The 71140-nt window shown below is 36.8% G+C and overlaps 4 protein-coding genes across 4 annotated transcripts; 3 read left to right on the top strand and 1 right to left on the bottom strand.

Annotated features, from left to right (window-relative positions):
- The first annotated feature begins 18660 nt into the window (after positions 1-18660).
- LOC107772270 (DNA damage-repair/toleration protein DRT102-like) lies at positions 18661-19846 on the top strand. The gene has a single exon (XM_016591768.2). The coding sequence runs from the start codon at positions 19070-19072 to the stop codon at positions 19652-19654; it is 585 nt and encodes a 194-aa protein (XP_016447254.2). The 5' UTR covers positions 18661-19069; the 3' UTR covers positions 19655-19846.
- Positions 19847-21132: 1286 nt separating this feature from the next.
- On the bottom strand, positions 21133-26827 carry LOC107772271 (zeta-carotene desaturase, chloroplastic/chromoplastic-like). The gene is given in 14 exon segments (NM_001325133.1): positions 21133-21300; positions 21806-21970; positions 22619-22691; positions 22806-22934; positions 23040-23196; positions 23295-23337; positions 23518-23605; positions 23757-24001; positions 24120-24224; positions 24595-24668; positions 24817-24889; positions 25120-25254; positions 25401-25525; positions 26641-26827. Coding segments are annotated over 14 exon segments (1767 nt in total).
- A 1177-nt stretch (positions 26828-28004) lies between these two features.
- Positions 28005-29364, top strand: LOC107772272 (nudix hydrolase 20, chloroplastic-like). Its single transcript, XM_016591770.2, has one exon. The coding sequence runs from the start codon at positions 28123-28125 to the stop codon at positions 29221-29223; it is 1101 nt and encodes a 366-aa protein (XP_016447256.1). The 5' UTR covers positions 28005-28122; the 3' UTR covers positions 29224-29364.
- Positions 29365-30912: 1548 nt separating this feature from the next.
- On the top strand, positions 30913-34529 carry LOC107772273 (uncharacterized). The gene is made up of 8 exons (XM_016591771.2): positions 30913-31069; positions 31168-31316; positions 31417-31523; positions 31795-31860; positions 32578-32660; positions 33245-33291; positions 33949-34027; positions 34135-34529. The coding sequence occupies exons 1-8, from the start codon at positions 30926-30928 to the stop codon at positions 34222-34224; spliced, it is 765 nt and encodes a 254-aa protein (XP_016447257.1). The 5' UTR covers positions 30913-30925; the 3' UTR covers positions 34225-34529.
- Positions 34530-71140: the final 36611 nt, after the last annotated feature.

Below are 71140 nucleotides of genomic sequence, written 5' to 3'. Positions count from 1 at the left end.
TATTTAGTGAGAAAGGAAAACAAGCTTATATGAAAAACAGACAAGAACCACCACAACCTCCTTCACCCAAGAGGACAGTGAATGTCATAAGCGGGGGAGAAGATATTCATGGCATAACTTACACAACTTCCAACAAGGTTTCTAAGGTAACGATTACACATGGGAAACGGGTGCGGCAGGTCCTTGACAATGAAAGCATTTCGTTCGATGACGCAGATACCGAAGGAGTGACAACTCCACATAATGATGCACTGGTAATATCTTTACTTGTACATGATACTAATGTAAAACGAGTTTTGATTGATCCAGAAAGTTCTGTAAATATTATATTACTAAGGGTACTGCGGGAAATGCAAGCTGAAGACAAAATGTTACCCAAGGCGCACACCTTGTCAGGCTTTGACAATTCAAGTGTAGTAACAAAAGGTGAGATAATACTAACAACTTTTGCTATGGGTGTTGTGAAGGAAACTAAATTTCAGGTAGTTGATATGGAAATGGCTTACAATATGATCATGGGAAGGCCATGGATACACGATATGGATGCTGTCCCATCAACTCTACATCAGGTTATCAAATTCCCATCACCATGGGGAATTTGTCAAATTCGTGGGGATCAGCAGATGGCTAGAAGTGTCAACGCTGTAACAAGTACGAGCGCCATAAATAAAGCAAAATAGCAATTACAGGAAACAATTGAAGGTAAAAAATATCAAACTTCAACTGAACAAGAGAAAACAGATTTGGACTCAAGGCCTGACACAATTCAAGAACCTGAAGAGAATGAAAGCATCAAAACGATGATTGAAGAGCTTGATGCAGTAATGTTATTTGATCAACGGCCTGAACGGAAGGTTTATATCGGGGCTAATTTAAACACGAACATGCAAAGGTATGATAATCGAATTTTTAAAATCTAACTTAGATTGCTTTGCTTGGTCCCACGATGATATGACAGGGATACCACCAAATGTGATAACTCACAAACTCAATGAGGATCCTTCTTTCACACCAATAAAGCAAAAGAAACGGAAACAAGGTGCTTTCAAGAACCAGGTGATTCATGATGAAGTCCAAAAATTATTAAAAATCGGATCAATCTGTGAGGTAAAATATCCTACTTGGTTAGCTAACACGGTGGTTGTACCCAAGAAAAATGGTAAGTGGCGTGTTTGTGTAGATTATACTGATTTAAATAAAGCCTGTCCAAAAGATTCCTTTCCCTTACCACATATAGACCAACTAATTGATGCGACCGCAGGTCATGAACTTTTAAGTTTTTTAGATGCATACTCAGGATATAATCAAATCAAAATGGATCCTGGTGATGAAGAAAAAACTTCTTTCATCACAGACAGGGGGACTTATTGTTATAAAGTAATGCCCTTTGGTCTAAAAAATGCTGGGGCAACCTATCAAAGGTTGGTCACCAAAATGTTCCAAGAACATTTAGGGAAAACAATGGAGGTATATATAGACGATATGCTCGTCAAAACCCAGCAATCTCATGATCATATTTCTCATCTATCTATTACTTTTGAAATTTTGCGAAAATTTAATATGAAACTCAACCCAAAAAAATGTGCATTTGGAGTTGCATCAGGTAAGTTTTTGGGTTTTCTTGTTTCTAACCGTGGTATTGAAGTGAATCCTTCTCAGATCAAAGCAATAGAAGAAATCCCGGATATCCTTACTAATAAAAAGGAAGTACAACGACTAACGGGAAGAATTGCAGCTTTGGGGAGATTTATTTCCAAATCCTCAGAAAGGTGTTTTAAGTTTTTCTCTGCACTTAAAAAGCAAGATCATTTTGAATGGAATGAAGATTGTCAGCAAGCCCTTAGAAATTTGAAAGCTTATTTGTCAAAACCACCGTTGTTGGCAAAACCGAAGGTAGGGGAAAAACTTCTCATTTATCTGGCCGTATCTGAAGTCGCGGTAAGTGCTATTTTAGTCCGCGAGGACCAAGGTAAACAATATCCTATTTATTACGTAAGTAAGTCCTTATTGGAAGCTGAGACACGATACCCACAACTAGAAAAATTAGCATTAGCTTTGGTCATGGCATCTAGAAAGTTAAGACCTTATTTTCAATGTCATCCCATTGTTGTAGTTACTGCTTTTCCGCTTCGAAATATTTTGCATAAACACGAACTTTCAGGAAGATTAGCAAAATGGTCTATAGAACTAAGTGAATATGAAGTTATTTATCAACCCAGGACCGCTATAAAGTCTCAAGTACTAGCCGATTTCGTGGCTGATTTTAGCCAGGGGATGCATTTAGAAGCAGAAAAAGAATTATTAGTTTTTAATGGTGCGAACCCGGAGACTTGGGTTTTATACACTGACGGTTCATCTAATGTAAAAGGGGCAGGCTTAGGAATAGTCCTCGTACCACCTGCGGGTGAGACCATTAGACAGGCTATAAAATGTCATTCTATAACTAACAATGAAACAGAATATGAAGCTGTAATTGCAGGTTTAGAATTGGCACGAGAACTCGGCATAACACAGATTATAATCAAGAGTGATTCTCAACTCGTGGTTAATCAGATGCTGGGGACTTACATAGCCAGAGATTCACGAATGCAAGAATACCTCGCAAAGGTACGGGAGTTAATAAAGCAATTCCAAACTTGGAAAGTAGTGCAGGTCCCAAGAGATGAGAATGTAGAGGCAGATGCTTTAGCAAACCTTGCATCCGCAGCAGACGTGGCAAACAATACAGATGCTTCAGTCATACATCTATTTCATTCCGTTCTTGAACCTGACAAAAACGAGGTAAATTTTAATCATCTAACATGGGATTGGAGAAATGAAATTGTTGCCTTTTTACAGCATGGAACCGTGCCTAATGACAAAGGAAAGGCTTACGCGCTTCGCAAAAAAGCTGCACGATATTGTTTATATCAAGGTAATCTTTATCGAAAGATGTTCGGCGGACCACTAGCAAGGTGTCTCGATCCTTCTCAAACTGAATATGTCATGAGAGAAGTACATGAAGGACATTGTGGGAATCACGCAGGAGGACAGTCACTAGTAAGAACGTTAATTCGCACAGGATATTATTGGCCTAAGATGGAAGAAGAGGCAACCAGTTTCGTGTCCAAGTGTGATAAATGTCAAAGGTACGGCAATAATATGCACAGACCAGCTGAGTTACTACATCCTGTTTTAGCCCCTTGGCCCTTTATGAAATGGGGAATGGATATCGTAGGTCCACTTCCGCAAGCAAAAGGTCAGGTAAAATTTCTACTTGTACTTACAGATTATTTCACTAAATGGGTAGAAGCAGGGGCATTTAAACAGGTACGAGAAAAAGAAGTTAAAGACTTCATATGGAGAAATATAATATGCCGCTTTGGAGTACCAAAGGAGATCGTATGTGACAATGGACCACAATTCATTGGAGCACAAGTTACAGAATTTCTTCGAAGTTGACAGATCAAAAGAATAACATCTACGCCATATCATCCAGTGGGTAATGGACAAGCGGAATCAACTAACAAAGCTATTATCAATAACTTGAAAAAGAGGTTACAAGATTCAAAAGGTAATTGGCCTGAGGTGTTACGCGGAGTACTATGGGCTTATCGTACAACGACCAAAACAAGCACTGGAGAAACACCATTTTCGATGGTTTATGGTACGGAAGCCTTAATACCAGTTGAAATAGGTGAGCTAAGCACACGGTACGATCAGGCAACGGAGGAATCCAATAATGAGGAGATGCGGGTTAGCCTAGATTTACTTGAAGGAAGAAGAGAAGCTGCTTTGATAAGGATGGAAGCACAAAAGCAAGTAATAGAACGATATTACAACAGGAAAGCACGTCTCAGGTTTTTCAAAATTGGGGACTTCGTGCTTAAAAAGGTGTTCCAATCTGCAAAAGGTTTTAACTCAGGAAAGCTAAGTCCAACATGGGAAGGACCATACAAAGTCCGTGGCATTGCGGGAAAAGGAGCATACCAGTTGGAAACAATGGATGGTAAAGTTTTACCCTCACATTGGAATGTTGTCCACTTGAAAAGATATTACTTTTAAGAAAGTACCTACGGTCAGGTATCATCATGTAAAAATTCTTCTCTTGGTTTATTAATATTTTACTAACGATTTTAGATGCTAGGCTAAATATCCTAACTCGTGCCAAATGATGAGTCACAACCTGCAAGGCAAAATGGAGTATTCTTAAATTCATATCCCAGGGTTACAATTAATCTGATGGAAATACACACGAGTTAGGCAGTCTTCATCTATAATCACACCGTCGAGTCCCGTATATCTTTCTGTTTCAGGAAAAGGGCCAAAGTAAAAGAAATAAACAAGTGCTCAAGGCTTCATACTTCACCGCTCAAACACTTGGGGGACTACATATTATACACAGATAGGTGCAAAGAAACAGATACGAGTATCGAACAAAAATCGGCCACAAAGAAGCAAGTGTTGAGAAAAAGTTACGAAGTCTTCAGCATTCATGAGAACAACAGAGTCATCTCTCAAACTCATAAACAAAGTCACCTCTTAAACCCTTCTTAACATGTAAAGATAGGGTCATGACTATGTACTGAAACAAGTTATAAAAAAAAACCTTGTTTATTTTATGTTATTTACAAACCTGTTACAAGAAAAACAGTTACGAGAAAAGTTGTAGATGTATTGTAATACATGTAACAGTCAAAAACTTGTTAAAAGTTTATGAATAAAAACTTGCCAAAGTTGTTTCATACAAAACGTGTGTTTTCCTATTACTTTCATTGTATTTTAACACCATTATGAAGTTGAGACGTCTTCTTCATTAAGTGTCGATAAAATAAAAGGGCCCTCTTTTATAAGCCTCATGTCAATAAGTCATGGGAAGAATCATAAAGCATTTTCAAAGGATAAAAATGCTAAACTATTCTATAAGTCCTAAATAAGTAAGGAAAAGGCAAGAGTAGAACACATTGAAGTACTAACAAAACTTCTTGATATAATTAAAAAGACTAAGTAGAAACTTAGTCAATAAAAGTTTATACAAGTGCCCCATTATGATAACTGGGGACTTTCACCAAAAAATCCTTTAAAAAAAACTAAGGGATAAAACCATCATTCAATTGAGGGGGTTGTCACGGAAGCTTCAACTTCCACAGACTGGGTTGTAGAAGTTTCACCCTCTGAAGCTGGAATAGCAACATTTTCAGGAACTTCAAGGGCAGGAGAAGGAGTATCAGTAGACTGTTAGCTTTTCTCGATGGTATCTATGACTTTGGCCAGTTCAGACTGCAAGTCAAAACCCTCTTGAGCAGCTTCTGTCAAAGCATCACGACGAGAATTCAGGAAATCCCAACTCACTTCTATGTTAAAATTTTCCTCTAGAAGTCCATATTCCTTTTCCCACATAGCAAGATCGTTTTTTAAAATTTGATTTTCAGCTAAATGGGAATTAAGGGAAGCTTCAAGAGAAGCATGAGAACTCTTCAAGGCTTGAATCTCATCAGAAGAAGTCTGTAAGTCAGCCTGAGCTTGAGTCAAGCTTTGCACTAACTCTCCTGCATATTCTTCCTTTTTAGCCAAAAGTGCCTTCAGCTCTCTAACTTCTTCACTAGCTCTGGATAATTGTTCTGAGAAAGAGCATTCCAAAAGCTCTTTGTCTCTTTTCAATTGGCTTGAAGAGGCTTTGACTGTTGCCAGTTCAGAAGTTAAACCACGGTTTTGCTGCTCTAGGAGATTTTTATCTTCTTGCAACTCTTCTATGTTCCCTTGAGCATTTTCGAACTGCTCCTTCCAATTGGTTGCTTCAAGTTGGGCTCCCCTATCTATTTCCTCAGCCTCGTGGACAGACTTTTCAGACTCACGAGCTTTTCTTTCCAGTAAGGAAATTCTTCTCATTAATTCCGTGCCAATAAGGTTAGCCTACAGAGGTAAATCATGGAAATGAGAAATTGAAGCTTTATTCCTTTAAAAAAAACTTGTTGGTAGAAATACCTTCAAAGTAGAATGAACTACGTCATTCATCAAAGTTAAGCAGCTATGGCTCTCCATCTTCTTCTTCTCGATATCTCTAATTAGAGGTTCGAGCCAAACATCGGCTCTGCCGGTCTTCCTCAGGAGGCTATGATTGGCAGGAACCTCCAAAGTAACACTTCTCATTGTCATATTTCCGCTGCTAGAACCTGACTCTGTATGATGAACAGAGGGAAGAGGAGCAGCGGAAGGAATGGAAGGAATGGAGGGAAAAGATGTAGAAACCAACACCGGAGCAGAAGCAGGTGCGGACGAAGCAGCCAAGGGAACAGATATAGGAGCGGAAGAAATTGGCAAACAAACGGAAGTTGTTAAAGCTGGTAAAGAAACACTTACGGGTGGCAGAGGAATGGAGGAAATAGGAATAAATGAGGAAAGAGGAGCTTCATCAAAAACAGGTCCGAGCTCGCCACTCCCGAAACCACTGTCAAAAAGGTGCTGAATTGACTCATTATTATCTCTTGGTTCGGCATCCTCATCAGATTGAATCAAAACAGGCTCGGTGGCGGAGGTACGAGCAGGAGTGTTTTCAATTTCATTATCAATGATTATTCGTCTCCTGGCCCTTGGCCTGGTAATTAGGGAGGTACCCTCCTCTTCTTCTTCTTCAGAACTTTCCTTTGTAGCTTTTCTTTTAGGTAGCAAGGCTCGAGCCTTATCTAAATCCAGAGCAGCATTCGTAGACATGCGAATGGCCATAGCTACTTCAGCTGTCATTCCTCTAATGCCAAATCCTGATTAAAGAATGGATATACATGATTAAAGTTGAGGAAAAAGTGCTTAACATGTAAAACAAAAAAAATTTAAAAGAGGGGATACCGTGTGTTTTGACTTTCCAGCCATGTAAGGAAGAAATTGATTTCCAAGTTCTATGCTCCTTAGAAGCAATCTTCAAAAGTGAGTCTACCCAGCCACGAAAGTTGGGAATAGGTTCCACATCTCCCATGGTTGCTACAAAAAACCAAGAAGAGACGAGGTTAAAAACAACATTCTTTTGAAATTCACAAAAGTAGGTACGGTAAATAAGAGGAAACTTACGTTCAAAATTCCATTTCTCAGGAAAGGGAATATTTGTTTCGCCAATCAAATCCACTGTACGGACAACAACGTAACGGATATATCATCCACGATCTTTATCATCCTCAGGGTTTACCAAAACTTTTTTGCTCCTTGCAGTTAAGGTGAAAACCCCATGGCGTATTAAGTTGGGATGGTATAGATGAATGAGTTGAGAAAGGGTGAAATTGACATTGGCCTTGGATGATAAATATCTCAAACAAGCCACTGTTCTCCACACCAATGGACCAATTTGGGCTAAACAAATTGTAAAGAAACGACAAAAATCGAGAATAACTGGGTCAATCGGAGGATTAAAACCTAAAGTGAAGGGGTAAGTGTAAATAGAAGAATACCCATTTCTAAAAGAGGAAATTCTTTGATTTGGGGAAGGAATTGACATACAGAGACTATCCTTCCAGTTACAATCTCTTCTTACGGTGGGGATTGTAAGCTCGGTTACTAATGTTGGGTAAGTATCGGCTCTTTCTAAATTTTTAATTTGTTTTTTAAGAGACGTTTTGTCACTTTCAAAAGACAAATCGCCGGAACTATATCATCAACTGAGGGTTCTTGAGAAGTATCAAGAATTTCCCTACTTTTAGAAGAAGGGGCTTTTGGGATAAAACTCCTTGAAGAAGAACCAGAGGAGCCGCCTCGCGTAGATTCTAACCCTGTTCGAAGCCTACTTCCTCCGCCTCTTCTGTGTCTAACAGGGGCGTTGGGGAACTGATCTAGAATTGGAACTTTTTTACGGTTAGGGTTTGAAGAAGACATTGTTAAGAAGGAAGTATGTGCTGAAGATTTGTGAAGAAGACAAAGGAAGACAAAGTTATGTGTAAAATGGGAACCGTCAACTTTTTAAGTATAATGATGAAAAGCCTATAATAAAGGCAGCTATCACTTCGTAAATAGTGAGAATGAAGAAGTCTCGAAGAAGGGTATGAATAGCGGAATCAATTATAAAATGACACATGGACAGAACATTAAATAGAAAAGACTGTTGAGACGTTAGTACTGTCATGAGCATTAATTGTGGCAAAAATTCTTTTTACATGAAGATCCACTTCCCAATTATTTAATTGATAAAAAAATGGAAAGTGGGGGGACTATCTGTATTGGAAAAAAACTGAATTTATATTAAAAATGATGTGGCATGACACGTGGATTAGTTGAATGGTCAAAGAACAACAATTGACTAAGAGGCACGGTGAAGACAGCCATGGGAAGAAGAATTTAAATAGGCACGAGATGACGTATAGAACTTTTTTACGGTTAGGGTTTGAAGAAGACATTGTTAAGAAGGAAGTATGTGCTGAAGATTTGTGAAGAAAGGCAAAGGAAGACAAAGTTATGTGTAAAATGGGAACCGTCAACTTTTTAAGTATAATGATGAAAAGCCTATAATAGAGGCAGCTATCACTTCGTAAATAGTGAGAATGAAGAAGTCTCGAAGAAGGGTATGAATAGCGGAATCAATTATAAAATGACACATGGACAGAACATTAAATGGAAAAGACTGCTGAGACGTTAGTACTGTCATGAGCATTAATTGTGGCAAAAATTCTTTTTACATGAAGATCCACTTCCCAATTATTTAATTGATAAAAAAATGGAAAGTGGGGGGACTATCTGTATTGGAAAAAAACTGAATTTATATTAAAAATGATGTGGCATGACACGTGGATTAGTTGAATGGTCAAAGAACAACAATTGACTAAGAGGCACGGTGAAGACAGCCATGGGAAGAAGAATTTAAATAGGCACGAGACGACGTATAGAACTTTTTTACGGTTAGGGTTTGAAGAAGACATTGTTAAGAAGGAAGTATGTGCTGAAGATTTGTGAAGAAAGGCAAAGGAAGACAAAGTTATGTGTAAAATGGGAACCGTCAACTTTTTAAGTATAATGATGAAAAGCCTATAATAGAGGCAGCTATCACTTCGTAAATAGTGAGAATGAAGAAGTCTCGAAGAAGGGTATGAATAGCGGAATCAATTATAAAATGACACATGGACAGAACATTAAATGGAAAAGACTGCTTGAGACGTTAGTACTGTCATGAGCATTAATTGTGGCAAAAATTCTTTTTACATGAAGATCCACTTCCCAATTATTTAATTGATAAAAAAATGGAAAGTGGGGGGACTATCTGTATTGGAAAAAAACTGAATTTATATTAAAAATGATGTGGCATGACACGTGGATTAGTTGAATGGTCAAAGAACAGCAATTGACTAAGAGGCACGGTGAAGACAGCCACGGGAAGAAGAATTTAAATAGGCACGAGACGACGTATAGATACGAGTCTCGTACCAATTTAAATTATTTACAGCCAACGGATTAGAAGGCATTGAAAGCAAGGATCAGATGATAGAAAGGAGTCCAAATTCATTATTAAACGTTTGATACGTTATAAAGTTGGTATTTAATAGGAATGATTGTATAACGGCTTATTTAATGTCATTTATTGCTCATGATTATATCATTAAAGCTGAAGCTTTATTCCTTTACCTAAAATGATCTATAAAAGGAAGAAGTATCATCATTTGTAAGGACACGGAATACTATTGAGAATTCATTGAAATACTTATCTATTTACCTTCTACCATTGTTCTCAAAAGTATTTTATTTTTTGTCTCCTGATTATCAGTAACCCGAATTTCTTTTTTAGCTTTGACCAAGGACTCAGATTTTTGAGAAATCAAAAGTATCTCCTGATTTGATAGCTTTGACCAACTATCAAATCAATTGCCTTTTGAAAAATCTATTATTTACCAAGATATATTGATGATAATTTAATCAAATAGTGATGAATAATTTAAGGACTCAATTAAAAATATATTATTTTTAACACGAAATGGATTCTTACACTTAACAAAAGAAATCTACCAATCAAACTAGAATGTAAAGGTAAAGAACTATACTAAAAGTGCAAACTATTAACATTTACCATAAATTTTTTGAAACTTTGTATAAAAATATACATATATATAAGTGCAATAATAAATTTGAAATAGCTAATCCTATAGTCGGTTTGGTTCGGATTTTTTCGATTTTTTTCAGAATAAAGCCAAAACCAAACCAAATTTGATCGGTTTTTAAAATTCAAAACCAAAACCAAACCAAACCAAAAAGTATCGGTTTTTTTGGTCGAACCGTTTTGGTTTTCGGTTTGGTTCGATTTTTCGGGTTTTTATGAACACCCCTAGTTTCCTCCTAATGCTTTGGTTGCTCTGCCTTAACCAGAACTCTTATTGTCGATCTTGATATCCCTCTTGAAAGTACAACATACAGTTGTTCATGCAAGAAAACATATTGCAGTAAATATAGTCCAATATTTAGGATGTTTGTCCTTGTGCTTTAATTATTATATTTGCAAAACATAAACATATTAAAAATTATTTTCACACAAAATTAAAATGGTATTCTTTAGTTTCGGAAGACGAAAATCGAATTCAGGGATAAGAATATACTTAGAAGCACATTAATCACTATCATAATTTTTGCATGTATGACGTTATTGTCAAAACTTCTATATACCATCTATGTGCTGTTACATAAGCTATTTGGCGTATCTAAATTTTTCAGTAGCATGACGGGCATATTTTTCTTCAAAATCAACCTATATACAATGGAAGATCAATTGTAACTTAGTCTATTATATATACTGTGACACTAACATACGCAAGAAATAATAAACTTGACAACAAACATATATGGTAGAAGGCCATTTGGTATTAAAGTATTTAAGTATTTTTCTTTGTAGTAAATATTGGTATCATTTTCTGCTGAGTCAAAAACAGAAAAATATTTTTTTTTACTATAAAATTTTGCAATCAACCTTTTATTTAATTGATCAACATATTCATTTCTGCTAGCTAAGATATCTTTTTAATTCTATCATGCAATTTGCACAAAATGCATTTTAATCTAATGATAGAAATATTTCTCTTATTAAATGTACTACTATTACCATTGCGATTGATAATCAAGTGTTTAGGAAGAACCAAATCATCTTTAATGTTCTTCTTCTTCGTTTCTGGCACGATTGAATTGAATTAATTCATATTAAAAAATAATTTAATTGAATTCTCTTGCTAAATAATTAATTAGAAGATTTAATTATTTGGTTTTAACATAAAAGAATGTATTCTATGTTGATTCATATCTTAATATTAGTTCATCTCTTGTTTTGATTATTTAATCTTAATTATAATTTTATCCACCATAAATTTTATTTTCAAAGCATAAAAGATTGATATGACATTTCATTTTTAGATCTTTATGTGTGTAGAATCATTAATGGTATTGACCCTTACCAACCCCTTTTTTATTTCTCTTTCTCACACATTTATATTCTTAAATATTTTTTAGTTGTTATTTAATAATTGGGTATTTTAAATATTACACAAAATTAATTAAAAAAAATATTATTTGATTAGGAAAATAGTTCAAATATAATATAAAAATATATTATCGTGGGGGTATTTTTTTCTCCTCAATGTTTACTCTCTATGCAGTCCATTTAATATTACTTTTATTTTTTCTTAGTATTGGACATTATAGAGTGGTAATGTATTGCTAATATGGAGGATTCTTATGAAATTGATTTTATTAAACCTTCCTACATTTTTTAATAAGAATTTAATAGATAAAATTTTATTAATTTTAAAATCTTAAATATTAAAAATTAGAATAGAAGGTATTGTAGTCCAAAAAATAGGTTATTGCAGTTATGTCATTTACCTATGAGTTCTTCCGTTTAATATTTTAGGGTTATTTTGGTATATTAATGTATTTATGCTTTTATAATAATATATGCTCTCCTTTTTCTAAATGGATTTGGACAATATAATCCATTCTCAAATTAAATTAATAATAAGACATTATAATTCGTTTTCTAGTTAAATTAGTAATAGAAATTTTTAAGAAGTATATCCTAAAAGTAATAGGATTACATGACTAAAGATATTTAATTTTCCAGTTACCATTACATAAGTCATTTTGATGAATGTTAGTTTTTCAGTAGCATTATGGGATCACTTTTCTTCAAAATTAACTTATATACAAGGAAGATCAATCCCATTTTAAATTAATAAGATATCTTCAACTCTTCGGTTAAAGTAGTAACCAATTAAAAAGAACTAATGCATCACAAAGCCATAGAGTAATCCAAAACCACATAAAAGAAAGCTAAAGGAATTTAGTTGTCAAAAAAAAAAAAATTAAAATTTTAGTAAAGCTTATTTTTTACTATTGGCTTTAAAACACTTACCAACTATGGTTAGATGAAAGACAAAGAAGGCATACGGTGATCTATACATACTAAAATCTGTAATGATTCCCAGTTGAATAACAACTCTTTAAGTATTTAGAGAGTTAGGACCTAAAACATTACAAATTTGATGTAGTGCGGTGAAAGATTTTTGTGTCCGTCAAGTGTGTATAAAGTATTTAAGTATCTGTTTAATTTTATATGAATTAGACGGCCCGAAAGTAATTATACTAATAAGATTGCTAAAGGTAAATCATGTAGGATTCCTAACGTGTAGTATCATGTCCTAAAATTAATAGGATTATAAGGCTAATATCCATAATTCCGGTTATGTCCTTTTATTGTGAGTTATTATGCTTAATATTATAAGGTTAGTTGGGTAAACCGACATTATATTCATGTTTTTATAATAATATAGATAGATATGGATATAGATTGTTATAATGTTTACATAATTTAAGTAGAATTAATAATATAGAGGTTGATGGATAATTTTCTTTTTCCTTGAGGATGATTGATAGGTTTCTGGGTCTGTAAAAAGGACCCATCAATTATCCTCCAAATTGTTAAATTGATAGGTTTGCTAAATAAAAGGTTGTATATTGTAGTTTCATTTATTCCAAAACAGTACTAAACTCAAACACAATTATTATCTAAAAACTTTTCTTAGAAAATACTGATCCAGACACTAATTATCTTTACGGATTTGCACTAAACCTTTTTAAAAATTTCCAAATAATTGCTCCGAGAAACTGTCTACGATCCACCATGAATTCAAAAGATGATAAAGGAAATTAGAACGAAGTTTATATTGACAATTCAATTTATTATTAAATATTTGACATTTTATAGAAGTCAGATTTTTCATAAATATGGCATACTGTTTAGGCTGAAAACTTCTTGTGCAGGTATGTGTTTCTTCTACTGACTTGAGCCGTCACACAAACGGACATATACATATGTTTTCCTATTTTATGTTTTCTATCTATTTCACAGCACATCAATAATTAAATAATTTAATATTTAATAATATTTTTAATTTATGAAGATTCATAAGCAGAGGAACCAAACGTGCACATTTCAAGTAATTAAAAGTTAAATGTGTTTAACCAAATATTATAAGAATCAAAATAAGAAATTATCAATACTTAGAGAGACTAAAATGCACTTTTTGTTATTAATAAAAAAAAAATAGCTTAGCAGCTTGTTTGGATGGTTGTTAGTTTGTAACTTGTTGCATTGTATTGTATTTTTATTGATAAATAAAATTTATTGTATTGTTAAATCCATTGTTATGTAACAATAGGAGAGTAATTTTATGTAACAACTATTTGGTGAGATTGTTAACTTATTTTTATTTTCCATTATGCCCTTACTTATTTCACGTCCATAATTTTGGTCGCTTGCACTTTCTTTTTCTTTTTGCCTCTTTAACATTCTCCATTTATGTACAATTTTTTTTAGGTGCAAAGTTTAGTTAGGACAAATGAGTTAATCACTTGAATACCAACAAATGGTGACTCTATGGAAGAGAGGGACAAGAATATGAGAGGGCGCTATAATTTTAGCCACAACGGAAAATATGTTATGATCCTTCATAAATTTTAAGACTGACCTCAGACTATGTTTTGGAGCCGATATTACTGAAGAGGGTGACAAAATGCACTACAATATCTTGCTAGAGTTCGCAACACTGGAATCTTAGCTGATCGCATGGGTCCTATTAATTCAAGCCAAGGGTTGCCACAAAAATGAAGTAAAGCATAATGCAAAATTCATCTTTTTGGGACTTAATCATGTGCATAGTAAATGTTTTATTGTATTTAATGAACATTCTGCCAAAATTGTTGCCAAGATTGTTGATTTGGGGTATTGCAAATAAGGAGCTATATTCAGAGTAGACGACTTAGAGTAACACCAATATATATGGCACCAGAAGTAGTGTTTGATAATGAGTATGGACTCGAGGTTGATATTTGAACTTTTGGGTGCACACTTTTTTAGACGATCTCAAAGAAGCTAGTGTGAAATAACTATGAATTTGATAATGCTGTTTATTTGTTATGCAAAATTAAAATTGAATTGCCTGACTAAAAAACAACAAATTATTAAGAAAGGCAGAAGATTTTCTAAGAAAGTGCCTTGTTAGGAGTTCAAGACCGTGATGGACTACTGATATGCTGGTGACACACCTTTTCTTTCATATCTATCATCTCTATGAAATATCTTTTTATTCTTGAAATATCCTTTCATATTGTGTTGAAACCTTTAGCTTCACAACAGATATAGTAATATTTATTTACATTGATAATGGTCTTTTAAGTTAACAAAATGTAGCACTTATTTCAATACATTACCTTGATTTTTGTTGTCAAAAATCTTATTGACATAGTATGATTTAAGAAGTTTAATCGAAGGTTCTAAAATATTAGGCAAAATTCCACTGTTAAAAACTTAAAAAATAAAAATAAAAAACTTGAAAAAGGTGATTTACTAAATTACTAATGTCATGACTATATAAGAAAATAATGAAGTGTTTTTGCAACTGAAAAGGGCGAAAATAATGAAGTTTCTAAATATTAATTGTAACTTTGTTCACATAAATGGTAATTTCTGGTAGTTATAAAAGGCCTTTCACCAAAAATTAAATGGATTATAATTTAGGATATTGAAATAAAAACTTTAAAAAAATAGAAAGAAGATTAATGCATTCCTATGTAACTACACAAGAAAATTATGAATTTTTATATTAATTAATAAAACTTGAAAATGGTATTTAAATTCACTATTCGAAATGGTAAAAATGTTCTTAATAGGTGATAGAGTAAAAAATAGCATGGCTAGCCAGTTTTTGGACTGGTAATTCAAAAATAGCTAACGTTTGCAAAGTTATTGAAAAATAGCCATTATTTTGCTGCAACAGGGACCGGTTCAGCATAATATACTGGAGATCGGTGCACCTGTGTATGAACTTCCAGCATATTATGTTGGAACTCCAACACGCGGAAAGTTCCAGCATAATATACTGCAGATTGGAGCACCTGTGTATGAACTTCCAGAGTTCCAGTATACTTATGCTGGAACTACATTATAATATGTTGGAGTTCCAGTATACTTATGCTGGAACTCGAGTATATTATGTTGGAGTATTTTCCAGATTTTGAATAGTGTTTTCGTTCAGATTTATCTTTACATGAAAAGTAACTAAATTTCGATTACTTTTGAAACTATGGCTATTCTTAAATGACCCTTTGTAAATTTGGCTATTTTTGAATTTCTTCCGGTGATAGCTAGTGATGAGAAGCAACCATGCTCAGGCAATTTCTCCACATGAAAAAATACAATGGCATGGTCGGTGGACTGTTGCGACTAAGAATTAGGGGTGTTCATAAAAAACCCGAAAAATCGAACCAAACCGAAAACCAAACCAAACCGAACAAAAAAAACCGATACTTTTTGGTTTGGTTTGGTTTGGTTTTGGTTTTGAATTTTAAAAATCGATTAAATTTGGTTTGGTTTTGGTTTTAATCAGAAAAAACCCGAACCAAACCGACTATAGGAGTAGTTATTTCTAATTGATTATTACACCTATACATATGTATATTGTTATACAAAGTTTCAAAAAAATTATGGTAAATATTAATAGTTTGCACTTTTAATAAAGTTCTTTACCTTTACATTCTAGTTTGATTGGTAGTTTTCTTTATTTAGTGTAAGAATCCATTCCGTGTTAAAAATAACATATTTTTAATTGAGTCCTTAAATTATTCATCACTATTTGATTCAATTATCATCAATATATTTTGGTAAATAATAGATTTCTCAAAGGGCAATTGATTTGATAGTATTACATTGAAAATGTGGTCGCCAGAATATGTGTTTGGTAGTGTATGTCTTATATTTAAGAAAAAATCGACAAATAACCGAAAAAACCGACATAAACCGAATCGAGAAAAACCGACCTAATTGGTTTGGTTTGGTTCTAATATTTGAAAAACAGACTTATTTGGTTTGTTTTCTTTTTAGGAAAAAACCGATCCAAACCGAACCATGAACACCCCTACTAAGAATGGTTAAAATTTGTCAAACTATACACATAATGTCAAAACTTTATAGAATATACCTATTATATAGTGCATATTGTGGTTGGTATGGAGAATAACTTTAGAGTCTGTTTGGAAAGTTACCCGGTAATTAAAATTGGTGTAATTACTAAGATAGTAATTACACAACTTAATAATTACGACGATATATTATTACAATATAATTACGAGTGTATTGTTTGGTTGCACAACTATAATTATACAATTAGATTAAATTTTAAATGAAGTAATTATCAAATTTTAAAAGTTAATACAGCAACAACAACAACAACCCAGTATAATCCCACTTAGTGGGGTCTGGGAAGGGTAGTGTATACGAAGACCTTACCCCTACCCTGAGGTAGAGAGGTAAATTTTAAAAGTTAATATAATAAATATATGCCTAGTAATAATTTTTTATAAGTATAAATGATATAAGATTTGGTATTTAAGATGCATATTTTTTCTTGAATATACATAGTTAGTAATCATATATTTATACCTAATATTGTAAAAATAATTGATATGTATTTTCAGACTTAATAATATTTAGTTTAATTAATTATAAAAACTAAAAACATACGTTTTGTAATAACATCATGGAATGCATGTTTGATAAATTAAAGTAATATTTATAAATGTAATGTCATAAAATTATTCAAATATTTGACAAAACTACTCTATCAATTCTAACTAAAAATGAATAACATGCAATGTGAAATAACAAGTCAACTCTACTAAAATAAGTAATTGGAACCATAAATATAATACAATTTTAAAATTCAAAAAAAAAGTTTAATATATGTCAAATTCCAACATAATAAAAATAAGTTCCAATACAACTTAAGATTAGGAAACATAATAAGCTTATAGCTTCGTTCAACAACGAAATTCTACTTTAATGACATCACCATTATATGCCAAGTTTGTTAATGACTCATTATTTCTAATATTAGGACGTGTAGTTTCAAAACCTAGAATATTAACGCAGTTATGCTAAATGAAGAAAATAAAAAATAAAATATACAAGCAATTACATGGATTCACAAGAAGTAAGGGTGGAGAAATAAAAGATAAATAATGTACAAAGAAAAATATATTTTAAAATTAAAAAAAAAAGTAAAAAGTAAAAATAAAATAAAAAATAAAAATAAAAAGAAATTGGAAAGTAACCTTGTAATTACTCGGTGTAATCACCAAAAAATTCTTAACTTCCCCTTGAGAATTGAAAAGTGTGATTACACATTTTCAATTACACCCAATTCCATGCTGACCAAGTAATTATTTGGCCAGACAAACATGTCAATTATGTAATTACACTCAAATCCAATTTGCAGGCGGCTTTCCAAACAGGCTGTTACTGAAATGCAAGCTTGTGAATTTAGAACGTTTAAATTTACTATTTTATTGTGTTGCTTGATTTATAAATTCTAAAGTTATGATTGTTCTAAGGTTTGGAAAGATTGTAAATTTCAATGGTTATTGGTTTTATTATTTGGAGAGTATATACTGTAAGTCGCTGCCAAAAATGGAATTTGTAGAGGACTACGTGATAGATTCCATGATGGACTAAAAATTAGTAGGAGAAAAAGCACGCAGAACTAATAGTAGCATTTTCTAGAAAAATACAGAAGATATTTTCAAACCAATAGATATTTTCAAGTGACATTTCATAAAGTACACTTGTTTTATTTATTTTATTTTAATTTGATGGAAGTTTATTTGTTTTGGAGGAAAAAAAAGAGATTTTTCATTTCCCATTTTCCTAGTTCTAAAAAAGAAAGTTAACTTTTTTCTTCTTACCTATTAATTAATCCCTTGACATTTTTATTGCTGTACCACTATTGAAAATCGTAACCTATTAGACTAGTGGTTTTTTTAGGCACAAAGAGAAAGTTAACTTAATTATCTTTATCAATTGAATTAACTTCTTGTATATTCACATAAAAATTAAAGAAAGTCAACTCATAAAGAAAAGACGTTTAAATTAAATTACATATTTGGCCCGTCAACCAAAAATAATTACATTTGCTAGTTAAATATATAAAGATGGCCTAATATATGTGTATATATATATATATATATATATATAATATTAACATACAAAAACAAATAGCCCACAAAATCCGCTGTCGTATTAAAATGCGAATTCTCAATTACCTAAATCACGTGAAATCAAATTTTGGATCATGTGATCAAATCAATAAGCAGTATTAATATTTCCAACACATATATTCACAGTAGCTCAGCTCATAGCAAGTCAACGTAAGTCAAATCATTTTCTCCCAAATCTCCGATGGCTCAAGAATCCACAAAATGACCCTTGAAAATCATCGCCGGCGCCGATTCATTCGGCTGCAACCTCAAAGACACCTTAATCTCCCAACTCCGCGCCCTCAACATCGAAGTCGAAGACCTCGGCACCGACAAATACTACTCCGTCGGCGAAGAAATCGGCCGCCGAGTTAGCCAAGCCGCTAATAGTAACCCCGCCGTCGAGACACGTGGACTCGTCGCCTGTGGTACCGGTGTCGGAGTCGCCATCTTCGCAAACAAATTCCCCGGCGTTTATGCCGCCACGTGTCTCAACCCCGATGAAGCGCGGAATGCTCGTTCCATCAATAACTGCAACGTTCTCGCCGTCTCCGGCATGAATACTACGCCGGAAGTGGCTGCCGAAGTTCTCAAGACGTTTCTAGAAACACCCTTTAGGTCTCCCTGCCCGGCTTCTGGATCAAATCCATGGCCTGACGAAATTGATCAATTCTTGGAAAATTCGGTTACTGAAATGTCAAAGATCGGAACTTTGGTGCCTGAATCAGAAAATGGGGGAAAGGGGGAATCTGGGAATTGTAATCTATGTTCATTGGTAAAGGATAGAGAGTTTAAGCCAGTGGAAATAATGCCAGGTGGGTCAATGACAATAGTGAGGGAGAGTCCTACTTCAGCTTTTGTGAAGTTCACTGCAGGGAGTGTTGAGCCAGCTCATCACCATACATTTGGGCATGATCTTGTAGTGTTAAAGGGGAGTAAAAAGGTGTGGAATTTGAGTAAAGGGAAGAAATATGATTTGGGTGTTGGGGATTATTTGTTTACTCCAGCTGGGGATGTGCATAGGGTGAAGTATTTGGAGGATACAGAGTTCTTTCTTAAGTGGGAAGGGCAGTGGGATTTGACCTTTGATGAGGATCATGCTGCTGCAAATGCTGCAATTGATAAGGAAAAGGGGAGTTGATTGAGTTCTTTGTTGCAATGTTTTACTAGATGTGTGCTGTTTTGGTATGTCAATGTACTAGGGTCGATTTCCTTCCTTAAAATAAGTTGGTTGTGGTCTTTGACAGTTGTTTTAATCTTGTGTTGTTTGCTGTTCCATTTTCATCTTTAAATAAACAAGGAATTTGGTGTTAGGAGACTGTTTCTTTGTAAATTATGTTCCTGAATTTCATTTCCTCTTCTTGTTTACTTCCCCTTGAGATGTGGTATATCTAAACTTCATAGCAAACTTTTATAAAAAAAAGTACTGCAACAGCAACAAAATACACGGTGGAATCCCACAAGTGGGGTTTGGGGAGGGTAGAATGCACGCAAATCTTACCCTACCCTATCACGGTAGAGATGTTGTTTTCGAAAGGCCCTCAACTCAAGAAAATTAAAAATGAAGCAATAAACAGACAATAACAACAAGTTAATAAGACACGGAAACAAATAGTGCAACGTGCAATAACAAAGATCTAAGAATACAACGCTATCAGAATAGAGCCAATCCTACTGGAAATAATGACACCCCGTATAATAGCAAGAGGCTATGAATAGGAAAATACAAAACTAGTACTAATATTACCGGAAAGATTAGACGAAACTCTAAACTGCTTGTCAACTCACAACCCTAATGCTCGAACTCCACACCCTCCGCGTCTGCATAGTTGAGCACTTGTCTGCACAGAGTAACCAGCGTCTGCATAGTTGAGCACTTGTCTGCACAGAGTAACAACGTGTGACTGCAGCTTCACCCCTTTCTCTAAAAAGACAAGTTCTAGAGAATTTCTTATTTATCTTAAAGCACAATTACCCAAATAGAGTGAATGGTTACAAAGGATAATTACGTAAAAAAATCTTGATTAGAGGCAACCAGTTCAACAATGTATCTGTAGAACACATTTGTTTGTGCTTCAACAACCATGTTATGTTTTTCCTCTCACCTCAACATGATTTGCATCCATCCATCTCTTATGTGGTTTCCTTCACTTAACTGTTCACTTTCATTGTCCTCTCTGCCTCTCATGAAAAAACAACTATAACATACGTATTAACCGATACTTTCTGGGCGAGGGATACAAAGTATTCATCCTTGCCTTCAACCTCCTCTCTCTATCATGTCCGATCCGTGTTAGTTATAAATAAGTAATAATAATAAAATTTCATAAAAGTATAAGGCTCAGAGTTTCAGGTGTAATAAAGTTGTTTCTCAATGATTGACGAAGCAATAAGATCCATTTCAATAACCTGAAGGGTGACAGAATAGATACATCACTATGCAGATTTACTAATATTACATACTACAACATATTTGAACCTTTTGATTTTCATCTTGTGAACTCAAATATTAGAAGAACTCTTCCTTGTGCAATGCCTAACTGAGTTATGTTTGTATCTGCTTCTCGGATTAACAAAGTGGGGGGTGCTCTTCAGTATTCATTGGATGATTTCCAGTCATCAGACAAGACTCAACTCATCAGATACTGATACATCTTCAGAGATCTCGTTTGACTCAGCAGCAGCAATCTTTTTCCGAAACGCCACCAGCTTCTCGCCAGCATCACATACGTATGCAGAAGCTTGCCTACCTGAAAGAGTTGCCCCTTCCATGCTATCGATGTAGTCCTGAGGAAAACAGGCATTTTCACACAAGATGGAAGTTAACCAATGTGCTGTATCCTCAGCAAAACGAAATTATCGGAGGTAGTATTGCATACTTGGCTGCAGCTCATCGTTAAATTTCACATAAGACATGTGTACTATTTGGCATAAAGAGGTCCTGATCCAATAGTTTAAAGTTTCAAAACCTCCAAACTGTCATTAGTTACATATGAACTCTTCTTTTTACAACAATCAAGACCAAGAAGTTTCTTGTAACACTTTCTCAAAGAGACCATTTCAATCAGACTCGGATACTATCAATGCACAACTCGTAAAGAATATGCACTTCTATATACATAATATGATTTTCAGCCATCCACTTCTTTTTTCTGGTAAATATTGGCCAAACAGATATTAAACTTGACCTAAATCTTACTATCACTAAGATAAACTTTTTTCTTTGAGTAGAAGCATCACATGTTTAATACACGGATCAAAGTATTAAGAGTACTGGATAAAAGCAGACTACCTGTTTTGTATATGAGCCAGCAAGAAAGAAATTTTCCACTGGCGTCTTCTGATCAGGTCTGAATGGGTCTTTACCAGGTCCTTCACGATATAGGGATTGCCCAATTTTCACAACTGATGACCAGGTAACCTCAAGACCTTGGGAAGAAGGAAATAGTGCCAAAACCTGAAACCAAAATACCTTATACATTAAGGAGCCATTTGATTCACATCCTAGTTATCCAAGGGTTATAATGCAGAACACTTACTTTAAGGACACTTTTGTCGTTTAATAGCTTAATCCTCGTACTGCTAATACACGCATTCTTACTATATATTCTTCCCCCATAAAATTATACATAGTTCTCATATAACTTAACGCACACATTCTTATTAAATACTATCTGCATTAAGTTATATGAAAACTATGTATATAACTTAATGCAGATAGTATTTAATACCGCTAACCAAACGTTACATTAGTTATGAAAAAATTATTTTCTCTTATGCAGCCAACCAAATGCTACACTCTTTTTGAAAACCAAAGAAGTCTGCAAGGGCTAGTGGCGCACAGTTCGAAACTCGGTGGATAATAGGGCCTGCACCTCTTCCTCTCTCCACTTAATTACCAAGCTTTTGTTTGCAGTAGGTTTCAAACCCGTAATGTGCGCCTAACCCACATAACATGTGTTGCGCTCTTACCACTAGACCTTATCCCAGGCCCTTGCAGGTTACTCGGTTATTATGTATACTATATCATTTCCTGTTAAGTAAAATCATGTTCTAAAGGTTTTAGAGAAGAAGAAAAAAAGGCACGTATAAGAAGCTAAATTACCTGCTTTGACACTCTTTTTATGATTTCATCATTTAGTAGAGGCATGTACGGGTCACCTGGCGTAAGGACACATCTGAAGGCACCAAGATAGATCAGAGAAGATAACCAGAAGATTTAATCTGATCAGAATATCTATTGAGTTGCTGAGCAGCTTTCGGATAGTAAAGATAAGAATGTAATTCCTTACTGAAGCAATGAGCCTTGGCCCTCAATGTAATAATCTTCCGGAGATGCCAATGCAAGGTCCGCAAAGCAAGAGAAATCTGCATCTGGTGTATACAGGAGATTGTCCAAACCTGTAGCGCGCTTCAATTGCCTGGATTACAGAGAGATTCTTATCTTAACACACAGATATAGTAGTTCATCATACAAGATTTTCAAATTGAGGCAAATAGTTGCTTCTGAGCCACAAATGTATCACCTCGAACGCTCCAAGTCCTGCAACTCTGTAACCCAGCCATTGTATCGTAGTTGTACTGTAACAACAGGCACTCCAACCAATTTGTAAATGTTGTCAAAGAATTCCAATTCCCTCCACTTCTGAGGTACCAATCTTTTAATTCCAGGGACATCACATGCTGCAATTAGATATCAGCCAAAACAGTTTCAGTTTTATGCTATTAAAAAGGAGGGAAATGAGGGAAAATTCACATCAATCATATTGTTGATTACCAACCAGCGACATAGGCATCAGCTTTTACAATTTTCTTCTGAGTGGCCTGCACATAGACACCATAGCAGTTAATGAACACATCCACACTTGTAAAGCAGTGTGGCCTGCACATCCACACTAGTAAAGCAGCATGAAGTACTTATATATGCATAAAAGAGCCTAACATTTGAACATATTGAAAGATGTTCTTTTAAAAGGTGATAAACAGATGAAAGAAAGATTTTACCTTTGACATGGCAAGCCCGCTAACATACATACTTCCATCAGAGGATGTCTCATAGAGTACCTCTCTGCACCCCCACCTCAGATGGAACCTGTTAACAGAGAACAGATTCAGAATAAACTGAGCATAAGCAGTTCATTCATGAGAAAATTTTAGGCTGAAATCTGCTGGACCACAATAGCAATTTCAAGTCCAAAATCAGCTAATTCACAGTGAGCAGCTGTTTCCATATTTGGTCTTACCTGCCTCCCTTATCCAAGATGTACTTCTTAATGGGACCACTCAAATAAATGTCAGGAGAACCTTTAAGCATGCGTAATAGGGAAGCCTCCGTTTTAGTGGCAAATAATGCAAATATAGTGAGCATACACCGAGCACTGATATTGTCACAGTCAATGAATCCAAGAGCATATGCGACAGGATCCCACATCCTCTGGATGCTAGTACGCGTCCCGCCTTTAGACATAAACCACTCCGAAAAGCTTACCTGAAAGTTGAAACAGCTATTGTAAGGAACAAGTAGCTGGAGAGGACACATCCTTGCAGAGAAACAGACTATCTGACTTGTTAACAAGGAGGAGGGAAAAAAAGGAAATAACACTTACACTATCCAAATCACGTATCTGCTGCAATGCGCCATCTGGATCAACTAAAGCCCGCACCACTGGACTAAGGGCAAGAGCTACAGCATTTCTAGCTTTATCATAAGTCTGCATTTAAAGGGAAGGCCATGTTAACGACGATCACATTTAAGACGAGCATTAATCAGGGTTTGCAACAACAGCAACACAGAAATGACAACAACTGATATCTTCTCTCTTCTTTTTTCAAAGAAAACCACGAATTAATAATGGTAGACAACCAGCCCGAAGATCACTATTATACCATTCTACGGTCTAAGTGAACTGTTAAGAAGGGAGCTGATATAGGTGCAGAAATAAATGAAGCCAAGAGTCAAATGCCAAAGGCATGGTCATTAACACTGATCAAACCAAGGAGCTATACTGGACATTTTTTATTTTAGTATAAGAGATAGCATGAACTGCAAAATCAATTACGAAGAGGGCATTAGAATGTTACCTTTAGCTGATTAGTAGTCAAAAATGCATTAATTCCATGTAAGGGTGCTCCAACTGGAAAACGGAAATCAAGCTCTGCATTGAGGTATAGACGGTAAATTAGATAGTAACAGACCATGTTAACTTTATATATTGGAAGACATGTTCCTCTAGGAGTCATTTGTGAAAGCATTTTAAAGTTCCACAAGATGAAATATTTTGTGTCACACAAATAAAATCATACCCCCTATTTCACCCCCTTTATTTACAAATGTGTGGGTATGGTCCTTCACTAGCAGATTTTTTTCAGCACCCACCTACATCAACCAGGAAAAAAAAATAGAATTACTTAACTGATAAAGCTGAACAGGAAAAAAATATCAAGACTCCTTGCACTTTAATATCCATTGTCCTACTATCAAACGAAGTTTAATTTTAGGCATTAATGCACCTTAACTAAGAGTGAGCAGTAATGCAGTTCCATTGCATGCGCAACCACTTAGTAAGTAGAAATACAATAGAACTATGAATGGAGAGCTCTGTGCACCTTTTTCAACAAACGGAACAGATTATTATAGCAACCAAAGAACACATGCAGTCCCATTTCAATGTGGTTTCCACGTCTATCAACAAAAGAACCCACTTTCCCACCAATAAAAGGCCTCGATTCATATATATCCACCTGAAAGAAAGTAGAAGACATGAAAATTCCAGGTCACTGGGAAAAAACAAAGATAAAGACAATTTTTTCATCTTTTTGGTTAATAGTTTTGTTTCAAAGTGAATTGATCATAGCAATTCTTGAAAGGGGATGTTAGGCTTCTGAACCTCATGTCCTTGATCCAAGAGCTCCACAGCAGTCGACATGCCTGCAAGCCCAGCTCCAATAATAGCTACTTTCAGCTTTGGCCCTCGATAATGTTCAGGTTCAGGTGGAAATAGCCCTTTTGGAGCTGTAAGTTGAAAATTTGTTTCAGCAGCAGTACATTAACTTATATAACAGAGATTGTCCCTCTAGGTTTCCAGACACTATAAAAAGGGCGGCCCGGTGCACTAAGCTCTTGCTATATGCGCGGGGTCCGGGGAAGGACCGGACCACAAGGATCTATTGTACGCAGCCTTACCCTGTATTTTTGCAAGAGGCTGTTTCCAACTCATTTTACCTTATTCAGATAGTTCTTTTTCAAAATTTTAGTACAACTTGTTTATCATTAAGTTACGTTAAAAGTATATATCTCTGTCTAAAGAGAGAAGATTGAAATGATAGTGAAGTTCTTTAGTTTCCAACTTGCCTACGCTTTCTTGACATATCCAGTCCTAGACTGATCCTGCGAAAGCAAGTATACAAAAGGGAATGAATTATGCTTCTCACCCATTTCATCTTTTAATCATTCCTGCCTCGCCCTCTAACCCTTCTCCAACCTCAAACACACACATCTTTGCAGCTTAATTCAATCCGAAACCATTGTGGACCCTCTGACCTATGATTGCTCACTCTTTTATTGGGTTAATGGTTTGGATGTGATGCCTTGGCACTATTTTCCTTGCTAAGCAAAACTTCACATGAAATGCAAGAAGCCCTAGTTTGCTAGTCATTATTCCTTTTAGATGAAGAAATCTGTGATACAAAAGATTACAGGAAAGTACAAAGAACCATCAACCTCAAAGTGCGCTGACATCCTTAAAAATCCTGTCTTCCACTAGAACTTCTGAATTTACAACACAGATAAATAAGACCACCTTAAGTCAAATTGTCCAGGTTTAAAAGCAAGGCTCAAAGAGAAAACACAAATGTGCAATCAAGACATACACAAAACAACTTTTTTTTTAAAAAAAAACAAAAAACAAAAAGCTGATATCCAAAGCATCCAACAAAATACCAACAAAAAAAAATTAACCTTCTTGGTACCCACAGAAATGTTATCTTCCACCAAAATTAGAGAACAAAACTCAAAGACAAAAGACACTTCCAACCAAGCTATACACATAGGAAAACACAATTACTTAACACCCTTTTATAATTCAGTTTCAATATCTCAAATTAAATAGGGAAGTGGACAAACTTTACCATTTGTACTCATATCAGAGACCATGGAGTCCAAATCAGCACGAATAACTGACTTTCGAGTCACTAACCGGTTCGACAAACGGGGACCACGGAAAACCAAGAATCCAGCTGACCCATTTGGAAAAATATGTTTCTTTCCAGTAGCTGAAGTTGCAGGACAACAAAGATAAGCTGAAGAAGTAGCCATTGAATCGTGCTATACACAGCAAAAAGAAAAAAATGGATTTTTTTGTTGTTAAATTCCAAGAAAATGGAAGAGATGGGTAAAACAAGAAAGCATGAAGTGAAGGATAGAAAGACAAAACAAGAAGAAAGGGTATCTAAAGATTAAAAGATGCTATAAGAGGGAAATTTGGCAGATGTAAGATGCCAGCCAAAGGCCTTAATTGGTGCTTAAGTTGTAGTTCAGTTAGGTTCCGAATGAGAATTGGGTTGTTTATGGCTTTGGATTTTAGTGATGTGCGGTTGGTTATTGGATGAGACTGGAAAGTAAAAAGAGAGAGCCAGGCAATGGTGGTGTGTTGCCGCCACCACCACTACTAAAAAATATTATTAGTGCGCTTAAACAGAAAAAATATTTGTCAGTCCATTAATAAGCCAAGCCAAACATTTAGTTTGGGACGGTTTACAAGGATAAGTTTGGTTGGTCAATCAAATGTCACTATAGTTATTTCATAGTACAAAATTTCTTCGAAGCAACTCAATCTTGTCAATATCAACTCGATGCTCTCCCTAAGTTAAATCTTGACATAGAAGCTTTTTAGCCCCTAAGTTATTGTGTTATATTTATTTTACTTGTATTACTTAACTTAGTACATTCAATCTTATATTGAGTAACGATTAAAAAAAAAATATGTTGAGTAAAATAATTCATTGTATTTCCAGGTTAACAAAAGTTCGTTTGGTAGGGTGTATAAAAATAATATTAAATAGGGTGTATTAGTATGTTTTGTTTGGTGTATTAACCATAACATACATTACATTAAAAAAAATTATTTATTTATAAAAATAACATCCACATGCATGGGAAGTGATTTAGAAAAGGGTTTGAAAGGACAATTCTGTCTTTATATATGTGTCCATATATTAAAAATTATGATATTGCTAATGTCATGATTTACTATATATGTATTAGTTATATATATGGTAAAAAATACTACTACCAAATAAGATATTAATAATACCGAAATTAATATATTATTATTGTTTTCCTTAGTAGGTCCTATGAGTGGCTGAGCTAAAATTTTCATTAAATAAGATAAATATAAGAAAATAAACTCGTCGATGTATACGTATTTTAAAAAATAATTATGGAGCTAAACAATGGAGTATAATTTTTCCAACGGGCCTTGGGCGCACGTGAGGCACACCGTCCTACCAAACGACGGTTCACCTCTTTCTATCCTCACAAGTCACCCGAAATTTTACAATTGAAGCACAGTTTAGTTCAGTTTAGTTGAGGTGTGAACTAGAATTGTAAAAATGGGTTGCAATTACTACTGTCACTCCATTTCTCAGAGGCTCCCTCGCTTTATTTCTTATACCCCAATTCCAATTCCAATTCCAATTCCGTGTCTCAGATCCCCAATTTCCCCTTTCCGCTGCCGGCAATTACGTTCCTTTGCCATTTCAGCTGCCGGCGGCAGTATCTTCACCTGGGACGACGTCTTTCAACTCCCCGAATCTCCTCAAAATGACTCTTCTACCCTCTCAGCTTTCTTCGATAAAATCAAGCTCTGTAATCGCAATTCGGAGAAGCAATCCGAGTTCATGCCTTTCGTGATTGAAGACCAAATAATTGGATACGTACACCACGTGTTTGCTGATTATCTTAAGCCATTTCAAAATGTATTCATTTTCCCCCGAAATAATAGTAGTCAATATTGCACTTTACATCCAAACCTGAGGACACCTGAGGATCGAACGAAAGCTGTAGCAAATGTTGTGAAGTCATTAGGCGAATTAATTCCAGGCATAAGAAATGAGTTATATCCGGTAGTTTCATCTTTTGGGGAACCAGTATTTTTCTCGCTGGAACGAGCAGCTGCGCCGTATTTTGGTATAAAAGCTTATGGGATTCATATGAGTGGCTATGTTGAGAAAAATGACCAGAAATTTTTATGGTTAGCGAAGAGAAGTCCAACAAAATCCACTTATCCAGGAATGCTGGATCATTTAGTAGCAGGGGGATTGCCACATGGCATTTCTTGCGGGGAGAATGTTGTTAAGGAATGTAAAGAGGAGGCGGGGATACCGAGGTCTATTTCGCGTCAAGCTGTGCCAGTTGGAGCTGTGTCGTACGTTGACATAGAAGGATATAGGATGAAGAGAGATGTCCTGTTTTGTTATGATCTTAAGCTTCCTGCTGAAGGCTTTGTTCCTCATAATGAGGATGGGGAGGTTGAAAGTTTTCGATTGGTCCCAGTTACACAAGTTGCAAATGTCATTAGAAGTACATCGTTTTTTAAAGCAAACTGTAATCTTGTCATTATTCATTTCCTTTTCCGGCATGGGTACATCAGACCAGAAGAGTTTGGGTACCTGAGGCTACTGCAGAGTTTGAGAAGTGGATGTTGCTCTTAAGTATAGTCACATGAGCAGTTATGTGTGACTATGAGCTCTGTATCGAGGAAAGAACAAGAAGGAAAAAAATAATAGGCATATCAATGTATTGTGTGTGCCAAATTCAATAATATGTTGACGACCAAGTTCGTTAATTGATCTTGAATACCCATACTTGATTCTTGAATATTTGAAAAGTAACCCTTTTGTTATTAAGTTCCATGTCTAGCAATTATTTACGTTTGGTTGGATAACTAGTTAGCTCCTTCCATTCAGTGTAACAAGATTAAAGTACCTCTGCTGGAAGTCCACTTGATTTTGTCCTTGTTATGGATTGCAGTAAACTCAGACTTGATCCGAATTAGAGTCTAAGGTGGTGAGAGTTTTATCTTTGGATAATAAAAAGAGGTCTTTGTTATTGTGCAGTTGCTTGAGAAAACTGACATTTCATGTATTACTTTGATGTATGGTGGATAACTTTCTAAATTATTGCAGACATTTCTATGAAATTTGACTAAATGGAACTCAAATATCCATGTATATGCCCATATTACATGCCTTCATTGTGGCATTGGTGGGCTTTGCTTATGTTTTGGCTTCCTTTTGGGAGAACTTGGCAGTCAGGATTTGCCTATATCATTGACTTTGTTGTATTTAACTGATTCTGTTGTCTGAAATGATTGTGCAAGTTGGTTTTAGTGTAAGTGTTATTTCACTTTGATACTTCTTTTTGTTCAACTGTTGCAAATCAATTCAAGGCAATAGTGATGAGGCTATGCTAATGTATCAGAGGCTATACATGAGGGATAAATTGTATGTTCATTTCATTGTGGAATTTAGAGATTCGCTGAGCCCATAACAGGTGAAGGCTCTAGAGGGTAGTTTTACCTCCAAGACCTCAATCACAGTACTCAGACAAGGAATTGGATGAGTGTGAGGAGACTACATTACATGATGTTAATATTGAGGAGGAATGCAAAGCAAGCAGCAGCTCAACGAGAGACATACAATGAGGACGAGGGGATGCATCGTGATTTGTGGAGCACAGAGAATACTGAATACAGTGTGCTCAGCAGTAGCATACTTCTCTAAAGAGGTTTTGGTTGAAATAGTTGATTGGCTTTAGGGAGGGCGAGAAATAGTCAGCCTTGAACTTTGCTTCTTGCTTTGTTTATTAATTTTGTATCTGTTGTTGTTTTGCTCGGGAAGTCAAGACAGCTGCTTTATTGAAACAGAAATAGATGTATCTTTCCAATTCAGGACTAATGGATTACTAGTTTTCACGTAGCAAATGCTCTTTTGCAAGCTAGATCGCTTTATTCTGTGACTCTGCGTTTGGACAAAATCTAAGTTGAATGTGAAAAAAAGTGTGAAAATTATAAGGCTTTGGTAGTTGTATTTTTTCTCTTCTTTTTTTTTTTTTTTTTGAAAATTGAAAATTTGTGACTAGAAGTTGAAACCACCTCTAAACAACTTTTGAAATTCAAATTATTTTTCAAAACTTGTGGGGGGAAAAAATCCATTGACAACAATTACCTCAAGCCCGAAATATTACGATGTTTTCGACAAGTTGTCTTTTTTAAAAATATTTGACATCGCAGGAAACAAGAAATCATCTTGTTGTTTAAATTAGTAGAATATTATTTAAGTGAGACGTTTTAGGAAAGATAAATTGTACTTGTTGAAGTGTGCAAAAAAGTAAATAAAAAAACTTAAAAACAGAATGACCAGTATAGTAATTGTCATACCTGGCCAAAAATATATCCAATGTGGAGCACTACAGAAATTAGTGAGTGGCAAACTGACAGGTAGGGAAATGGCGGGTATGTGTTGCTATGGAAGGCTTTCACAGACCCTCATGAACAAGGTTGGTCAAAATATATAAAAGTACCATCTTTTTTGGAAAATCTCTGCTCCCCAAGTTGATCTCTTGCAATTATTGTTTTGTTTTTTCGTTTTAAATAGAAAGTACAAGGTTTCTACTGCTGCTCCCCTGCACCAAATAATAACCAGAAGATGAAAACCCAAACTCCAAAATTCTTGAAAATTGCTGTTACTGGTGTTACTGAACTCCTTAGGCTCTTCACCTTCTCCTCACCAATTAGACGAAACAGGTTATTGAAAATAACCATTGGATGCATTTTCTCAAATTGGGTAAATTAGTAATTTCAGGATTTCATATGCTTTCCTGAATTAAACATAATTTTTTGACAGATTGGAGATATATGATGATGAAGTGGCTGAAGAACCTTTGGTCTCTAATGTAGAAGATGTCCTTAAGATTATCAAGTCAGATTATGAGAAAGCTTATTTTGTTACAGGTATCCTTGTTTATCTCTTAGTACTATATACTTCCCAAATAGCTGCAGTTTCTGAAGCTAACATGGGAGTATAAACATAATACATGGACTTTAGTGAAGATTGAATAAACATACACAAAAGCTGTTTGATTAAAGTCTTGATGTGAAATGTCTGTAGCAGAGATTCTTTTCTATTTCCTGATTGTGAGTAATGTTCATTGTTGTTTAAGCTTATTTATGTGGTTAAAGATAAACTGGTTTTTGGCTGATTTAGAGCTTTCATTGAATCTAGGACTCTTCACCAGTGGAATTTATGCAGAAGACTGCATCTTTGAAGATCCAACTATAAAATTCAGTGGTAAGGGGGATTAATTTCAGTATCTGATGGCACAGTATTTGATATTTGCATCACAGTTGTGGGTACATCAAGGAATTTACTTGCTTATTCCTAAAATTTTGCAATCCACATTTACTTTTGTAAGAGAAGCATGTTCCTCACTTGGTGTTGAAGAATATTGGAAAAGTATTAGGCTGTTCGATATATTGCCTTACACTCTTGGTTGGATGCTGATATTCTTTCACATAGTATCATAGATAACCTTTAATAAACCATTCCTTTCACTAGTAAGTTTGAGCATCAAGCCGTGTGTGAACCTTGGGACTAAGATTACACATACAGATCGGTGCATTTGGAGATTGCATAAGACTTGGCCAGACCATCTATTCATTTGACCTCCTCTAATTTTATCCTCTATGTGTACTACTTGCACATTCTGTAATACTGAATTTTTTTTGGTTCGCATAAACATCTTAATTGTTAGATAATATCACTGAAGTTATTGTGTATGTGAGATGTTCATGTTGTAATATCCCTTGTTTTTGTCTCTTTTATGCTGTAGCTATTGCTAGTGTCAGTAATCTTGGCATCTATCTCAGTTTCTGGACTAGCTTAGGAGTAGTATGTTCCATTCGATTAATATCAACGGGAATTAACAATCTTTCAGAGCTAGAAGTTTACTGGATTTAACGACAAACAAAAAGATAATGCATCTTATCTTATAATTTTGTCATCCAGGAAGGGACTTGTATTCCCGCAACTTGCAATTGCTGGTACCATTTTTTGACAGTCAATCAATCAAGTTAGTAAAGATTGAGAAGGTAAGTGCTTCCAGTTCATTAAATAGTACTGTATAAAAGAATAAAAAGATAAAAACAAATAAATCCAAAAAAAGACTTAAACAACTGCTGAATGCTCAGTGGGCAGATTTAGCCTTAAAGCGCTTTTTTGGTATTGTACTACTTATCTTGCATGTTAAGCTTCCACGTATCTCTTTGTCACCGTCCTCAGTTTTATTATCCACTCCAAAAGTAGGAGACTACGGGCAGTTCTGGAGGATGATTACAATTCCACAAGTGAAATATACAAGAGCTTCATAATACCAAATTATGGCATTTTTTCGTCTTGACTCATGTGTCCAAGTGCACATCCATTCTTAAATGATTATGAAGCCACTTTTTGGTAATAACCGTGACATAGTCATTCAAATGTGCGCAAACATTCTTTTACAATTTTTATGATATGTTGTTTCATTAGTGCCCAACTTGTTTGGAACTGAGGCATAGTTGTTGTTCTTGTTATTGTTGTTGTTGTCTTCGTCATTTCTTAAGTGCATTTACAATATTCAAATTTTCTTTTTTCTATCAGGGGCATTTTGCTTAATGCTTATCTGCCTGATCTACAGGGTAATGATTCTGATGCAGAGGTCATAGTGGCATACTGGAAACTGAGGTGCTTGGTTCTATTCTCATATTTTTGGTAGTGTAAAGGCTGAATATTTGCTTACACGGTTTCATTTACTGCTCTCCAGCTCAAAGCATTTGATGTTTGTTTCTGTCAATTATGCATGGTTGATCCTGATAAGTGATTAAATTTGATAGATTCCCGAGAGTCCAGTATACTTAGTTGAGAAATTCTCTATTGGAGTTGATTATTATCAGACTATTTGTTTACATAACTAAACCTGCTTTGAAAAGTTTAGTCATTATTGAACTGAATTGTGGAAAACCACTAAACCACATGAATGATTTCACAAAAGTTGCTGCACTTTGTCTTCATTCATCAACAGACATCCATTTCTGTATTCTTACAAATTGCATCTAGTGTTTTAGTATTAGAGTTATGCTCCCATACCATTTTATCCATGTATGATAACCATTGGATTCTTCTTCTAGATATCTAGGTGGAAGTTCCACAGTTGCCTTGACCCTAATTTGGAAACCTGAATTTCTCTTTGATTTTATGTGAGCAGAAACTCGTCCAACCTGGCCAATCTTTAGTTTTCAAGTTCCCATGAGAAAATGAAATATTTCTGGATGTAAAAGAATACCAGAATTTTCTTAGGATTCTTATGATCGTACACATGCTGATATTTCATCTGACTTGTAGAACATCCCTCAAACTTCCATGGAGGCCTCTCATCTCTGTTGATGGAAATACAGTCTATGTTCTAGATGAACAACTCAAAGTAAGTAGAAAGAGTTGATATCTACAATTCAAAAGCTAGAGCATAAGGTGTAATTTTTCACTGAGCAATTTTCTTCCCTCGTATTGATTACTCCTATCGCTAAACAGATTGTTAAGCATGTTGAGAGCTGGAACATTTCTGCTCTTGAAGCTGTTGGCCAGATTTTTACGCCTGGTTTGAGGAGCTCTGGTGGTTGAAAACTCTACGGAGGAAGGTTTCTTAGTCGAGCAATATCTCTAAGGAACTCGTGAAGAATCGGAGTTTTCTATTTGCGCTTCAACCCAGCATGTATACTCTGATCTCTTAACCACATTACATTTTAGTCAGAGCTGAATTGAAAAGACAGGTATATAGGTAATAAATAGGTAAAGTGATTTTTCTTTACATCCATTTATCGTTTATTTACTCGTTTTAGTTTATCATTTATTTACGTCAATTTGTCTTGTACATCATTCTTGTCTGCAATACTGGTATAAGAAAATTCTCAAGGAGACTGGGCTTACAAGTGGTAATGGTAGGCCATATAATTGTGTGTTGCCGTCTTTCGATTAATTTTGTATTTGAAGATAACATATAATTCAACCATGGTTATGCATATCTTTATATGATTAGTAATAAAGCAAAGAAAAAAAGAGATTGATGTATTTCGGTTTTGGTTCTCGTATGTTTCATCAGTGCATATTTACCATCAATTAATTAAATGCAGTTTTAGTCCAATCACTGACTGAAGCTAACAGACATCATCTTCTAAAGAAAATGGCCTTGTTTTAGGTCTACCTAGCCTAAACCGAAGTGTAGTGCGAATCATCATAATTTGTGCCATCATCTTCTCCATTTTTGGTTTGCTTCGCTTTCTTGTTAGATTCCTCTTTAGACCTCCAAATAGAGATCTAGATGGTTTTAACAAACCCTTCATTGCTGTGATAAGCTCTTCCTATTGTGCTTTCTCTGTGTGAATTTGATCCTGTAGATAAGCTTCGATTGCTCCTAAAGCCCAGCCACCACCTTCACATGTAATGTGTAAATACATGACTTGTGTCGTGCTCCACGTGCACTCTCTGTGAATCTAGTTTGCCTCATTTCTTCTCCAACCTAGCTTCTCTTCTACAGTTATTATCTTGAATTTGTCAATGATAGTTCAATCCTAGTGACTTGGTAAGAACCAATTCAATTGAAAGAGCAAAAGTTTATCAAAATCCTAGCAGAAGAAGAGGAAAATCAGCTAATGGCAGTGTTAGAAGTAGACATGCAAATCCAAGCTGATTTTTCCATGGGCTACTAGCTAGGTGATATTTCACATGATCAGGAACAAAATTACAGGTTGCTCTGTTATTACAATTTAATACGAAACGAAAAAAAAAATCAGTTAATCTCAATCCTTCCTCCATGCATACAATAACAAAGAAAATCCTCCAGTACTACTCCCACTTGATTTTATAGATGACCATGAACTCCTCCCACATTCACTGCTCTCCTCTGCCCATTGCAACACACTAGAGCACGGCGGCGATGGCGACAACAACAAAGAAACCGACGGTGGTGCCGACATTGGCCCGACCGTCGCCGACAAACTTTTCCTCATCAATTTCTTCTCGGCGCCACCCATTTCAGGCCAAATACCACCATCACCTACTTGGAACACAAAAACACCATGTCCATGCCCAAATTTATTATGATTGTCACATTTATTGTTATTTACCCAATTGAAGACATCCCAAAAAAAGTGTACCTCCACTTGACCAACTAAAATTTTTTCATTGCCCCTAAATTTCCACCCAAGTCTTTTCACTACAAGACTTGTTTTCCCATCCACTTTCACTTTTAGGACTCCACCCCCACATTCTATCACAAATTCATGTTTGACCCCCATAATACGCGCCCGAGTAGTATAACTCCTACGTCCAAACACATGCTCTCGCCTCGACAACAAAGTCAGATCACCCGAGCAACAGCCCGAGACCAACCTAGCCCGGCCCGTCAACTCCGTTAGCATATCACCAAGAAAAAACTCCAATCTTGCATTGCAGGTGATTGCAATGTAAAAACACCCTTCAGGATCAGCTGAGTTTTGATTAAACTTGGCATGTGTGAAGTCCCAATAGATCTTCATTTTTCTATGATCACGTTGGATCGGGTGGATGGATTTGGATCCGGGCCGGGCTTTGAATAATGCAAAGGAAGATTGGTGAAGAGGAATGGTGATAGAGAAAAGATCAGGTGCATGGAGTAATAAAGAATGAGAAAACATGTTCTTGGACCAAGTGAGTGTAAGATAAACTGGTGAGTCACAAATCTGAGCTTGGTAAATACATGTAACAAGGTTTTGAGGCACTTGTGAAGTAGTAGTAGTAGTAGTGTTTAATGAATGACCAGAATGAGGAATATTAAAACAAGCAGGAATCATATTTTTCATCCTACCACCAATATGACTTGTAAATGTTGGAATTAATTCAAGAATGGGAGGATTTTGCTTAAGGGTAAGGATACTTTTATGGTATGTTTTGAGGTGTAGAAGAAGATGAAGTTTCTGAAAAAGTTAGACATAAGTGAAGTGTAATGATGAGTACAAGGAGGGATTCTATATATGAGTTGGGATGGTTTCATGTTAGAGCTAGCTTGATTGGCGCCATTGAAAGAGAGAGAAAAGCTATATATGATTTGCTATCTTATGAGTATTTATATGTATGTGAGCTGGGAGGCATTAGCAAACTTCAAGACTTAAAAGTCACCACAGCAGGTAACACAGACTTGGTTCTCTTCTTACTTTATCCTCTTCTTATATATTATCCTACATTTATTTAAATGAAAAGGACAACTATTATCCCATGCCTAATACTTTCAATTTTTTTAAAAATAAATTCTTTTACATTGGAGGAGCAGGAAGGGAAAGTGAAGAGCTACAATAAAAAATGTGAAAAATCCAAGTACTCTCTAAGCTTCAAGTGTTATAAGCTTTTCCAGTTAGTTAGAAGTCAAAGTTTAGCTGTGAAATTTCTGATTTTCAAATCAAAGGCTGGCTTCCATAGTTCCTGTTTGATTTGCTAAATTCCAGAAACAAAATTTAATTTGTAAAGTCTATGGTCTAAGTTGGTGGTAGGACACAAATGTGAAGTTATTCCCCAACAATTAGAGGTAATCATGGGTAAAGTTAGGGAATTGGGTTACAGCTATATATGGTCTAATATAGAGTCTGTCCTTTTTTATTATAAGTATTATTGAACACATATGTTGAATCTTATAAATGATTTAACATCTTATAATGCATTTCCAAAAGGAAAGGCTCCTATTATAGGAAAAATACTACGTAGATTTTAAGATGTCATCTTCTTCTTTCAGAAAGAAAGTTTATTTAAACATAAAGAGAAGTTTATTTTAAGATGTCATCTTCTTCTTTATTTACCCTCATGCAGCAGCAGCCAGCGACGCATTCTTTGTCATACAACATTGAAAAGTACTTTGATTATTTCAAATCAAATGTGACCTTTCTTGTTAAATATACCCTCTATACTAATTAATGCCGATATGATATAGACAAAAGGGCCAAAATTGCGTGAACTATTGAAAGACAGCATAATTATACCCTCCATTTGGTTTTGGTTTCAAAATTACCCTCACTCTTAGCTCATTGGCTCAGCTATGCCCCTCAAAATTAACAGTCTGCATTTATGATTTTAACCCATTAAAAAAATATTTCCATCCTGATTAGTTTTGTGAATTAGCAATCCATGTTATATTCTGCAAAAAAAAAAAAAAAAAATCGCAAATAAAATTTTCCCGCTTTTACTCTCAAGAAATCAAACAATAACATACAGACTTATTTATTTTGCTTTTTAAATTGAATAAGTCTAATATTTTCATCTCCTTGCCCTCGGTGAGTGGAAGTACAAAGACGGAAAACTCAACCTAAACACAGAAATGAGCAAAATTTACGCTATATAAATTCCTATATTTCATGTATCCTTTTACTTTACCTTGATATAATAAAAAAAAAACATAAAGAAGAACAATTTTTCAGCCTCCTTGATGACTTAATCAATAAACTAGCTACCAAAAGAGCAGTGGCAGAATTAGGAGTTTTATCAAGGAAATTTAACATATGAAGGAGCGAACACATAAAAATTCAGCGCCCCTCTAGTAAATATAGAGAACACCGATGAATACTATCACACTACCCTTGGTAGATATTTCAAATTAGAGACTAGGGTCAATTCTGGAGGTCATAGAAATTCGTGATGTTAACAACATTCCTGGCAAAAGTGCTACGCATCTCAGTCTGAAGAATAAGGGACATTGTGCTGAAAAAATAATCCACTCTGCAGCCTTTGCGAGAGACATTATCATTACCCTCATAAACCTTGAACAGTGTAGTTTTTGTTTTTCAAACGGAAGAAATATTTTTGATTGATTTAGCTGCTCTAATTATAGAAAAAAAATCTGAAACAAATTGTCAAATAACCTGGACGACACAAAGTAATCCACTTGATCAACATTCAACTTCCTTATTGCAAGATAAGATTTTGATAGCGCTTCTCTTCATTTTCAATGTTACTGAGGGAAACAACATATTTTGCCTAATTTTTATCGCACTTGGATTTTGACAAATTCACTTGTGAAAAATTACTAGGTTTCTTGTTGTTGTTGTTGTTGTTGTTGTTTTACTTAAATTTTGACAAACATAAAATAAGGATTTGACATGGCGTATATGTTCATAGTTCGATTTAAGTCAACTTTAAACTTAAAGGGAACCAAACTGATTAGGTTGTATTTACCATATACATATATCGTTCGAACATAAAATCAATATGTATGATTGTCTGATGAATAATTGAAAATACATCTTGAAGATTTAGTTCACGTTACCACACAATAATTTTCCTCCGGGAATATACTAAGTGGGCGTTTGGACATAAAAATTGTAAAATTTCAAAAAAAAAAAAGAAAGTAAAAATGGTATTTGAAAATTAAAGTAGTATTTGGACATGAATATAATTTTGATTGTTTTTGAAGTTTTGTGAGTGATCTGAGTGAAACTTTTGAAAAATAGATTTTTGGAGTTTTTCAAATTATTGAAAAATTCCAAAATTCATCTTCAAGTAAAAATTAAAAATTTTATGACCAAACACTGATTTCGAAAAAAATAAAAAAAAAATTCGAATGTAAAGAGCCCCATAAAGTCCAAACAGGCTCTAAGTGGGCGTTTGGATACAAGAGTTATAAAATTCCAAAAAAAAAAAAGTAAAAATTGTATTTGAAAATTAGAGTTATGTATGGACATGAATATAATTTTGGATTGTTTTTGAATTTTTGTGAGTAATCTAAGTGAAAATTTTGAAAAATAGTTTTTTGGAGTTTTTTAAAATTTTGAAATATTCCAAAATTTATCTTCAAGTGAAAAATTGAAATTTTTATGGTCAAACACTGATTTCGAAAAAAAGAAAAAAATTCGAAAAAAATGAATAAATTCTTATGTCCGTGAGCAGACGATTTTTTGCCTCATACGAATTACTCCAAAAGAATTCCCAAAATTAGGTCTTTTCTTTAATTATGTGTTATTTTTAGGAATTATTGTGTGAGTTCCCTAATTGTTCGCATATATTTGTGTGCATGTTTAATTTTGTTAATGCATTAAAAATACAAAAATATAGCATTTTCATTTGAGATTTGATTTTTACATTTTTTGGAATTAATTAATAATTAGATGTTTTACAAAAATAAAAATTTAAAAAAAATATATAACATATTTTTGTAATTTTAGTCAAATTGTGTGATTTTCTTTTAATTTGGCATTTAATTATTTGTGATAATTATTAGTTAGAATTAATTAGTATTTTTAAGTTAATTTGGTGTTTTATAATTAATTAGGATTTTAGTTTTAATTGTTAAAAAGAAAAAGGAAAAGAAAATTGAAAAGGAAAAGAGAATAAGAAGAGGAAAATCTGGGTGGGCCAATTTAGCCAGGCCAAAACCAAAACTCAGTCAAACCCATTGAGAATAAGAAGAGGAAAATCTGGTTGGGCCAATTTACTAATTGAGAAGCTTCTAATAGTGGTAGGGTAGTATTTGCATTATCAAATTAACTAAAAGCACTAATTGAGTGGACAATTAAGTGGATGATTAAAGAAATGAAAAGTTAAATTGATAGTGGAAAATGCACTAATTGAATGCCCATTTAAGGGAGCTGAAAATCAGATTAGAGAAGAAAAAAAGAGGGGGGTGGAGAGAGCGGTATACACTCGATATACACTCATGATACACTAGATATACAGGGGCAGAGAGCTAAGAAAACTTGGAAGAGATTCTGAGAAAGGGAGACAAGAAAACATTCTGAAAATACTGGGGAAAAAACTGGAATTTACTGTTTCATTGATTTCTATTTTCTGATTTTCAATTTCGAATTGGCTGAAACCATCTTCCATATATTGTTTCATTGAACTATCTGGGGTTAATAGCTGGATTAAAACTGGGACTGTTTTGTTGCTGCTGGTGATTGCTGTTACTTTTACTTCTGATCTCACCCCCCTTTTGACTTTCATTTCCAGGTATTCCTTCATACCCTTTGCTAACAAATGAAGTGCCACAAGTTGGAACCAGATTGAATTTGTATACAGATTTGGATGTTCGAATTGGAATTTGAATTTGTCTTGTTTGAATGTTAAATTCTATTAGCTTCTGCTGTTTATACTTTTGTTTTCTTGTTATGATTCATGTGTTAAGTTGTCCAACTGTGCTCAAGGTATAGATTGTATACAACAATAGCTTTTGCTGAAATTTTGGCTATGTATGTATAGATTGCCTGGTCTTAACTGTAACCAATTGATGTTTCCATATAGTTTATGCCTTAGTTTAAAAGGGGATTATTGTTGATTGATATATATAAAGTTCTTATTCATGCCCTGACTCGTTTTTTCCCCTCCTCAACGGTTAAAAAGATTATGAGAGATCACTGGTAGGTATGGCTTTAGGGATTCGATCCTGAAGTCCTTGCTTGTAGCCGGCGTTGCCAAAATATTCAGGCCCTTCCGCTAATAAAATGGTTTAATAAAGCCTTGTTGTTTGGAAGGGACTTCTCAAGTACTTTAGTGTTAAATAATTAGGGTCTTAAAAAATGGAAATTTGAGGCAAGCCATAGTTAGACACTTAGTAACAAATGGCTCGTGTGTTAATTTCATAATGTAGAGGTAAAATAATAAATATTCCTAGAGAAACCTTTAGGGCCGTTTAAAATATTATCGTGATTGTGGACATGGTCGCGTGACATAATTACGAATTTTCAAAAATAAATTAAGGTTCGCGTCCGCGCGACTTTGACTAAGTTTTTTTTCTTAAATAAATTAAGTGTTGTGAATTGTGTATATGTACGCGTGACATGACTCTTGACACACCAAACCACACGAGTATACGTATGCGTAACTCGATAATTCTTTAAGTACGAGTAAATCGCGTAATTAAAAGCGGTAAAGGTAAAAATGCATGTAGTTTCTAAACACATAATTAAATAATTTAAGCCAAGTATAAATGGTTAAGCGACTGTGCTAGAACCACGGAATTCGGGAGTGCCTAACACCTTCTCCCGGGTTAACAGAATTCCTTACCCGGATTTCTGGTTCGCAGGCTACAATACATAGTCAATCTTTTCCTCGATTTGGGATTCGAACTGGTGACTTAGGACACCATAAATTATCCCAAGTGGCGACTCTGAATCTTTAAATAAACGAATCTCATTTCGAATAATGTCACTTTAATTGGAAAAACTTCCTTATATACCTTCGGGTGTAGGAAAAAGGAGGTGTGACAGCTCTGGCGACTCTGCTGGGAACAGAGCCCAGAATCTCTGGTTCAGGGTTCAAGAATTCGAGCTTAGAATAATTGTTATAGTTGGCTTTATCCATTATCTGATTTTGTTACATGATTTGGGCCTAATGTGCTAATTGATTGCTTTTATCGCTTTAATATTCCGTGAACTGTATATAAACTATTGCGAAATTCCTCTTCTCTCTGAGTCTTCTAAATCATGAAGAAGTGTGCACTTCGTGTGACTTCTTTTCTGTTAGAGTCATATCCCAAATTTAGAACGAGGTTCGGACAAGTTGCAAAGCCGGCGAAGCTTCTGTATTCCCGGTACGCTGCCCCCTTTCGGCTCGAGCTGTCCGCTCGGGTAAGCCAGGTCTAGAACAAACACCCAGGTTCTGAACCTAGAATAACTCAACTTCATGCCGGATCCCTAGTAGGAACGCTTATTTGCATCATGTGCATTTGACTTAGGGGACTCAACACAGGGGTTGGGTCCGTCTAGGACAAGCAACCTGAAATGAAAAAGACCATCCTGATGGATCCTACTTGTTTTCTATGCATTTATTTGTTCGGACTTGCATGCTGACCGACTTCTGAATCTCAGAAATATCAGAAATTTGAGAAAAAGAAAAAGGAGAGAGAGGAAATAAAGAAAAAGGATTCATGCGGGGACATGATACGTAGGCAATCTCTATAGGATTCGACCACCACTAAAAAGAAAAAGGGTAAATAAAGAAGGATAGAATAAAAGAAGCTTAAAAGAAGGGGCACAATTATGAGAGGTCGGGATGACGCACACAACTGAAGCAAATGCATGATAGAAAATGGATAATTGCCTAGGTGCATTGCATCCCAACGTGTAATTACATATGTGTTAAACTCTAAGAAATAACAAGTTTGTTGTTTTCTAGAGAGTTCAAGCAGTTTGTTTATTTAGAGGATACTGGCACATTATCATTACCAAACCAGATCAAAGGGACCAATACCAGAAATCATGTCTATCTCGGAGGTCGACACTAGTGTTGAGGTAGAGGAGTTGGACGTCAATAAAATGAAAGAGGAGATGTTCAAGCTTAAGTAACAGATGGCCGAAATGTACCAGGCCTGGTCCCAAGGGCAATCACCACCGTCTTACCCAGCCAACCCGGGTTTTACCCCACCATTAGCTCAGTCTCAGGATCGTCCCACCACCGATCCAGGTTTTCCCATTTATCAACACTACCATGACACTACTTCTCATACGCCACAAGCTTCACCACCAAAATCAATTCCATACCCTCCTCCGCCAATCACCCCTGTCTTTGTGGCATCTCCACCAGCTGCACTCCATAAATCCCCGAGTGAACCTGTGTTCCAAGCTCAGGACAACCATTATTATTCCTCGGTGCCCACTTTCAAAGTTCCTGAAACCTACCCCTATGATCCACGTTCTGATCTCCCGAGAGAAGCTGAAAGACCAGCCAAAAATCCCGAACATGAAGAGATGTTTAGAAAAATGAAAAGCATAGAACAATCATTCAGGGATATGAGAGGGCGAGGAGGTCAGGTAAGTGTGGCTTACAAAGACCTATGTTTATTCCCAAATGTACAACTACCGACAGGGTTCAAAATGCCCAAATTCGACTTGTACAACGGACACGGTGATCCAGTGGCTCATTTGAGAGGTTTTTGCAGTAAGATGAGGGGAGCCGGAAGAAAGGATGAATTGCTAATGGCTTACTTCAGTCAGAGTTTGAGCGGAGCAGCATTGGAGTGGTACACCCGCCAAGATCACGGAAGATGGTACACATGGGATGACCTGGCACAAACATTCGCTTGTCACTTTCAGTATAATCTTGAGATCATTCCAGACCGGCTATCTTTGACTAAGCTAGAGAAGAAGCACAGTGAAAGCTTTAGAGAATATGGTTTCCGGTGGAGGGAGCAAGCAGCAAGGGTAGATCCCCCAATGAAAGAGAGCGAGATGGTTGATTACTTTTTGCAGGCTTTGGAGCCAACTTACTTTGGTCATTTGGTGTCCGCAATTGGCAAGTCTTTTAATGAGGTTGTAAAAATGGGAGGCATGGTCGAGGATGGGCTTAAGTCCAACAAAATCATGAGTTATTCAGCGATCAAGGCAACCACTCAGGCCATTCAAAGCAGCACTGGGGGTGTACTTGGGAAGAAGAAGAAAGAAGATGTCACGACTGTTGAATCCGGTGCCTGGTTCGGATCTAGAGGCCCGTCACCCTACTATAGCCAACCACGACCCTACCACCAAAATTACCCCCACACTCCATATAGCCCTCCACAACATTACTACCCACCACCAGATCCCCATTCTTCCGTCCATCATGTACAAACCTATACCCAAACTCCGGCACACGCACAATGGCGTGCGCAGGCTCTACCAAATCTATACCCAGCTCCACAAAATACATATCCACCCCCAAGAGCCTACAGAAATCCCCCCGGAACGGGTTTCCGACCAAACCAAGCCTTCAAGAATGAGAGGATACAGAAGTAAAAGACTTTCACTCCACTGGGGGAATCATATACCAGTCTTTTCCACAGGTTGAGGCAGTTAGGCATGCTGAATCCAATTGAGCCTAAAATGCTAAATCCTCCTCCTAGAAATCTTGACCACTCGGTGAGTTGTGAGTACTGTTCAGGAGCCCCGGTGCATGATACAGAGAAATGTTGGAAACTAAAAACAGCTATGCAAGAGCTTATTGATACTCATTGGATCGAGGTTCAGGCCCCAGAAGCACCAAATATCAATCAGAATCCACTGCCAGCTCACCATGAGACCCATATGATTGAGTTGATACACAAAGGTGGGGATCCTAAGAAGCCCTCCCAGACGGTAGTGATGGTCCGTTCTAGTGAAACCAGCTCAAAGGAAGAGATAACTAATGGGAAATCAATGGTCCAGTTGAAAGGGATAGACAATAAACCAGTTGTGGTAGCCAAGAAAGGGTCGTCAAGCATTGTTGCATTGAAACTCGAGAAAGATAAAGTGGTAGTACCAGGGGTTGCAAGTGAATATGTTGTGGTCGTGAAGGGGGCTCGCACAGAGCCTGTTATTAAAAAACCAGTAACTCAGCTTCCAGTGATCAACAATGAAGCTGTTCCTTGGAATTATGAACGGGTGACGATGATTTACAAAGGAAAATAAATCAAGGAAGAAGTTTGTGAAGCACAAGGTTTGACTCGCTCAGGAAGGTGTTTTACTCCCGAGGAGTTAAGAAGAACTAAGATGATCCAACGCCGGTGAAGAAAGCTGTAACTAAAGAAGAGGCAGAGGAATTTTTGAGGAAAATGAAAGTGCATGACTATTCTATTGTAGAGCAGTTGAGGAAAACGCCCGCTCAGATCTCATTGCTCTCATTGCTAATCCATTCAGATGAGCACCGCCGATCATTGATGAAAATCCTAAATGAGGCCCATGTTCTCGACAAGATCTCGGTTAACCATCTGGAAAAGATAGCCAGCAAGATTTTTGAAGTAAACATAGTCACTTTTTCCGATGATGAATTGCCCATAGAGGGTACTGAGCACAACAAAGCCCTTTACCTGATAGTAAAATGCGAGGATTCCGTGGTTACCCGGGTATTGGTTGACAATGGTTCAAGTATGAACATTTGTCCACTCTCCACTCTAAGCAAGCTAAAAGTAGAAGATGAGAGGATCCATAAGAACAATATCTGTATGCGAGGATTTGACGGCGGAGGCAAAGACTCAGTCGGGGACATAATGTTGGAGCTGACTATAGGTCCAGTAGAATTCACAATGGAATTCCAAGTGCTGGATATAGTTGTTTCCTACAATTTGCTATTAGGACGACCATGTATCCACGCCGCTAAAGCAGTACCATCAACACTCCATCAGATGGTCAAGTTCGAATAGGACAGACAGGAAATAGTTGTGCAGGACGAAGATAATTTGTGCGCTCACAGCAACACCATTGTGCCATTCATTGAGGTGGAAGATGACAAGGGACCATGGGTCTACCAAGTTTCTGACACAATGTCAGTCGAGAAAGTTCCAGAGGGGAAGTGTATCCCAAATCCGAAGATAACCGCCGCATCAGTCATGGTAGCGTATGAAATGCTGAAGAATGGTTTTGTACCAGGAAAGGGTTTGGGGTCAGATCTGCAAGGCATCATACAGCCCGTGTCTCTTCCTGAAAACTTGGGAACATTTGGTCTGGGATTCAAGCCCACAGCCGCAGACATAAAAAGAGTCAGGAAATTGAAACAGAGGACATGGGTCCTTCCAAAGCCGGTCCCATGTCTTTCCAGATCATTTGTCAAGTCCGGTACGAGGAGTCACCCAGTGATAACAATTCCTAGTTCTATGATTGATCCAGACAAGGAGTTAATGGAAAGATTTTAGAAGTTGTTCGATAGTGTGAACATGGTGGAAATTGGAGAAGGTTCTAGCAACGCGGAAGTGCAATTTGTCGGGCCAACAACAAAGCTTAATAATTGGAAGGCTACTCCTCTCCCTACTCGGAAGGAGTCTTGGTAGTTTGCTTTGATTTTCCTTTAAGTTTGTATGGATTATTCCAGGGTTGTAATCCGAATTTCATTTTTTTAGTCTGTTTGAGTGTGCAAACCTTGTTATCTTTTATCATTCAATAAAATACAATTTCCCTTTCTTCATCATTCCTGATGGTTTTCCTTTTTGTTTTCCTTTCTTTTCTATACAGTTCTTTTTACGCCGGTTCTAATGACGTGGTATGCATAAGGAATCCTTAGCCCAGTCTTAAAAATCAATCTGATTCCGAAATGTTAGTTCAAGAAGTATATTGTGATTACGAATCAGAATACGATGATGAGGATGAAGCCTTTGAAGAAATTAGTAAGGAGTTAATTCACTTCGAAGAAAAACCCAAACCCAACTTGAATGACACAGAAGCCATCAATTTATGCCTAAACCGTCAATTGTTGCTGGTGATTGCTGTTGTTTTTTCTTCTGATCTCACCCCCTTTTGACTTTCATTTCCAGGTATTCCTTCATACCCTTTGCTAACAAATGAAGTGCCACAAGTTGGAACCAGATTGAATTTGTATATACAGATTTGGATGTTCGAACTGGAATTTGAATAAGAGTCTTGTTTGAATGTTAAATTCTATTAGTTTATGTTGTTTATACTTTTGTTTTCTTGTTATGATTCATGTGTTAAGTTGTCCAACTGTGCTCAAGGTATAGATTGTATACAACAATAGCTTCTGCTGAAATTTTGGCTATGTATGTATAGATTGCCTGGTCTTAACTGTAACCAATTGATGTTTCCATATAGTTTATGCCTTAGTTTAAAAGGGGATTATTGTTGATTGATATATATAAAGTTCTTATTCATGCCCCGGCTCGTTTTTCTCCCCTCCTCAACGGTTAAAAAGATTATGAGAGATCACTGGTAGGTATGGCTTCAGGGATTCGATCCTGAAGTCCTTGCTTGCAGCCGGCGTTGCCAAAATATTCAGGCCCTTCCGCTAATAAAATGGTTTAATAAAGCCTTGTTGTTTGGAAGGGACTTCTCAAGTACTTTAGTGTTAAATAATTAGGGTCTTAAAATGGAAATTTGAGGCAAGCCATAGTTAGACACTTAGTAACAAATGGCTCTTGTGTTAATTTCATAATGTAGAGGTAAAATAATAAATATTCCTAGAGAAACCTTTAGGGCCGTTTAAAATATTATTGTGATTGTGGACATGTTCGCGTGACATAATTACGAATTTTCAAAAATAAATTAAGGTTCGCGTCCGCGCGACTTTGACTAAGTTTTTTTTCTTAAATAAATTAAGTATTGTGAATTGTGTACACGTACGCGTGACATGACTCTTGACACGCCAAACCACACGAGTATACGTATGCGTAACTCGATAATTCTTTAAGTACGAGTAAATTACGTAATTAAAAACGGTAAAGGTAAAAATGCATGTAGTTTCTAAACACATAATTAAATAATTTAAGCCAAGTATAAATGGTTAAGCGACTGTGCTAGAACCACGGAATTCGGGAGTGCCTAACACCTTCTCCCGGGTTAACAGAATTCCTTACCCGGATTTCTGGTTCGCAGGCTACAATACAGAGTCAATCTTTTCCTTGATTTGGGATTCGAACTGGTGACTTGGGACACCATAAATTATCCCAAGTGGTGACTCTGAATCTTTAAATAAACGAATCTCATTTCAAATAATGTCACTTTAATTGGAAAAACTCCCTTATATACCTTCGGGTGTAGGAAAAAGGAGGTGTGACCGCTCTGGCGACTCTGCTGGGGACAGAGCCCAGAATCTCTAGTTCAGGGTTCAAGAATTCGAGCTTAGAATAATTGTTATAGTTGGCTTTATCCATTATCTGATTTTGTTACATGATTTGGGCCTAATGTGCTAATTGATTGCTTTTATCGCTTTGATATTCCGTGAACTGTATATAAACTGTTGTGAAATTCCTCTTCTCTTTGAGTCTTCTAAATCATGAAAAAGTGTGCACTTCGTGTGACTTCTTTTCTGTTAGAGTCATATCCCAAATTTAGAACGAGGTTCGAACAAGTTGCAAAGTCGGCAAAACTTCTGTATTCCCGGTACGCTGCCCCCCCCGGCCCGAGTTGTCCGCTCGGGTAAGCCAGGTCTAGAACAAACACCCAGGTTCTGAACCTAGAATAACTCAACTTCATGCCGGATCCCTAGTAGGAACGCTTATTTGCATCATGTGCATTTGACTTAGGGGACTCAACACAGGGGTTGGGTCCGTCTAGGACAAGCAACCTGAAATGAAAAAGACCATCCTGATGCATCCTACTTATTTTCTGTGCATTTATTTGTTCGTACTTGCATGCTGACCGACTTCTGAATCTCGTGAATATCAGAAATTTGAGAAAAAGAAAAAGGAGAGAGAGGAAATAATAGTGTAGAGAGTTAATTACCTATTTTTAGAATAAAACCAATGCCCAAATACTGTCGAAACTCTGCCGAAATTTTGAGAAAATAAAAAGAAAATATTTTATGTTTTTAAAATTGTTTGTTTTACTCAAAAAAGCAAAAATGCGTGAAAAAGAGTCTTTTATTTTAGTTTGTCTTGTTTTCAAAAACGGAGAAGAAAAAAAGTTTTTTTTTTGTTATAAAAAGAACAAAGGAAAAATAATCTTGTTTTCAAAAATAGCTAGTTTCTCTGCCCGAACTACGCAGGTTTTATTCTCACCGGATGTGAGATACGTAGGCAACCCTCATCGGGTCCAACTTCTCTTTTTGCAAAAATAGCCAAAAATGTCAAATTTTAATTTTCATCATTAATAAGTCGGGTGATGTCATTTTTGTCAAAAATAGCCGATTGTCCCCAAAAGGGACGCTGGAAGGCCGATTTTGCATAAATAGCCACCTTTGGTCATTTTTAAGATTTCGATCGGTTAATCCACACAGCCTTAAAATTTTCGTCTCCGAAGTGCTGAAAGGCCGTGTTTGAAAACCCGGGTCTTTCATTTTAGTTTGGAAAAATTAAATAAAAAAATAGTAGTTTTGTTTTGAATCAAATAAATTTACCTTTTTCTTAATCACCTTAATAAATGTGTAGGATGAGCATAAATGCAAATGAATCTTTCACCATACTTAATGAGGTCCCCCTCCAGCTCCACATGTGGTGGAATGATCTGGGAGAAGGCAACAAAGAAATAGTGGCTAGAATCCTGGGAGGTCTTGTCGGTCTACTAAATGTCAAGCCAAAATCGGATGTCATCGAGGCCTTAATACCATTTTGGGACCCGACCCGCAATGTGTTTCGCTTTGGGGGTTTTGAGATTACGCCCACGCTGGAGGAAGTCGCGGGTTATGCGAGTCTGAATGGAAATATGAGGGGTCAATATTTGATGTCACCAAGACCGGTATCTCCGCACAAATTTTTGGATTTGCTAAACATCAGCCGGAGTGTTCAGAATGATGATTTGTCGGGAGGATGTTGCACTTTTCAGTTCCTGTATCAGCGTTGTCACACCTCCTTTTTTCGCCCGTGCCACCCGCAACAGGGGCGCGGAAGGGAGTTTTTTCCAATTAAAGGACAATCGAAACGGGATTTATTTATTTATTTCAGAGTCGCCACTTGGGAGATTTAGGGTGTCCCAAGTCACCAATTTAATCCCGAATCGAGGAAAATATTCGACTTTCCAAATGAAGTCTGCGAACCAGAAATTCTAAGTAAGGAATTCTGTTGACCCGAGGGAAGGTGTTAGGCACCCCCGAATCCCGTGGTTCTAGCACAGTCGCTTAAACAGTTGTAATGGCTAGATATCTGATTTTAATACATATTATAATTTATGTGCTTTTATCAACTTTAAACCGCTTTTATTATTATTTTTAATATAATTGCAACGTCGTGAAAATGCGTTTCGAACCACGTCGCAATCAATGCACCCGTGGTTGTTGACACATTTTGACTCCGTTGAGATTTGGATTTGAGTCGCATAAATGCGCACCCGAGTTTAGGGATGTAATATTATTAAAATCGTGCCTAAAGAGTCTAACGCTTTATTACTTTGGGGAAGGCCGTGAAATTTGCTAAAACGACCCATCCCGAAGTCTAAGTATTTAATTAAACATTTATCGAGGTCCCCGCAATTTGTGCGTTTTATTGGGCGAGGCTCATCTCATTTATTTTAAAAGGATAATCCTAAAGTGCCTACATTTTTTTATTTAATTTGTCTCTAAAATATAAAAGAGAAAAAATCCTAATTAATTACATACTTAAAAAATAACATATTAAATGCTAGGTTAAGAAAAAATGTTAACGGAAAGGAATATTACTAAAATTGTAATTATAAATACAATATGGAATTGTCAAATAATATATTTAAAAGAAACTAATTATCCCATAACCAGATTAAACTCGCATTGTTGGATGACTTGAACTGTTGAAATTAATTATTTACAATTACTGAAAATTAGAATCAATCTTAATTACTAACGCATATTTCTAAAATTTATTGAATTTAACATTAACTCACCTTGTTTGAACTCAAGTCATGCCATAATGCCTTATTCGCGAAATTTATTTAAATTCACGCTTTAACTAAATTTAGCTACATGTTTTCGATTAACTTAATGTTGACAATATTACAACTTTCATAACTATTACACTTAATTAGCTTTGCCAAGCCGATTCAGTAAAGACCGAATTATGTTATTTTCCTCTTATTCCAATTATTAAACAATTTGATAGTAATGAGCATGCTTAAATATATACTACCTAATAATCAAGTTAAAGCAAAATATTATTTAATACATCACTACCAGATGCCTAGTTATGCAAAGCGATAGAAATTTACAGAATAATAATACATGAAATAGCCTAAATACAATTAGTAAAAGAAACAAAGAAAAAACTAAATTAAAACTTTAAAATTCCACTCTTCATATGTATTCATACTTTCACATCTCAGCTTACAATATGCCAAAATTAGTTGTGTACCTGGTATTGCCAATATAAGAAGAAGAAGGTCAGCAAAGTAGTATGTAACACAGCAACAACAACAAATAACCAACAATATCCAACAAACGGAACACCCAGTGACAAATTTGAAAATCGAATAAAATCCAGCAATAACTAGTGGAGTAGTAGCAAATAACCAATTAAACTCGAGAAACAAACCACATGAAAATCCAGAAATACCAATAATAATCAACGGGCAATAACAAAGTGAACTTTTTTTTTAATAATTGAAAGACCAGTTAATGTTTAACCCTTAATTCTCTCTTAATGTTCAGAAAATTCTTTCTTTTTAACTCTCTTCAAATTCGAATCCCTAAAAATATTTTAATATTTTTGAATTTTTTCTCCCTATTTTCAGCTCATTCCCCTCCCATTTATGTCCAGCCCTCATTATTGATTAAACAAATGCATTATTCCCACCATTATGTCTTGTCTCCCACTACGAATTATTTTATACATTATTTTAATATTATTAATTTATTGGACAGAGCACTCAAAATAAATAATTGTTCAGATTTTTAATTCCAAAAGTACCCCTCTGAAATTATTGAAATTACCATTCTACCCCATCAGGTATAACCAATTCACCTAATCAATTCTAACCAAAATACAACAGCTATAACCAATTTCTAATCAAATTCAATCAACAAATTTAAATTAAATGATGAACAACAAAGAAACAACTGGAATTATTTTGACTGAACAATATTTTTAACAACAAACCTACTTTCAGATTCAACAACACTAACAAACAAGCATGTTCAAATTACTGAGTTTAAATTCAAATTAAGCTTAAACGGAACAAATAAATAGATTCAAATCACTAAATTAAATAACCAATTGAACCTCAAACTAAATCTAGCAATATTACAGTCAAGACGAAGGATTCAAGTTATCAAACTAACATATTTCTATATTAAAACTAAATCCTTTTAAATTAATAAAAACAAACTGAAGAAATAATTAATTGAACTTCAACTTAAATCTAACAACATTATAATTAAACTAACAATTTCTACATAAAAAATAAACAAGAAAAAATAAAACAAACTAAAGAAAAAAAAACGATAAACACGAACAAAAAAACAAGAATCAAACATTTACTGATTTCAGGTCGGAGAATATTAAAACAAAATACGGACAGAAATAAAACTTAAACCCACTAACTGGATCGGAACGACGATGAACTCGAACGAAAACAAATCTGCCCGGAAATAACTATCGCATCAAAATAACTCGACGCCGAAGACGACCACGAACGGACGATCGAAGAAGATGGTCGTTTGGTGTCGTTTGAATACGAAGCAGTGGTTGTTTTGGTGGTTGTCCATGGCTGGACGTAGCAGAAGGCAGCAGCAATGACGAGGAAACAATAGTTGTTGTTGCTACGTCGCCAAGCTGGAGCTCGATGGAGGAGGGCAGCTATGGAGGCGGTGAAGCAGCAGCAGCTGCTACTGCTGAACATTGAGCTCGACGAGGAAGGCAGCCATGGGAGCTCGAGCTTGACGACGAAGACAAAGAAGAAAGCAGCCTGCTTGGCTTTTATTTGGAGCTGTTGTGCTGTTGGTGGTCACCGGCGGAGAAGGTGATGAAGAAAATGAAGCAGCAGCAGTGGTCGACGTCGTTCATGGTGGTTAGTTTCACGACGGAAAATGAAGATGAAGCAGCGGCAGCACTGGTCGTGGAGGTGAGGACGATGAAGGTTATTCATGATTGTCGTTTGAGCTTGAAAAAGATGAAGACGGGGCAGCCATGAGAGGGGGCTTGGGGTTGTTTGGACGTGAAAGAGAAAGAGAGAGGGGGGATGGTTAGGGTTTTTTAGGTTAGGGAAATGAAAAATGAAAAATGAAAAAATGAAGAAAGGGGTTGGGTCTTTGGGGCTATGGACTGGGTCGACCCGATTTGAAATGGACCGGGTCGTAGGGGAAGGTTGGATATCTTTGGGCCTGTGGTTTAAAATTGAAGAAAAGGCCCAATCCGGCCTTCTTCCATTTTTGTTCTTCTCTATTTATTCAATTTCCTAAATAATAAAGCTAAAAAATGGTAAGATTAAATTATAAAACCCAAAATTATCTGGAAATACTAATTAACTCTTAATAGCAATTAACACACAATTAAATAGCGATTAACGATAAAATCACACAATTTGGACATTAAATGCTAAAAATGCAACGTACATTATTTTTATGATTTTTTCATTTTGTAAAACAAACTTAATTAAATATCAAATTTAGATGCGACATATTTTTATGTTTTTTTATTAATTTAACACATTAACATGTACATGCAAAAATACAAATAATTATCAAAAAATGTCACGAAAATTCAAAAATTGCACACAAAGGAAAATTATTTTATTTTTATGATTTTTGGGAGTAATTCTCATACAGAGCAAAAATCACATGCTCACAAGCATTATGGTAATCCTCGGGGTTTCGAAGAACCAAATCTGGGACTAACCCATGCTGGGAACAGAAGTAAATGGGAAGCAAGACGAACTTTGGCGTTCATAACGACATTTTTGGGAATCATGATTTGTGTACGAGTAGATAAGAAAATAGAGACAGGTCTCGTGGGGATGGTTGATGTTGCAATTAAAAGGGCAGATAACACTATAGTTCCCCTGATTTTGTCAGAAATTTACCGAGCATTGACTGTTTGCAGGGAGGGAGGACATTTTTTCCAAGGTTGCAATTTATTACTTCAGTTGTGGATGCAAGAACATCTGTGCCACCGGGCGGGGTACATGAACTATGGGCTGATTAGGTTAAGTTGTATTGAAGAATTTGAAAAGCGGGTAAAGGGTATTGCATTTCCTGAGGGTACCGAAGCTTGGCTCATACGACTGAAGTCATTGACTGCCGATCAAATTGAATGGGCATTTGGGTGGTTGCCCGTTACCGAGGTGTTATATATGTCAGCAGGAGAGTGTCATATTCTTTTAATGGGTGTTCGGAGTATCCAACCGTATGCTCCCCATCGGGTACTATGCCAACTGGGAAGGTTTCAAGTCATCCCCAAAGATGAAGACTTGAGCAAGCACGTCATTGAGTTAAGTCCGAGAGCCACATTCCCGGAAGATAAAATTCGCAAATTGTGGAATGAATGTCGGTTCCTCGAGCCTAAGACTATGGTCCGAGATCTGGCTAAAGGTGAGGTGGACCCGAAGTATAATGCGTGGTTTGGGAAAAGGTTCCAAATTCTCCAAAGGCCCGCCAAAAGAGCCCATGTCCAACAGTTTACTAATGATTCACAAGAGCAATGGGGTTGGTTGGCAAAAGAAGAGAGTTACAGGGCAGAAATAGGCAAGCTGAAGCAACAAATTAGAGACCTGAAATATGAAAATAGTCTGCAAGTTGATGCCGATCAGGGAGAAAAGAACAAATTAGCCCAAGAAAATGAGGCGCTGAAAGCCCAAATCCGACAAATGAGGATAGATGCTGACAACCAACAAAGGAGTCGGTCGGATGAGCGGTTAATAAAAGGGTTGAAAAAGGAAATCAGTGAGTGCCGGGATGATTTGAAGAAATCTGAGGATACTATAGCACAACTCCAGGCACAATGGGCAAAAAGAACAAAAGAGCGTACACAGTACTTACAGCAGGCGAGGAAGAATTATGAAAAGACCATTGCCAGTCTAAAAAGGAAGGTGACCACCCTAGAGAGCGAGACAGATAAACAAGCCAAGGCTTTTGAAACTGAAAGTGAACACTTTTATGATCTAATGGCCTTGATGGAAGATGAAACACAGCATTACAGAAACACCATCTGCATGATTCTCGGGTTTTGAAGGATAGAGGGGATCAGATAGAACGCCTACTCCTAGAGAAAGACCGAACCAAGGACAAGATTTTGACTATTGCTCATGCTATTACCAGGAAATGTCGGGTGTGTGAAAACATGACCCGCACTACTTTCTTCTCGGTAGTGATGATATTTGTGAAGCAAATCATGTATGAATTGGAACAGCTAGAAAGGGGCCTTACACCTAAGCCCACATCAAGGCCGAGTGACGCCCCGCGGGCACCCAAATTTAAAACTTTAATGTATTCGTAGTTCGAGTCTGCATTTTCTTTTTCCTTAGAGTCTGTTGTCTGTTAGAGTCTGTTTTTCCTTTCGCATCAGAGTCTGTTAGAAGTTCTTAAGTTTGTACTTGGTTTGGTTTCGAGTCTGTTATTTTCCTTTCCGAAGGCGTCTAGTTTGTAATAGAATGTTTATTAATGAAAAATCGAAAATTTCCAAAAATTTTCTCTTTGCTTTTCGCACTTATTTCGATAGAACAACGCACGGTCTGATTCATGCGGGGACATGATACATAGGCAATCTCTATAGGATTCGACCACCACTAAAAAGAAAAAGGGGAAATAAAGAAGGATAGAATAAAAGAAGCTTAAAAGAATGGGCACAATTATGAGAGGTCGGGATGACGCACGCAACCGAAGCAAATGCATGATAGAAAATGGTTAATTGCCTAGGTGCATTGCATCCCAACGTGTAATTACATATGTGTTAAACTCTAAGAACTAACAAGTTTGTTGTTTTCCAGAGAGTTCAAGTAGTTTGTTTATTTAGAGGATACTGGCACATTATCATTACCAAACCAGATCAAAGGGACCAATACCAGAAATCATGTCTATCTCGGAGGTCGACACTAGTGATGAGGTTGAGGAGTTGGACATCAATAAAATGAAAGAGGAGATGTTCAAGCTTAAGTAACAGATGGCTGAAATGTACCAGGACTGGTCCCAAGGGCTATCACCACCGTCTTACCCAGCCAACCCGGCTTTTACCCCACCATTAGCTCAGTCTCAGGATCATCCCACCACCGATCCAGGTTTTTCCATTTATCAACACTACCATGGCACTACTTCTCATACGCCACAAGCTCCACCACCAAAATCAATTCCATACCCTCCTCCGCCAATCACCCCTGTCTTTGTGGCATCTCCACCAGCTGCACTCCATAAATCCCCGAGTGAACCTGTGTTCCAAGCTCAGGACAACCATTATTATTCCTCGGTGCCCACTTTCAAAGTTCCTGAAACCTACCCCTATGATCCACGTTCTGATCTCCCGAGAGAAGCTGAAAGACCAGCCAAAAATCCCGAACATGAAGAGATGTTTAGAAAAATGAAAAGCATAGAACAATCATTCAGGGATATGAGAGGGCGAGGAGGTCAGGTAAGTGTGGCTTACAAAGACCTATGTTTATTCCCAAATGTACAACTACCGACAGGGTTCAAAATGCCCAAATTCGACTTGTACAACGGACACGGTGATCCAGTGGCTCATTTGAGAGGTTTTTGCAGTAAGATGAGGGGAGCCGGAGGAAAGGATGAATTTCTAATGGCTTACTTCGGTCAGAGTTTGAGCGGAGCAGCATTGGAGTGGTACACCCGCCAAGATCACGGAAGATGGTACACATGGGATGACCTGGCACAAGCATTCGCTTGTCACTTTCAGTATAATCTTGAGATCATTCCAGACCGACTATCTTTGACTAAGCTAGAGAAGAAGCACAGTGAAAGCTTTAGAGAATATGGTTTCCGGTGGAGGGAGCAAGCAGCAAGGGTAGATCCCCCAATGAAAGAGAGCGAGATGGTTGATTACTTTTTGCAGGCTTTGGATCCAACTTACTTTGGTCATTTGGTGTCCGCAATTGGCAAGTCTTTTAATGAGGTTGTAAAAATGGGAGGCATGGTCGATGAGGGGCTTAAGTCCAACAAAATCATGAGTTATTCAGTGATCAAGGAAACCACTCAGGCCATTAAAAGCGGCACTAGGGGTGTACTTGGGAGGAAGAAGAAAGAAGATGTCACGACTGTTGAATGCGGTGCCTGGTTCGGATCTAGAGGCCCGTCACCCTACTATAGCCAACCACGACCCTACCACCAAAATTACCCCCACACTCCATATAGCCCTCCACAACATTACTACCCACCACCAGATCCCCATTTTCCCGTCCATCATGTACAAACCTATACCCAAACTCCGGCACACGCATAATGGCGTGCGCAGGCTCCACCAAATCTATACCCAGCTCCACAAAATACATATCCACCCCCAAGAGCCTATAGAAATCCCCCCAGAACGGGTTTCCGACCAAACCAAGCCTTCAAGAATGAGAGGTTATAGAAGCAAAAGACTTTCACTCCACTGGGGGAATCATATACCAGTCTTTTCCACAGGTTGAGGCAGTTGGGCATGCTGAATCCAATTGAGCCTAAAATGCCAAATCCTCCTCCTAGAAATCTTGACCACTCGATGAGTTGTGAGTACTGTTCAGGAGCCTCGAGACATGATATAGAGAAATGTTGGAAGCTGAAAACACCTGTGCAAGAGCTTATTGATACTCATCGGATCGAGGTTCAGGCCCCAAAAACACCAAATATCAATAAGAATCCACTGCCAGCTCACCATGAGACCCATATGATTGAGTTGATACATAAAGGAGGGGATCCCAAGAAGCCCTCGCAGACGGTAATGATGGTCCGTTCCAGTGAAACCAGCTCAAAGGAAAAGGTAACTAATGGGAAATCAATGGTCCAGTTGAAAGGGGTAGACAATAAGCCAGTTGTGGTAGCCGAGAAAGGATCGTCAAGCATTGTTGCAGTGAAACTCGAGAAAGCTAAAGTGGTAGTACCAGGGGTTGCAAGTGAACCTGTTGTGGTCGTGAATGGGGCTCGTACAGAGCCTGTTATTATAAAACCAGTAACTCAGCTTCCAGTGATCAACAACAAAGTTGTTCCTTGGAATTATGAACGGGTGACGGTGATTTACAAAGGAAAAGAAATCAAGGAAGAAGTTTGTGAAGCACAAGGTTTGACTCGCTCAGGAAGGTGTTTTACTCCCAAGGAGTTAAGAAGAACTAAGGATGATCCAACGCCGGTGAAGAAAACTGTAACTAAAGAAGAGGCAGAGGAATTTTTGAGGAAAATGAAAGTGCATGACTATTCTAATGTAGAGCAGTTGCGGAAAACGCCCGCTCAGATCTCATTGCTCTCATTGCTAATCTATTCAGATGAGCACCGCCGATCATTGATGAAAATCCTGAATGAGGCCCATGTTCCCGACAAGATCTCGGTTAACCATCTGGAAAAGATAGCCAGCAAGATTTTTGAAGTAACCTGATAGTAAAATGCGAGGATTCCGTGGTTACCCGGGTATTGGTTGACAATGGTTCAAGTGCGAACATTTGTCCACTCTCCACTCTAAGCAAGCTGAAAGTAGAAGATGAGAGGATCCATAAGAACAATATCTGTGTGCGAGGATTTGACGGCGGAGGCAAAGACTCAGTCGGGGACATAATGTTGGAGCTGACTATAGGTCCAGTAGAATTCACAATGGAATTCCAAGTGCTGGATATAGCTGTTTCCTACAATTTGCTATTAGGACGACCATGGATCCACGCCGCTAAAGCAATACCATCAACGCTCCATCAGATGGTCATGTTCGAATGGGACAGACAGGAAATAGTTGTGCACAACGAAGATAATTTATGCGCTCACAGCAACACCATTGTGCCATTCATTGAGGTGGAAGATGACAAGGGACCATGGGTCTACCAAGTTTCTGACACAATGTTAGTCGAGAAAGTTCCAGAGGGAAGTGTATCCCAAATTCGAAGATAACCGCCGCATCAGTCATGGTAGCGTATGTAATGCTGAAGAATGGTTTTGTACCAGGAAAGGGTTTGGGGTCAGATCTGCAAGGCATCATACAGCCCGTGTCTATTCCTGAAAACTTGCGAACATTTGGTCTGGGATTCAAGCCCACAGTTGCAGACATAAAAAGAGCCAGGAAATTGAAACAGAGGATATGGGTCCTTCCAAAGTCGGTCTCCCGTCTTTCCAGATTATTTGTCAAGTCCGGTACGAGGAGTCGCCCAGTGACAGAAATTCCTAGTTCTGTGATTGATCCAGACAAGGAGTTAATGAAAAGATTTGAGAAGTTGTTCGATAGTGTGAACGTGGTGGAAATTGGAGAAGGTTCTAGCAACGCGGAAGTGCAATTTGTCGGGCCAACAACAAAGCTTAATAATGGGAAGGCTACTCCTCTCCCTACTCGGAAGGAGTCTTGGTAATTTGCTTTGATTTTCCTTTAAGTTTGTACGGATTATTCCAGGGTTGTAATCCAGATTTCATTTTTTTTAGTCTGTTTGAGTGTGCAAACCTTGTTATCTTTTATCATTCAATAAAATACAAGTTCCCTTTCTTTATTATTCCTGATGATTTCCCTTTTTGTTTTCCTTTCTTTTCTATACAGTTCTTTTTATGTTGGTTTTAATGACGTGGTATGCATAAGGAATCCTCAGCTCAGTCTTAAAAATCAATCTGATTCTGAAATGTTAGTTCAAGAAGTAGATTGTGATTATGAATCAGAATATGATGATGAGGATGAAGCCTTTGAAGAAATTAGTAAGGAGTTAATTCACTTCGAAGAAAAACCCAAACCCAACCTGAATGACACATAAGCCGTCAATTTAGGGGACACAGACAATGTCCGAGAAACTAAAATAAGTGTCCACCTCGAGCCAAAAATCCGGGAGGAGTTAATCAAAACACTCATCGAGTACAAAGATGTTTTTGCATGGTCATATGACGACATGCCGGGTTTAAGCACTGATTTAGTGGTCCACAAATTGCCCACTGATCCAACATTCCCTCCCGTCAAACAAAAGTTGAGGAAATTCAAAACTGATATGAGTGTGAAGATTAAAGAAGAATTTACCAAGCAGTTGGATGCAAAGGTTATTCGGGTCACTCGATATCCTGTTTGGTTGGCTAATGTTGTGCATGTACCGAAGAAGGATGGCAAGATCAGAGTATGCGTCGATTTCCGCAATCTCAACAAAGCAAGTCCGAAAGATAACTTCCCACTACCCAATATCCACATTTTGATTGATAATTGTGCCAAGCGTGAGATTGGATCTTTTGTGGATTGTTATGCCGGGTATCATCAGATTTTAGTGGATGAAGAAGATGTAGAAAAGACGGCATTCATCACACCCTGGGGAACTTATTGCTACCGGGTAATGCCATTTGGTTTGAAGAATGCTGGGGCAACTTATATGAGGGCAATGACTACTGTGTTTCACGATATGATACACAAGGAGATTGAGGTATACGTAGATGATATGATCATAAAATCAAAGCATCAGGCCGACCACGTCGAGGATTTGAGGAAATTCTTCCAGAGGCTTCGCAGGTACAACCTCAAGCTTAACCCCACCAAGTGTGCATTTGGTGTTCCATCCGGAAAACTGTTGGGATTCATAGTCAGTCGGCGAGGCATCGAGTTGGACCCATCGAAGATCAAAGCCATACAAGAATTGCCCCCTCCGAGGAGCAAGACTGAAGTGATGAGTCTGTTAGAAAGGTTGAACTATATCAACAGATTTATTGCTCAGCTCACGACAACTTGTGAGCCTATTTTCAAGTTGCTGAAGAAGGACGTTGCGATCAAGTGGACTGATGAGTGTCAAGAAGCATTTAATGAGATAAAGGGATACTTGTCTAACCCGTCTGTGCTGGTACCGCCAGAACCAGGGAGACCTTTGATTCTTTACTAGACTGTCCTAGAAAATTCATTTAGCTGTGTATTGGGGCAGCATGACGTCACCGGCAGGAAAGAACAGGCCATCTACTATCTTAGCAAGAAGTTCATGACTTATGAGGTTAAGTACACTCACCTGGAAAAGACATGTTGCGCCCTAACTTGGGTGGCAAAGAAATTGAAACATTATTTGTCATCCTACACTACTTATCTCATTTCGCGCTTGGATCCATTGAAGTATATCTTTCAGAAGCCTATGCCGACAGAGAGTCTTGCGAAGTGGCATATATTGCTCATAGAGTTTGACATCATCTATGTGACTCGGACCGCGATAAAAGCCCAAGCATTGGCTGATCATTTGGCCGAAAACCCGGTCGATGAAGATTACGAGCCATTGAGAGCTTATTTTCCCGATGAAGAAGTGATGCATGTCGATGAACTAGAACAGGCCGAAAAACCAGGTTGGAAACTTTTATTTGATGGGGCTGCTAACATGAAAGGAGTGGGGATAGGAGTCGTGCTTATTTCTGAAGCAGGGCATCACTATCCTGTTACAGCTCAACTTCGTTTCTATTGTACCAACAATATGGCTGAGTACGAAGCATGCATTTTGGGTTTAAGGCTAGCTGCAGACATGGATGTCCAGGAAGTTTTGGTTTTGGGAGATTCGGATCTTCTGGTACACCAAATTCAAGGAGAATGGAAACCACGAGATTTGAAGCTCATACCGTACCAACAATGTTTACATGATCTTTGTCAACGGTTTCGATCAGTGGAGTTCAAGCATATTCCGAGGGTCCATAACGAGGTCGATGATGCTTTGGCTACCCTGGCGTCAATGTTGCACCATCCGGACAAAGCTTATGTCGATCCTCTGCATATTCAAGTACGAGATTAGCATGCTTACTGCAACATGATTGAAGAAGAACTTGATGGCGAACCATGGTTTCATGATATCCAGGAGTACATCAGAATGTGGATATATCTAGTGCAAGCCACGGGGGATCATAAGAGAACAATTCGACGGCTGGCAAGTGGATTCTTCTTAAGTGGAGGAGTTTTGTATAAAAGAACACCAGACCTTCGATTGTTAAGATGCATAGATGCTAGACAAGCTACGACTATAATGTCTGAAGTACATTCAGGAGTTTACGGACCACATATAAGCGAGTATGTGCTGGAAAAGAAAATTCTCCAAGCAGGTTATTATTGGCTCACCATGGAGCGAGATTGTATCAGTTTTGTGCGCAAATGTCATCAATGCCAAATACACGGAGATTTGATTCATTCTCCACCATCGGAATTGCACACGATGTTGGCACCATGGCCCTTCGTTGCTTGGGGCATGGATATCATTGGACCTATTGAGCCAGCATCATCCAACGGGTATAGATTCATTCTGGTAGCCATTGATTATTTCACCAAGTGGGTTGAGGCCAAAACTTTCAAATCAGTGACCAAGAAAGTAGTGGTCGATTTTGTCCACTCAAATATCATCTGTCGATTCGGCATCCCAAAGGTGATCATCACGGATAATGGTGCTAATCTTAACAGTAAATTGATGGAAGAGGTATGCCAACAGTTTAAAATTACACATCGCAATTCTACCCCATATCGTCCCAAGGCGAATGGAGTAGTTGAGGCAGCTAACAAAAACATAAAGAAGATACTTCGAAAAAATGGTAGAAAGTTCCAGGCAATGGCATGAAAAATTACCGTTTGCATTGCTGGGATATCGCACTACTGTCCGTACTTTAGTAGGTGTGACTCCTTATTTGTTGGTATATGGAACTGAAGCAGTGATACCTGCGGAAGTTGAAATCCCGTCTCTTCGGATTATCGCTGAGGCTGAAATCGATGATAATGAGTGGGTCAAGACCCGTTTGGAGCAGTTGAATTTGATTGATGAAAAAAAATTAGCAGCAGTGTGTCATGGCCAGTTGTATCAAAAGAGAATGGCAAGAGCATACAACAAAAAGGTACGTCCCAGGAAGTTTGAAGTGGGTCAGCAGGTGCTGAAACGTATCCTTCCACACCGGGTTGAAGCGAAAGGCAAGTTCGCCCCAAATTGGCAAGGGCCATTTATTGTGACCAGAGTATTATCCAATGGCGCTCTATGTTTAACAGATATCGAAGGAAAATGCATAGACATGGCTATCAATTCTGATGCAGTAAAAAGATATTATGTATGATTTCTTTGTTATAACTGTTGATTGTTTGTATTTGGCATTATTTCGAAGATTGGAATGACGAAGGCAATTTGTTCTGCTATCTAAACACTTCACCCTTTGTTCCCCCCTTTTGAGCCTTATTTATTTCTTTCATACCCCTCTTTTGAAATCAATAACGAGAAAGAGAGAAAAAGAAAGAAAAGAAAAAGAGAAGAGAAAAGAAGTGAAAAGTATAACAACAAGGAAATTCACGTGTGAACTACGTTTGACATGATTCCTGTTAAGGATACGTAGGTAGCTTCCCGGCTCGGTCATAGTAAAATAAAATGTCCAAAGATCCCCAAGCAAGAAACTGGGGCAGAAGTTGTACTTGTAATAAGAAATGTGATTCCAAGAGTTGTAATTTTAAACCCGTGTCGAAATTGCTTTGAGCCTTTGATACCCTTTCTTTCTAACCCCATACAAAAGCCCACATTACGGTCCAAAGAAAGACCTTCCGATCAGTCTCTAAGAGATGCCAAGTCGAGCAATGTACAGAGAATTCATATCAGGGGCAACACTCCAATTTAAGTAAGAAAAATAAAAAAACGAGAGAGTCTTATTGGTGAAAACCCTCATGGGAACCATGAGGCGACGAAAGCTGAGAGAAAATAAAAATGAGAGAGTCTTATTGGTGAAAACCTTCATGGGCACCATCAGGCGACAAGTAATTGAGGAATCAACAAATGAGAGAGGTTTGTCGGTGAAAACCCTTCAGGGCACTACAAGTCGAACGAGGTCCGTAAGTTGGCAGAAAGTAAAATTGGGTTGTGGAAATCTTGGAGAACAAAGTAAAACAATTGGAAAGGAGATTGGTTAAATAGACTGGGCTGATTAATCCAAATGCATACCATGATCATTGGTGTCGGTGATTCCGCTCAGATAAGTCCCTTTTCCTGTCTCCAATAGTCATCCAAATTTGGATTCTTTTCTTTATTCTCAAAATCCTTGCATTTCATTGCTGTTAACTTTACTTCTCTAAAGCTCTACCAAGTTTATCCTTGTAAGAAGGAATTTTAAAGCTTACTACCAGTTTCGGAATTGCACAAAGCAAAATGCAGCTAGAACATGCCAAAGATAATATGATGAAAAATGGGACCTATGGCGTAAGCAAAAGTTAAAACTGTGGAATGGTTCAGTAATGTCGTGGGAGATGTACGGTTTCAGGCAGAAAGGTCAGGAGGGGAAAATAGCAGTTGGGGATCTTGCAGTTAAGGATCAATCAGAAGGTCAAAACAATCTTTTTCGATCAGTTCAAGCCAGTTGGACGAAGCAAAGAATGGCAAAGAGAAAACCACCTCCAGCAAGAATGCCACGATGAACCATCACGTTTTAAACTGACAAAATTTTCTTTGATTTGAAACAGGGGCAAAAATGGCATTTGTTTTGGGAAATCATCCGTAGGAAGAGTAAGTACCAGGCAGAATTGATCGCGGAAATTCTCAGGACCCTCTTGGAAAATAGGATTTAGTTTAAAATTGAAAATAATCATGAGTAGCGGAATTTGGCATGAGTGCACCCTAGAAGATTATAAGTGGAACTTTGAAGTTTGTATGTTTGAGATACACTTTGGACATTACCCCATGAGAACAAAGATTCTGACTTCTCTTCTTTCCCAGATTAATGATTATGATTTTCTGTTTCCTCAACATTTTCCCCAAGCAGAAACGCCATCTTTTTCCACCTTTTCCAAATTTAGTCGGAAATTTTCAGGACCCTCATGTAAAATGGGACCTAGTTTTAAAAAACAAAAATCAAAACAATCATAAGTAGCATGAATATACCCCAGGGAATATAAGTTGGTTTCAAAGTTTGCATGTCTAAGATAGGATGTAATTAGGAGTTTTCAGGACCCTCCTGGATAATGGGATAGCTTTAAGACCCTCTTAGATAACAAGATTTAGCGGAAGTCATACCTTTAGAAGATATAACTTAGATTTAAAATTGTCGTTTAGGTAAGAATTGTCAGGACCCCCTGGATAATGGGACCTAGCTTTCGAATTCTTAGTAATATTTGGTAATATGATTCAGTTTAACACTCACATATGTGCCCAACCTCCAAACGGGGGCAGAAAGTTTTCTTTGTTTTATCTATTTTATTGAAGTCAGGAGCCCACCTGGAGAGCAGGGAATACTTTCAAGCGCAGCAATCAGGAGCCCGCCTGGAGAGCAGGTAATACATTCAAGTTCAGCAGTCAGGAGCCCACCTGAAGAGCAGGGAATACATTTCAAGTTAGCAGTCAGGAGCCCGCCTGGAGAGCAGGGAATATATTCAAGTTCAGCAGTTAGGAGCCCGCCTGGAGAACAAGGGAGTACAATTCAAGTTTTAGTTTTCAAGTTCTTATTGATATTTGGTAATGTGATTTGTTTTACACTTACATATGTTCCCAGATACCCAAACTGGGGCAGAAAAATTTCCTTTGTTTTCGTCTATTTTGGTTGAATTCAGGAGCCCGCCTGAAGAGCAGGGAATACATTTCAAGTTAGCAGTCAGGAGCCTACCTGGAGAGCAAGGAATACATTTCAAGTCTATCAATCAGGTACCCGCTTGGAGAACAGGGAGAAGCAGTTCAAGTTTAGCAGTCAGGAGCCCGCCTGGAGAGCAGGGAATACATTTCAGTCTTTACATTTTTCAAGTTTTGAAGTTAAGAGCCCGCCCATATAACAGAGGAATACATTGAAGTTTGAAGTCAGCAAAGCGGAGGGTTACAACAAAAATCCCCAGCAGAAATCAGAAGGAAGACCACAAGTCGAGCCAGAAGTAAAGAAACAGCGAAGGAAGCACAAATCGACAAGGCAACATCAGTCACAAGATCAAGTTTGGAAATAAATCTTTGTAAAGCATAGATTATAACTTAGTCTAGCTTCTTCATTTTTGTCATGGTGTAATAAGGAGGTCAGTAGGCAGTATCAGCAGCAGCAGCAAAATCGTAGCTTCATGGTAGTCCCAGCTACCAAAATTTCTCGAACTACATTGACCTGATTCCTTTATAGCCAAGGATATGTAGGAAACCTTTGAAGCAGAGGTTCAGACAAATCTTTCAAAAATGCTTCCCCACGGAGTATTCAAACAAGCAAAAATCGCTCGTATCCGCTCACTTTATCTTTGCACGAAAACTTTTCATGTTTCCGGACAAAGAGGGGCAGCTGTGAGCACGCGATTTTTTGCCTCATACGAATTATTCCAAAAGAATTCCCACAATTAGGTCTTTTCTTTAATTATGTGTTATTTTTAGGAATTATTGTGTGATTTCCCTAATTGTTCGCATATATTTGTGTGCATGTTTAATTTTGTCAATGCATTAAAAATACAAAAATATAGCATTTTCATTTGAGATTTGATTTTTACTTTTTTTGGAATTAATAATTAGATATTTTACAAAAATGAAAATTCCAAAAAAAAAATATAGCATATTTTTGTAATTTTAGTCAAATTGTGTGAGTTTCTTTTAATTTGGCATTTAATTATTTGTGATAATTATTAGTTAGAATTAATTAGTATTTTTAAGTTAATTTGGTGTTTTATAATTAATTATGATTTTAGTTTTAATTGTTGAAAAGAAAAAGGAAAAGAAAATTGAAAAGGAAAAGAGAATAAGAAGAGGAAAATCTGATTGGGCCAATTTACTAATTGAGAAGCTTCTAATAGTGGTAGGGTAGTATTTGCATTATCAAATTAACTAAAAGCACTAATTGAGTGGACAATTAAGTAGATGATTAAAGAAATGAAAAGTTAAATTGGTAGTGGAAAATACACTAATTGAATGCCCATTTAAGGGAGCTGAAAATCAGATTAGAGAAGAAAAAAAGAGGGGGGCAGTGAGAGCGGTATACACTCGATATACACTCTGGATACACTTGATATACAGGGGCAGAGAGCTAAGAAAACTTGGAAGAGATTCTCAGAGAGGGAGACAAGAAAACATTCTGAAAATACTGGAAAAAAAATTGGAATTTATTGTTTTATTGATTTCTATTTTCTGGTTTTCAATTTCGAATTGGCTGAAACCATCTTCCATATACTGTTTCATTGAACTATCTGGGGTTAATAGCTGGATTAAAACTGGGACTGTTTTGTGGCTGCAGGTGATTGCTGTTGTTTTTACTTCTGATCTCACCCCGTTTTGACTTTCATTTCCAGGTATTCCTTCATACCCTTTGCTAACAAATGAAGTGTCACAAGTTGGAACCAGATTGAATTTGTATACAGATTTGGATGTTCGAATTGGAATTTGAATAAGAGTCTTGTTTGAATGTTAAATTTTATTAGCTTCTGCTATTTATACTTTTGTTTTCTTGTTATGATTCATGTGTTAAGTTGTCCAACTGTGCTCAAGGTATAGATTGTATACAACAATAGCTTCTGCTGAAATTTTGGCTATGTATGTATAGATTGCCTGGTCTTAACTGTAACCAATTGATGTTTCCATATAGTTTATGCCTTAGTTTAAAAGGGGATTATTGTTGATTGATATATATAAAGTTCTTATTCATGCCCCGGCTCGTTTTTCTCCCCTCCTCAACGGTTAAAAAGATTATGAGAGATCACTGGTAGATATGGCTTCAGGGATTCGATCCTGAAGTCCTTGCTTGCAGCCGGCGTTGCCAAAATATTCAGGCCCTTCCGCTAATAAAATGGTTTAATAAAGCCTTGTTGTTTGGAAGGGACTTCTGAAGTACTTTAGTGTTAAATAATTAGGGTCTTAAAAAATGGAAATTTGAGGCAAGCCATAGTTAGACATTTAGTAACAAATGGCTCTTGTGTTAATTTCATAATGTAGAGGTAAAATAATAAATATTCCTAAAGAAACCTTTAGGGCCATTTAAAATATTATCGTGATTGTGTACATGTTCGCGTGACATAATTACGAATTTTCGAAAATAAATTAAGGTTCGCGTCCGCGCGACTTTGACTAAGTTTTTTTTTCTTAAATAAATTAAGTGTTGTGAATTGTGTATACGTACGCGTGACATGACTCTTGTCACGCCAAACCACACGAGTATACGTATGCGTAACTCGATAATTCTTTAAGTACGAGTAAATCACGTAATTAAAAGCGGTAAAGGTAAAAATGCATGTAGTTTCTAAACACATAATTAAATAATTTAAGCCAAGTATAAATGGTTAAGCGACCGTGCTAGAACCACGGAATTCGGGAGTGCCTAACACCTTCTCCCGGATTAACAAAATTCCTTACCCGGATTTTTGGTTCGCAGGCTACAATACATAGTCAATATTTTCCTCGATTTGGGATTCGAACTGGTGACTTGGGACACCATAAATTATCCCAAGTGGCGACTCTGAATCATTAAATAAACGAATCTCATTTCGAATAATATCACTTTAATTGGAAAAACTCTCTTATATACCTTCAGGTGTAGGAAAAAGGAGGTGTGACAATGTCCAAACGGGCTCTAAGTAGGCGCTTGGAAATAAGAGTTGTAATTTTTGAAAAAAAATAGTATTTGGAGTTAAGTTGAAAAATGGTATTTGGAATTTGAAATTATGTTTGGACATACATTTCACTTGAAAAAATATTGCAATTTAGTGGGTGGGGAAAAATGTTTTTCTGAAATTTTGAAAAACTCATTTTCGAAAAATTTCTAATAACTTGCCAAATTTTATGCATGAACAAATTTTTGATTTTTGATTTTTTTTTCTTTTTCTTTTAATGAACAAACGGGCCAAAGTATTCATCCAGAATTGAGAATGTTTGGAAATTAAAAACAACAACAACAACATACCAAGTATTATCCTACATCGTAGGGTCTAGGGAGCGTAGTGTGTACGCAGACCTTACCCCTACCTTGTGAGGATAGAGAGGTTGTTTCCAATAGACCCTCATCTTAGGAAAGCATAAGCAGTTAAGTACCACATTAATGAAAATATAAACAAGAAGGGACAATACCAAAAAGGCATATAAAAGCATAATAAAAATAAGACACTAAGGTGATCAACAATGAAAGAAAATAATAGTTAGTCATAAAAACCTACTACCAACAAAAAGCGAGACTGTGTGCCAATATTACTGTTATGACCATTCTAGACTATCTACTCTACTACTCAACTCATCGACCTTCATATCTTCCTATCGAGGGTCATGTCCTCGGTCAGCTGAAGTTGCGCCATGTCTTGCCTAATCACCCCTCCCCACCTCTTCTTTGGCCTACCTCTACCTCTTTGTAGGCCCTTCAATGTCAACCTCTCACACCTCCTCACCAGGGCGTTTGTGCTCCTCCTCCTCACATGACCAAACCACCTAAGCCACACTTCCCGTATCTTGTCCTCAATAGGGGCCACATCCACCTTGTCGCGAATAACCTCATTTTCAATCCTATCTAATCTGGTGTGCCGGCACATCCATCTAAACATCCTCATCTCTACTACCTTCATCTTCTGGACATGAGTGCTCTTGACTGGCCAACACTTAGCCCCATACAACATCCTTGGTCTGATCACCACTCTGTAGAACTTACCCTTAAGTTTCGATGGCACTTTTTTGTCATACAAAACAGCGGAAGCGAGTCTCCATTTCACCCTTCACTACAATATTTTTGGCCTATAGCCACACTAATTATAGACAACACTCGAAAAGTGTTGCCAAAAGTAGCTATAGATGAGCTTATAAAGCGTGGTCTTTGACTAGAGTCTTTAGCCACGTTTTTAAAGGCCACACTTAAAAAGCGTGCTCTTATAATATAAAGACAACACTTATTAAGTGTTGCCAATTTACAAATTATTTGGCAACGCTTATTAATTATAATTCAACGTTTTTGAAGCGTTGTTATATTCTAATACCAAATTTAACACTTTATAAGTGTAACCTAAAAATTTGTTATAAAATATTTCTCTTAAAATTTCCCACCAAATACACAGGTAACGAAAATATTTCCCTCCTCCCCACCCAATACTCAAAAGGCGAAGTAATTAAAACATACTCCTCCGATCCAGAACGTTTCCCAGTACTCTTTTCCTCCTTACCCTAAATTTTTGTTGCTTTTTTTTTGCGCCGCTGCTGGAGCTCCTCCTTCACTATAGCAAATCTCCATCCTTTCTCTATTGGTTAGTACTCCTCCGTTTCAATTTATGTGAACATGTTTGACTGGGCACGGAGTATAAGAAAAAAATGAAGACTTTTGGAATTTGTGGTCCTAAACAAGTCCAAATGGGGCCTAGAGTATTTGTGTGGTTATAAAAGCTTCTCATTAAGGGTAGAGTTGTAACTTTAAGCTAAATTGTTACCAAATTTAGAAAGGGTTCATTCTTTTTGGAGCGGACCAAAAAGGAAATAGGTTCACATAAACTGAAACAGAGGGAGTATTTCTTTTACTCAAAGGTTTTCTGTAAAAAAAATCGATTTTTGATGAAAAAATAATCTTCTATGATGTATATACATGGGTATGTTGGTATTGTCTTCATTTATACTCAATGTTTTTAATTTTTTTCTAATTTTAGATTCTTGGGCTGAAAAAAAGTAATTTTATTTTATTAAATTTCTGGGTATAAGTTTTAGTTGTTTTTACTAATTTCAGATTCTTGGGTTGAAAAGGAGTAATCTTTACTATTTGATTTTGGTTATCTTTGATTGATGTTCCTTCTTATACTTAAAAGTTTTAATTTATCTAGCTTCTTATTGAATTTTTTTGGGGCCGATAGAAGTGAAACGGGATTCGAGACACAACTGGTATTACAATGCATTTGCAATAACACAGTTGTGATTATCTGCTGTGAAAACACTGCCCAGCCCCTCTGTGCCTATTCTCATCCATGAGGGATGCGTTTATTTTTTTGTTTTTCGACTCTTCACATTTTTTGCTATTATTAACTTGTCTATGTGTATATGATCACAAAATCAAATAAAGCAAGAGAGTTGAGGTTCTATGTGATCACAAATTCAAACAAAGGAGGAAAATTGAGGTCTCTAGATGTAACTCTGATAGATACTGAGGAATCTTACAACCAACCTTTGCTAATTTGGGATTGAAGCTTAATTGATTGTTCAGTTTTATTGTTACTTTTTTATGATTGGTGCTTTATGATCCTCCTCATCTTTGATTATGCTATAACAACCATGGTTCTTAGAGATGT

The sequence above is a fragment of the Nicotiana tabacum genome, chromosome 7 (genome assembly GCF_000715075.1).
Source record: "Nicotiana tabacum cultivar K326 chromosome 7, ASM71507v2, whole genome shotgun sequence".
Lineage (NCBI taxonomy): Eukaryota > Viridiplantae > Streptophyta > Magnoliopsida > Solanales > Solanaceae > Nicotiana > Nicotiana tabacum.
Note: the sequence above shows the minus strand (reverse complement) of the source record. Positions and strands in the feature narration are given on the sequence as shown.

Bases quoted from the DNA above. Each gene is read 5' to 3' on its own strand.
- LOC107772273 (XM_016591771.2), top strand. From the start codon at position 30,926: ATGACCAGTATAGTAATTGTCATACCTGGCCAAAAATATATCCAATGT. The intron at 31,524-31,794 runs GTATCCTTGTTT...CATTGAATCTAG, and splicing joins GAAAGCTTATTTTGTTACAG to GACTCTTCACCAGTGGAATT. The intron at 34,028-34,134 runs GTAAGTAGAAAG...ATCGCTAAACAG, and splicing joins TTCTAGATGAACAACTCAAA to ATTGTTAAGCATGTTGAGAG.
- LOC107772272 (XM_016591770.2), top strand. From the start codon at position 28,123: ATGGGTTGCAATTACTACTGTCACTCCATTTCTCAGAGGCTCCCTCGC.
- LOC107772270 (XM_016591768.2), top strand. From the start codon at position 19,070: ATGAATACTACGCCGGAAGTGGCTGCCGAAGTTCTCAAGACGTTTCTA.